This window comes from Olea europaea, chromosome 20 (assembly GCF_002742605.1).
Source record: "Olea europaea var. sylvestris chromosome 20, O_europaea_v1, whole genome shotgun sequence".
Classification (NCBI taxonomy): Eukaryota; Viridiplantae; Streptophyta; class Magnoliopsida; order Lamiales; family Oleaceae; genus Olea; species Olea europaea.
In genome coordinates, this window is record NC_036256.1 from 6,716,195 (window position 1) to 6,788,283 (window position 72,089).

Consider the following 72,089-nt stretch of genomic DNA (forward strand, 5'->3'; position numbering starts at 1 on the left):
TGGATTCAGGGTGTACATTCCACATGTGTCATAATAAATCTTGGTTTAATAATTACAAAGAAATTGAACCTAGGAAAGTATTTATGGGCGATAATAAATTTCAAAGTGTTATCGATATTGGTGACAATGCTATTAGAATGTATGATGGCATTGTTAGGAAATTGAAGAATGTAAGACATGTCTAGAATTTGAAGATAAATCTCATCTCGTTGGGATCTCTTTAAGATGAGGGACATTCTTTCAAGTTTGAAAATAACACCTTGAAAGTTATGAAGGGATCTTTGGTAGTTTTTAAGGGACCAAAAATAAATGGATTGTACTATCCTTTGGGAGAGATAGTTATCCCTGAAGATGCTAAATCTTTGACTATAATGGAAAATAAATCTGAATTGTGGCACAACAGAATGGGACATAAAGGAAATAAGGGTTTAAAGTATCTAAGTAATCAAAAGTTGCTTGGGAACGATACGATTGAGCCCCTTGAATTTTGTAAAACATGTGCGTTGGGCAAGTCACATAGGGTGAGCTTTGAGACTGGATTACCATCTTTAGGCCCCTAGACTATGCCCACTCAGATTTATGGGGACCGAAAAGTCATTCTACCTTTAGAGGGAATAAGTACTTTTTTTCTATAGTTGACGACTACTCTAGAAAAGTTTGGACTTATTCATTGAAATCTAATCTAAGACTTTTCAGAAATTCTAAACTTGGTTGAAGATGGTGAAAAATCAACTTGATAAGAAGTTAAAAACTCTAAGAACTGACAATGGATTAGAATTTTGCAATGCTGAGTTTGATAACTTCTGTAAGCAAAAGGGAATTGTAAGACACAAAACCGTTAAGCACACACCACTACAAAATGGGGTCACAGAAAGAATGAATAGAACTCTAATGAACAAAGTAAGACGTATGCTAATCAGTTTTGGATTAGCGAAAGGTTTTTGGGCAGAGGCTGTATCTACAGCTGCTTATCTTATAAATCGATCTCCATGTAGTTCTGTTGGATTTAAAACTCCACATGAACTTTGGACGGGGAGACTGTGCGGCATATGCACATCAAGTTGAAGGAAAATTGGACCCTAGAGCTACTAAGTGTGTGATGCTTGGGTACCCGGAAGATGTTAAGGGGTACAGGTTGTGGGTATTAGGCATTCAAAGGCATTAAAATCATTAATAGTAGAAATGTGGTATTTAATGAATCTGAAATGCCATGCTTAAAGAAAAAAATTGATAACTCTAAAGATCAGACAAATGAGACTACTTCATGGAATGAGGTGGAACTAGCAAGGATAAACCTACACAACATGAAAATATTGAAGAGGGTGTTCAACAACCTGATGAAAATATTGTTGACATGGATGAATGTGAAGTAGGTCCGAGTGAAGTCGAAACTGAATTTGAAAGCCCAAATGTTCCCACTATTGCAAGTGCTCAAGATTATCAATTGGTGAAAGATAAGGAAATGAGGCAAATCAAACCAAATCCAAGATATGAAATAAATAATTTGACCGACTTTGTCCTTATCTAGGGTGAATCTTTAGAGCATTCAGAACCTTCATCCTATGAAGAGGCTATGAATAGCTCTAACTCTCAAAAATGGAAAGATGCAATGGAAAAAGAAATGAAATCTTTACTTGAAAACAACACGTGGACATTAGTAAAGAAACCCAAAAATCAAAGAGTTGTTCAATGTAAATGGATTTTCAAACTAAAGGATAGGATTGTGTCATCTGACCCTTTGAGATATAAAGCAAGGCTAGTAGCCAACGGGTTTACTCAAAAGGAGGGTGTTGTGTAACGCCCTGAATTCTCGGTACCCTAAGCGTTATAAAAAAATTAATAATCATTTCTTTCTTTGGTCCGACCCCTTTGACGCTAGCCAAAGAATTTTATAAATTCGATTTTTTTTTAAAAATATATATAAAAATATAATGGAAGGTAGTTATCCATATAAACTTAGGCAAATGTAGCAAAATTTGATTTTGGAAAAGATTTGAAGGCAATTCGACAATTACGGATTTAACAATAGTGGAAGAAAAATATATTTAGTCTAGCAAATGTCTATTAAAAATTTTGAAGTTTTTACAGGGACTAAAGCATTCATATATGTACCACATATAAAAATTTGGGGTCTCGATGATAATGTTTGAAGCACGAAAATATTACTCGAATATGCTGGACAGGAATATCGGATTCGTCACGACGCAGTTTCCGAAAATGTGCATAACTTTTTTTTTTAGATATTATTTTTGAGAAATTCCAATGACCACTATTAGAAGACTCATAGTCTTTCAAAAACCCCACTTATTTCACTTGAAAACATGCACCGTATCCCAAGTTATACAATTTTCAAATAGGAGGACAAAATCTGAAATTTAACCCAGCACAAATTAAACTTCATACATATTCAATCCAACACTTCTAAATTCTAGTTAACATGTATTGTCTATGAAACTAGACAAAATAAACATTAAAAACATTTCTAAAAAGTGTCATCTAAGTATCCATAAAATGTTTACATAAATGGAAATATTTACTAGAAATTGAAAGCATTAGAGATCGCCGAACACTTGCCACTATGCCAACCACTGTCATTCCTCGATCTTAACCTGTAAAATTATTTGTAGGGATGATTACTGTAAATAATACTCAGTATGAAGCACTTAAGTAAATTAAAAAATATACATTTTCAGTAATGCAAACTTTATTAGATTGTGTCACCGTCAATTTCAAGCGAATTGGTGATCAGTCAACTCGCTTACTTGTAGGTTTTGATAACCCCATTTCATTTATAATAATCATCTCTTCATAGCTTGTATAAACCACCAAAGGGTGATTACATCATGAGTAACACAATAAAAAGTTTAACGCAAACGAAAACATATAAATCTTACATCACTTACAAAAGCTCCGAAACACCCCTACCTTAAATGCTTGGAGTTCGAATACCCTTTTAGTGTCCAAAATAAAATGCGGCATACTAAGACTCTCCAAATAAAATTTCAGACTTAGGGTGATATGATCCAAGAGTCGAGCCCAACGAAGGCGAGTGCGAGACGAGATCTGTTGATAGTCGTTGGCGGACCAATGATGCGATCAAGGGCAAAGCAAGTGAAACAAGCGATGGGATTTCTCGTTCAAAAAACCATTGATGGAAACATGTTCAGGACTCAAAATGGAGCAACTTTCATGTTCGGGTCGAAGGGCCGAATTAACTTGGATCAATTTGCTATCAAGTAACAAAATCGAGGGCTGAAAACAAGCTGTGCGACCGCATGGAGGCATACCAAAACTCAAGATGGGTTTTTGGTTGAACCATGTGACCGCATGAAAATACACCATGCGGCCGCATGGTTCAAAAATTTGGTTAATTTTCCAATTTTGGCAATTTTCCGTATTTTGTTAGTTTTTGATTCTTTTCCATATTTTGGGGATTATGATCAACTTTTGCACGATTTTTACCTAGTTTTTAGGTTTAGTATAAATAGGAGTTTCCATTCAATTGTTAAAATAACTTTTGAAATTATTGATATTGAATTAAAGTGAGGCGTATTGTCTTCTCTTCATTGTTCTTTATTGAACAACATCGAACTTATCAAGTGTTAACTTGTGGCGCTCAAACAACTGGATTTAATTCTTGGGTTGCATGATCAAGGGGTCTTTCAAGAGTCGTCCTTGTTAGGTTTTTTTGTTCGACTTTCTTTTGGGTTAATCCTAAACTCTTGGATTAATTTGGCTTTCTTGGGTTCGTCAATCTCGTTGTGGGTTTTGTAGTCAACGTTGCTACGAGGTTCGCATCAGTTGGTATCAGAGCTTTAGCTCCAAATTAATTGAAAGTTATATCTTTTCTTTATTTGTTTAAGTCGATAATTTGTTTTCTTAGTTTCTTCTTTTATTTTCATTGTTCTTCTTCGTTCTTGTTTTTCTTTTTTCTTTTCGTCATTTTGTTTAGTTGTTGGAAGTCTTATTTCATCAAGGAGTAAAAAAAAACAGAGAAAAAAACATTTGATATTATTATTGTTTGATTTTGTTTTTCTACGAACAACAATTCGTACATTGTGTTTGATTTTTGGATATTCAATTGGATTCGATTCTTTCAATCTTCTTTTGAGTCTACATATTCGTGTCAAAACATTCATCTATTCCACTTATTCAAGTCCTATGAGTCTCGTGGTCTTCGATTAATATTCGATTTGTTTGAATTCCCAGTAAAACAATTGATTTAGTTTACTTGGTTCTTTGAAGTGCTTGGAGGGAGACTTTGAGTGGTAAAAGGCCGAGTGGTGAGTTTAATAGAGGGAAAAAACCATAATGAGTGTTTTTCGAGTAAAATCTTTGTGAGGCATAAAAACTGTGTGATATGATGTCGGAAAGAGAAGGTTCTAATTCAAGCCGAAACGGTAATGACAACGAAGCATCGGAGGACATAATAAGGAGGTTTAAAAGAGTACTTGGTGATGTTAGGGAGAAGGTGGATAGGCAAGGGGAATGGATGGTGCAAATGGGTACTACAATTGCTAATCTTAGTCGGGGACAAGTGGAGATGTCTAATGCTAGGGGACCGGGTAGGCATGAATCTAGGAGAGGAAGGCGGGATGAGTATCGTAGTGATGAGGATGATTTTGATGAAAATGACATTGATATGGGTCGAGCGAAGCATAGGGGCGATAGGATGGAAAGAGGGGGTAGGAATAACTTAGGAGATGAAGTAAATAGAAATTTAGAGAGTATTAAAATGACTATTCGGCAATTTAAGGGGAGAAACGATCCGGAAGCATATTTAGAGTGGGAAAGGAAGGTTGAGATGATTTTTGAGTGCTATAATTATTTGGAGGAGAAAAAGGTAAAATTGGCGGTGCTTGAATTCGTGGATTACGTGATATCTTGGTGGGATCAAGTACTTACATCACGGCGTAGGGGTCGGGAAAGGCCAATTAGCACTTGGGATGAGTTGAAGATGTTGATGAGGAGAAGGTTTGTTCCGAGACACTATTATAGGGAAATCCATAAAAAATTGCAAGGTTTGTACCAAGGATCGAAAAGCGTAGAGGATTATCACAAGGAGATTGAAATTCTTATGATTCGGGCTAATTGGAGGAAGATCGGGAAGCTGCCATGGCACGGTTCTTGAATGGGTTAAATCGGGATATTGCAAACATTGTAGAGTTGCAACATTAAGTGGAAATCGAGGACATGTTACATGTGGCAATGAAGGTCGAGAGACAATTGAAAAGGAAGGGGATTCTAGGCAACCATTAGGTACTTCAACTCCTAATCCAACATGGAAATCGAAGTGGGATAACAACAAAAACGGGGCTGCACCTAGAGGTAAAAATGATCAGCAAAAGGGCAAGGATGAAAATATTAACAAACCAACATCAAAACAGGAGGCACAACCGTCGCGTAATCGGGACATCAAATGTTTTAGGTGTTTGGGAACGAGGCATATTGCTTCTCAATGCCCAAACAAATGGGTGATGGTGTTGCGGGATAATGGAGAGATTGTGAGCAATAGTGATGGCGAGTTTGATGACATGCCGGCGTTGGAGGGTGTTAGTGAAGAAGAAAAAGTTGAAGGGCCAGTTGGGGATCCACTAGTCACGAGGCGAGCTCTCACTACTCACGTCAAAGCGAATGACTTGGAGTTGCAACGGGAGAACATTTTCCACACTCGATGCCACGTCAACAATACGGTATGTAGTGTTATAATTGATGGTGGTAGATGCACTAATATAGCAAGCGTATCTCTTGTAGAAAAATTGGGTCTAACATTGTTGAAACATCCGAGACCTTATAAATTGCAATGGTTGAATGAGAGTGGCGAGGTGAGGATGAATCGAAGGGTGTTACTTAATTTGTCAATTGGGAGTTATAAGGATGAGTTAGTGTGTGATGTAGTGCCAATGCAAGCGGGACATATTTCATTGGGGCGACCATGGCAATACGATAGGAAGGCTATGCATGATGGGTACAAAAATCGATATAATTTCATTAAGGATGGAAGGACCATTACTCTTGTGCCATTAACATCGGCGCAAGTCTATGAGGACAATTAAAATTGAGAAGTGAGGAAGAGAGGAGAGCAAAAGAGTTAGAAAAAATGAGAGCAAGTAGTGAGTTGGAGAAAAAAGAGAAAATGTTGAGATAGCCATTAGAGAGAAAAAGAGAGAGCAATCACAAGAGAGAAAAGAAAGAGAGTGCCCCGAAAGAAGAGAGAAAACACGAGTGAATTTCTTTGCAAAAGAGAGTGATTTGAAGAGGGCGGTAGTTGAGAGAAAAGAGATGATCTTGTTCATTTATAAGGAATCGCTCCTCAATTTTGAGGAAACTAACCTACCCCTCCCTAGTTTGGCTAAGTCTTTGTTGCAGGAATTCGACGATGTATTCCCAGAGGATGTACCAAGTGGATTGCCGCCTATTCAAGGCATTGAACATCAAATTGACTTCATACCCAGAGCTGTCATTCCAAATCGATCAGCTTATCGAAGTAACCCGAGGAGACTAAGGAGCTTCAAAGGCAAGTGGATGAGTTGATGAGCAAAGGATACATGAGGGAAAGCATGAGTCCTTGTATGGTACCGATTTTGCTTGTGCCAAAGAAGGATGGAACATGGCGAATGTGTGTAGATTGTAGGGCTATCAACAACATAACAGTAAAGTATCGTCACCCTATACCTAGGTTAGATGACATGCTTGATGAATTACATGGTTCTTGCATATTTTCTAAAATTGATTTAAAAAGCGGGTATCATCAAATTCGTATGCAGGAGGGTGATGAATGGAAAACGACTTTTAAAACTAAATATGGTTTATATGAATGGTTGGTTATACTGTTTGGACTCACAAATGCACCTAGCACTTTTATGCGTCTAATGAATCATGTTTTACGTGCTTTTATAGGAAAATTTATTGTAGTTTATTTTGACGACATCTTAATCTATAGCAAAAACCTAGGAGAGCATTTGGAACATTTAAAATGTGTGCTAATTGTTTTAAGGAAAGAACAATTCTATGCTAATATTAAGAAATGCACATTTTGTATGGATAGAGTTATATTTCTTGGATTTGTGGTTAGTGCTAATGGGCTAGAAGTAGACGATGAAAAGATAAAAGCTATTAAAGATTGGCCGACACCTAAAAGCATAACGGAAGTTAGGAGTTTTCATGGTTTGGCATGATTTTAGCACTATCATTGCACCCCTAATGGAAGTAGTTAAAAAGAGTGTAGGTTTTCATTGGGGTGATGAACAGGAACTTGCATTTAATAATAGTAACTTTGATAAAATATTCGAGATTGAGTGTGATGCATCAGGAATATGGATTGGAGTAGTTTTAATGCAGGATCGGAGGCCTATTGCATACTTTAGCGAGAAATTGAGTGGAGCTACTTTAAATTATCCTACATACGACAAAGAACTTTATGCACTTGTTCGAGCTTTGGAGACTTGGCAACATTATCTACAGCCGAAGGAGTTCGTAATACACCCCGATCATGAGTCACTAAAGCACTTGCGGGGACAAGGTAAATTGAACAAGAGGCATGCTCGGTGGATGGAATTCATTAAGACCTTTCCATACGTCATACGGTATAAACAAGGTAAGGAAAATGTTGTGGCGGATGCGTTGTCGCGAAGGTACATATTGCTAACTACTCTTGATTCTAAGCTACTTGGGTTTGAACATATTAAAGAATTGTATGAAAAAGATGTTGAATTTTCGGATATTTACTTGTCATGCATAAAAGGGGCAGTTGATAGGTTCTTTAGGCATGAGGGGTATTTAATTCGGGAAAATAGGTTATGTGTTCCTAATTGTTCTATTCGGGAGTTGTTAGTAAGGGAGGCACATAGTAGTGGATTGATGGGACACTTTGGGGTTCAAAAGACTTTAGATGTATTGAAGGAGCATTTTTATTGGCCGCAGATGAAAAGTGATGTTGAGCGAATTTGTAGTCGATGCATAGGTTGTAAAAAGGCAAAATCTAAGGTTTTACCTCAAGGTTTGTACACACATTTACCTACACCTAGTGAGCCTTGGGTTGATATCTCGATGGACTTTGTTTTGGGTTTACCTAGGACTAAGAGAGGTCGAAATTCTATTTTTGTGGTTGTAGATAGGTTTAGCAAAATGGCACATTTTATACCATGTCACAAAACTGACGATGCCACGAACATTGCAAACTTATTCTTTAAAGAGATTGTACGTTTACATGGGGTTCCCAGAAGCATAGTGTCGGATCGGGATGTCAAATTTTTGAGTCACTTTTGGAGAGTTTTGTGGGGTAAGTTAGGCACTAAGTTACTATTTTCCACAACTTGTCACCCACAAACGGATGGGCAAACCGAAGTAGTGAATAGGACTATGACACAATTGTTACGCACAGTAATCAATAAAAATTTGAAGAGTTGGGAAGAGTGTCTACCATTTCTTGAATTTGCATACAATTGAGCTGTTCACTCTACTACGTCATATTCTCCATTTGAAATTGTATATAGTTTTAATCCACTAACTCCTTTAGATTTAATTTCTTTACCTGTGAATGAACGTGGTAGTTTAGATGGCAAAAAGAAGGCGAAATTGGTTAAGTCACTCCATGAAAAGGTAAAAGTACAAATTGAAAACAAAAGTAAGTTGGTTGCGTCGCAGGCGAACAAAGGTAGGAAGCACGTGACATTCGAGCCAAGAGATTGGGTTTGGGTGCACCTTAGGAAGGAGCAGTTTCCGGAGCAAAGGAAGTCCAAGTTGCAACCGATGGGCGATGGACCATTTCAAGTGATTGAAAAGATAAATGATAATGCTTACAATTTGGACCTTCCAGGTGAGTATAATGTTTCGGCTACTTTTAATGTATCTGATCTCTCTCTGTTTGATGCAGGTTCAGATTCGAGGACGAATCATTTTGAAGAGGGAGGGAATGATATGATCCAAGAGTCGAGCCCGACGAAGGCGAGTGGGAGACGAGATCCGTTGATAGTCGATGGCGGACCAATGACGCGATCAAGGGCAAAGCAAGTGAAACAAGCGATGGGGTTGCTCGTTCAAGAGACCATTGATGGAATTATGTTCGAGACTCAAAATGGAGCAACTTTCATGTTCGGGTCGAGGGCCGAATCAACTTGGATCAATTTGTTATAAAGCGACGAAACTGGAGGCTGAGACCGCACCATGCGACCACATAGAGGCATACCGAAACTCAAGATGGATTTTTGGTTGAACCATGCGACCGCATGGTTCAAAAATTTGGTGAATTTTCCATTTTTGGCAATTTTCTATATTTTGTTAGTTTTTTATTCTTTTTCATATTTTGGGGACTATGATCGACTTTTGCACGATTTTTACCTAGTTTTTGGGTTTAGTATAAATAGGAGTTTCCATTCAATTGTTAAGAAAACTTTTGAAATTATTGATATTGAATTAAAGTGAGGCGTATTGTCTTCTCTTCATCGTTCTTCATTGAACAACTTCGAACTTATCAAGTGTTAACTTGTGGTGTTCAAACAACCAGATTTAATTCTTGGATTGCGTGATCAAGGGGTCTTTCAAGTGTCATTCTTGTTGGATTTTTTGGTTCGACTTTCTTTTAGGTTAATCCTAAACTCTTGGATTAATTTGACTTTCTTGGGTTCGTCAATCTCGTTGTGGGTTTCGTAGTCAACGTTGCTACGGGGTTCACATCATAGGGGTTCCTTTAAGTTATGGAAAAAAAGGGCAAAATGACTTTCTGCATAAGTATAATAATTTGGGAGATAAAATGTGGTTAAAGGAGTTGAAACTTGGACTTTCAAAATAAACTTATGAACTTCAAGACAAAAGGGATGGCTTTTATTTTATATTTCGTATAAAATGGTGGTTGTGATACATTTAAAAAGGGAGGTTACAAAAATAAAGTAAGTGGGGGAGTTAATGAGTTAAAATGGTTTTGAAATTGCCCCTTTTTATTTTATTTTTTAAAATTTTTTTGAAGTGGACGTTTAGGGAGTTTTTTTTTTTTTTTTTTTTTTGGGGTGTAGACAAAAGAAATGGAAAGTTAAAAATGGTGTTAAACGTGGATTTGTTTGTTACACATGCAAAATAACAAGTGCATCTAATTTTAAAATTTAAGGACATAATAGAGGTAGCAATTAATAAAAAGTGTGTCGTCACAATAATGTAACAAAATAAAAATTTGTCATATAAATGAGATCTCGACACCTTACAAAATTTTTAAAAACAAGTATGTGAAACTTTACTATCGTGACCAAAACTTCAATTTGAACACTTAAGGTAGTGTCGTAGCGATGTAATAAAATAACCCAACATATATTCGAGTTCTAAAATTTTATTTTGAAACGAAACAAAACATTTTTTTTGGTCGCTATATGTTGACTACAATGAGATCTTCTCCCCGGTTGTCAAATATAAGACCATAAGGTTGATACTTGACTAGTCATTCAGTTCAATTGGGAACTTGAGCAATTAGATGTCAAGACGGCCTTCTTACATGGTGAATTAGACGAGGAGATCTATATGAATCAACCTCAAGGGTTTGAGGTGAAGGAAAAGGGAGATTATGTGTGCGAGTTGCAAAAGTCATTGTATGGGTTCAAACAAAGTCCTAGGCAGTGGTACATTAGGTTTGACACATATGTGTTGAAGATTAGTTTCAAAAGGAGTGAATATGATCACTATTTAACTATAATAACACTAGGGCTGGTAGTGAAGTTTATTTACTTCCATACGTTGATGACATCCTATTGGCCACCTCTAGTGAAGCTAAAATTTTGAGACTTAAAAGGCTTCTAAAATTTGAATTTGATATGAAGGACTTGGAAAATGCCAAGAAAATTTTGGGAATGGTCATCAACAGAAATAGGCAAGAGAACATTTTAAAAATATCACAAAGTGCTTATTTGAACAAATTGTAACCAATTTGGCATGAAAGAAGATAAGAAAGTTCATATGAATTTATCATCATCTCAATCTCCTAAAACTGAAAGTGAAATGGAAGAAATGAAAAATATCCTAGATGCTAATGCTATAGGATCAATCATGTTTTCTCAATCTCCTAACACTAGATCGGATTTGGCTTATGCTAAAAGTTTTTTAAGTAGATTCATGTCTAATCCAGGGAAACCTCATTAGGGGGAGTTAAAATGGCTTCTAAAATATATTGCCAGGACATTAGATGTGGGATTGGTGTTTGAAAGAAGATCTGAAAGCATACTTTGAAGGGGTATGTAGACTCTGATTTTGCCAGCGATAAAGATCAAAGAAAGTCTACTACCGCCTATTTCTTCACACATGGTGATAATTGCATCACATGGAAGTCACAACTTCAATCTATTGTCACATTATCTAGCATGGAGGCTGAATATGTGGCAATAATCGAATCTGTAAAAGAATGTATTTGGTTAAAGGAAATTTTAGGGGAGGTGAATTTTTACAAGTTTCACCCTTATTTTCACCGATAGTCAAAGTGCTTTACTATTATGTAAATATCCGGTTTATCATGAAAGATCTAAACATATTGAGGTCAAGTACCATTTCATACGTGAAAAAATTGCTTTTGGTGATGTTATATTTGAAAAAATTCATACCAATGTGAACCCATCTGATATGGGAACCAAAATTCTGAGGGTAGGTAAGTTTTAAGTCTTGTTTATCTTTACTACATTTTGACACGGATTGATTTCTTTTGCAGGTACTAAGGGCAATGATGTAGGGCAAAAATATTTCTGTCACGTGCATTGTAGAGAGAGCTAGGGATTTGAAAAATAAGGTGAAGATTGTGAAAATGTTTTCAAAAACCACAAACACGTCTGTTCAAGTGGAAAACAGACAATTGGTGGCTGTTTTTTTAGAGGAGAACAGAGAATTGCGGCTGGGAGACAAACCTAAAGAAAAGTCAGCTGGTGGGGTTGAATTAGTAGGCTGCAAATTGAATTATATATTTAGATAGACACCCACAGAAAGTCAAGGCAAGAAGGAGAATTGCACTACAAAAGGAGGTGGTTGTTGAGAAAAATATTAATGCAAAGGTCGTTGGTGACATATGTATACACACAACTAAAGATTATCAGAAACTGAAGACGAAAGGCAGCCAAGGAAAATATATAAATACACGCGGAAGCCAAATCACACGGGAAGGAATTTGGAATTTTAATCAGTTCGGTCCATTTTGGTGATGTTTTTTATCTTTTCTTCGGTTAATTTTCACATTATGTTAGGCTAAATCATTATGTGCTAAGATTTGTGCTGAACCTTATATTATAAACTTTTAATATTGAATTTTGATTATTTAGACATTAAAACACGTTTTCAATTATTGAATGATTAGCATAGATTTTATTTTCTCCACAATTATATATGCAATAATTGTATGAGTTTTGTTGCTTGTTTTACCCTTGAGAGATGGAAAATAAGTTAAACATTATGTTAATTATCGTAAAGTCTGATAGGGGATAAAAATATACCGCTATATTTTACGTGATCTTTAAGTATTTATAAATCTTTAATACATTTTTATATGTTCGTATCGATCATAGAAATATAGTTGGGTCACATATAAAAATAGGTTTAATTCTACTCGAGAAACATTGTTAAACAAATTAGGAATATTAGTCTTCATAATTGAATCTTGTTATCAATTTTATAAAATTCGGATTAAAGGGGATTGATATAAGGGGATTCAGGATCTTAGTACACATTTTTTTATCATATTTTTATAAAACTTGCATTTACTTATAATCACGCATTTAGTTTAGTTAACTTAGGCTTTATATTTATAAGTAGGTTATTAAATCATAATCTAGTTAGCGAAAAATCACGAATTTCTATTGTTTCGGTTAAGGCGAAGATAATTTAAATTTAAACTAATGCAATCTCTGTAGGACAATACTTGGACTCAAAAGGTCCACTTTATTACTTGAACATGACCCGTGCACTTGCGGTGTAGGATTTTAGCGAACATGTTTGACACTAAACAATTGCTAATACAAAAATTTGAGAATTGTGCACACAAACTATCGTACAATATTTTCTTTAGCTTATAATAAGGAAATCTAAATCTAAGTAAATCTAAGTCTTGTCACGTAATTTAACAAAGAACATATCAATTGTACATGAAGAATAGAGTAAAGTTTTCCTAATATATATATATATATATATATAATTTTTTTTTTTTTTTTTTGGGTTGCAGCCACTGGCAAGATCAATACGTACTAAAGTCAATTTTCTGAATTGTCAAGTTTTTATATACTTAAAATAAATCTTGCTGGACAGGGACGACTTGGAAATTTGTTATATTATATTTTCAGTAAAATGGAATGTGGCGTTTAAAGTATTTCAGGTATCCCTGGCCATTCTCGACGCTTTGATTGTTCATGCAAACATATCTTTGAGTTTCAGTGTGTTAATTTTGACAATTTATTGCTAGACAAAGTTGTGTTTGACCCTAAATAAATTGCTAATACAAAAGTTTTAGATTTGTACTCACTAACTATCTTACAACATTTTACTGAGGAAATCTAAATCTAAAACTTGTTACATAATCTAACAAAGAACTTACCAATGTGTCATGAAGAATAAAGCCAAGTTTTTCTAATTTTTCTTTTTATTTTTTTGCCTAGCAACCACCAAAAGGATCAATTCATATTCAGGTCAGTTTTATGCATTGCTAAATTTTTGTATATTTAAAAAAATCTTGCTAAACTGGGACAACTTGGAAATATTTCATATTATATTTTCAGTAAAAATAGAAAGAAGCATTTAAAACATGAAGAAGCTCTGGCCATTCTTGACACTTTGATTGTTCATGCAAAACATATCTTTGATTTTCAACTTGTTAATTTTGGCAATTTACTGCTTGACAAAGTTATTTGACACTAAAGAAATTGCTAATACAAAAATTTTAGATTTGTACACACAAAATATCGTCCAACAATTTCTTTAGATTATATTGAGGAAATCTAAATCAAAGACTTATCACGTAAGTTAAAAAAGGAACTCACCAATTTGTCATGAAGAATAAGGTAAAGTTTTCGTGGTAATTTTTTTCTGGTAGCCATGGACTACAACAATTTGTAAAAGGGTCAGTTTTCTACATTGTTTATATATATATTTTAAAAAAACTTACTAAACTATGATGACCTGGAAATTTTTAGTATTACATTTTCAGGAAAAAAAAAAAAGGAATGTAGCATTTAAAGCATTTGAGGTTGCCCTGGCCATTCACGATGCTTTGATTGTTCATGAAAACATATCCTTGATTTTCAGCTTGCTATTTTCGGCAATTTATTGCTAGACAAAGTTGTGTTTGACACTAAATAAATTGTTAAACAAATATTTTAGATTTGTAGATACTAACTATCGTACAACATTTTCTTTAGCTTATACTGAGGAAATCTAAATCTAAAACTTGTCACGTAATTTAACAAACAACTTACCAATTTGATATGAAGAATAAAGTAAAGTTTTTCTAATACTTCTTTTCCTGGTAGCCACCAAAAGGATCAATTCGTACTCAGGTCAGTTTTCTCCATTGTTAAGTTTTTATATTATTAAAAACATCGTGCTAAATTGGAACAAGTTGAAAATTTTTCATATTATATTTTCAGTTAAAATAGAATGTAGCATTTATAGCATTTGAGGTAGCCAAGGCCATTCTCGACACTTTAATTGTTCATGCAAACATATCTTTGGTTTCAGCGTGTTAATTTTTGCAATTTATTGTTATACGAAGTTTTGTTTGACACTAAAGAAATTGCTAATAACAAAATTTTAGATTTGTACACACAAACTATCATACAACATTTTCTTTGGCTTATATTGATGAAATCTAAACCAAAGCATTGTCACGTAATTTAAAAAAAGAACTTACCAATTTGACATGAAGAATAAAGTAAAGTTTTCCTAATAATTTTTTTTTTTTTTTTTTTTGGCCAGCCACAACCAAGATCAATTCGTACTTAGGTCTGTTTTCTACATTGTTATGTTTTTATATACTTAAAAAAATCTTTCAAAATTGGGACGACTTGAAAAATTTTCATATTATATTTTCAAAAAAATGGAATGTAGAAGTTAAAGCATTTGAGGTTGTCCTGGCCATTCTTGATGCTTTGATTGTTCATCCAAACATATCCTTGATTTTCAGCATCCTATTTTTTACAACTTATTGCCAGACAAAGTTGTGTTTGGCACTAAATAAATTGCTAATATAAAAATTTGAGATTTATACAAACTAACTATCCTACAACATTTCCTTTAACTTACATTGAGGAAATCTAAATCTAAAACTTTTCACGTAATTTAACAAAGAACTTACCAATTTGAAATGAAGAATAAAGTCATTCTAATATTTTTTTCCATGACGGCTACTGAAAGGATCAATTCGTACTCATATCAGTTTTTTGCTTTGTTAATTGGGACGACTTGGAAATTTTTCATATTATATTTTTTGTAAAAATAGAATGTAGAATTTAAAGCACTTGAGGTAGCCCTGGCTATTCTTGACCCTTTGATTGTTCATGCAAACATATCTTTGATTTCTAGCGGGTTAATTTTGGCAATTTATTGCTAGACAAAGTTTTGTTTGACACGAATGAAATTGCTGATACAAATTTTTTATATTTGTACACAAACTATCGTACAACATTTTCTTTGGTTTATATTGAGGAAAACTAAATCAAAGACTTGTCACGTAATTTAAAAAAAGAATTTATTACTTTGACATGAAGAATAAAGTAAAGTTTTCGTAATATTTTTTTTTTCTGTAGCCAACGCCAAGGTTTGTTTTCTGCATTGTTATGTTTTTATATACTTAAAAAATCTTGCTAAATTGGGACATCTTGGAAATTTTTCGTATTATATTTTCAGAAAAAAAAAAAGGGAATGCAGCATTTAAAGCATTTGAGGTTGCCCTAGCCATTCCAAACGCTTTAAACATATCCTTGATTTTCAGCGTGCTACTTTTGACAATTTATTGCTAGAAAAATTTGTGTTTGGCTCTAACTAAATTGCTATTAAAAAATTTTGAGATTTGTACAAACTAACGATCGTACAACATTTTCTTTAGCTTACATTGAGGAAATCTAAATCTAATACTTGCCACATAACTTAACTAACAACTTACAGAACTTAACTAACAACTTACAGATTTAACAAGAAGAAAAAAGTAATGTTTTCCTAATATTTATTTTCCTGGGAGCCACCGAAAGGATCAATTCGTTTTCGGGTCAGTTTTTTGCATTGTTAAGTTTTTATATACCTAAAAACATCTTGCTAAATTGGAACAACTTGGAAATTTTTCATATTATATTTTTAGTAAAAATAGAATGTAGCATTTAAAGCATTTGAGGTAGCCCTGGCTGTTCTCGACACTTTGATTGTTCGTGCACACATATCTTTGATTCTTCGCGTGTTAATTTGGGCAATTAATTTAAAGACAAAGTTTGTTGACACTAAAGAAATTGCTAATAACACTAAAGAAATTGCTAATAAGAAAATTTCATATTTGCACACCTAAATTATCGTACAACAATTTCTTGGGCTTATAGTGAGGAAACCTAATCAAAGACTTGTCGCGTAATTAAAAAAAGAACCTATGAATTTGACATGAAGAATAAAATGAAGTTTTCGTAATAATTTTTTTCTGCAACCACTGCCAAGATCAATTCGTACTCAGGTCTGTTTTCTGCATTGATACGTTTTTATATACTTAAAAAATTCTTGCTAAATTGGGACAACTTGGACATTATAGTTGAAAAAAAAATGGAATGTAGCATTTAAAGCATTTGAGGCTACCGTGGCCATTCCCGACGCTTTGATTGTTCATGGAAACATATCCTTGACTTTCAGTGTACTGTTTTTGGCAATTTATTGCTAGAAAAAGTTGTGTTTGGCACTAAAGAAATTCCTAATACAAATATTTTATATTTGCACACACAAACTATCATACAACGTTTTCTTTGGCTTATATTGAGCAAACCTAAATCAATGACTTGTCACGTAATTTAACAAAAGAACTTATTAATTTGACATGAAGAATAAAGTAAAGTTTTCGTAATAATTTTTTTCTGCTGCTACCGCCAGGACCAATTCGTACTCGGGTGTGTTTTCTGCATTGTTGTATACTTAAAAAAATCTTTCTAAATTGGGATGACTTAGAAAATTTTCATATTACATTTTCGAAAAAATGGAATGTAGCATTTAAAGCATTTAGGTTGCCCTGGCAATTCTCGATACTTTGATTGTTCATGCAAACATATCTTTGTTTTTTAGGGTGCTATTTTTCGCAATTTATTGCTAGACAAGGTTGTGTTTGGCACTAAATAAATTGCTAATATAAAAATTTGAGATTTGTTCAAACTAACTCTCTTACAACATTTTCTTTAGCGTACATTGAGGTAATCTATATCTAAAACTTGTCACACAAATTAGCAAACAACTTACCAGTTTGTCATGAAGAATAAAGTAAAGTTTTCCTAATATTTCTCTTCCTGGCAGCACTGGAAGGATCAATTCGTACTCAGTTTAGTTTTCTGCATTGTTAAGGTTTTATATACCTAAAAATGTCTTGCTAAATTTGGACAACTTGGAAATTTTTCATATTATATTTTGAGTAAAAATAGAATGTAGCATTTGAGGTAGCCCTGTCCGTTCTCAATACTTTGGTTTTTCATGCTCACATATCTTTGATTTTCCACGTGTTAATTTTGGCAGTTTATTGAAAGACAAAGTTTTGTTTGACACTAAAGAAATTGCTAGCACGAATTTGTTATATTTGTACACACAAACCATCGTACAACATTTTCTTTGGCTTATATTGAGAAAACCTAAATCAAAGACTTGTCACGCAATTTAAAAAAAGTACTTATTAATTTGACATGAAGAATAGAGTAAAGCTTTCGTAATAATTGTTTTTTTACAGCCACCGCTTGGATCAATTCATACTCAAGTCTGTTTTCCACATTGTTATGTTTTTATATACTTAAAAATATCTTGCTAAATTGGGACGACTTAAAAATTTTTCATATTATATTTTCAAAAAAATGGAATGTAGCATTTAAAGCATTAGGGGTTCCCCTGGCCAGTCTCGACGTTTTGATTGTTCTTGCAAACATGTCCTTGATTTTCAGCATCCTATTTTTGGCAATATATTGCAAGATAAAGTTGTGTTTGGCACTAAATAAATTGATAATATAAAAATTTGAGATTTGTACAAGCTAACTATCCTCCAACATTTTCTTTAGCTTACATTGTGGAAACCTAAATCTAAGACTTGTCACGTAATTTAACAAACAACTGACCAATTTGACATGAAGAATAAAGTAAATTTTTCCCTTTTTTTTTTTTTTTTTTTTTTTTTGGCAAGATAAAGTTGTGTTTGGCACTAAATAAATTGATAATATAAAAATTTGAGATTTGTACAAGCTAACTATCCTCCAACATTTTCTTTAGCTTACATTGTGGAAACCTAAATCTAAGACTTGTCACGTAATTTAACAAACAACTGACCAATTTGACATGAAGGAAAAAAATAATTTTTCCCTTTTTTTTTTTTTTTTTTTTGTGTGGCAACAGAGTGCAACTTCAATTCATGAAGAGGTAAGTTTTCTGTATTGTTATGTTTTTATGTACTTAAAAAATGCAAATTAATGACGTTGTGTCATGGAATAAAAGAGTGGGATTGCGCAAAGAATTTTTTTTTTTTTCCCCTTCGCTGATAAAATCACAACCTAAATGCGAGACGCCTAGGTCATGCAACAATATGATATTGGGCCTTTGAGAACCCAAGGTGTTATATGGGCCAGCTTGACAGAACTTTTGCTTTTGCTTTTGTTTATACTTCCAGCGAAAGAGTCTTTGAAGAATGTTACTTTAATTTTTGTTTGAAAATTAACTTTTAAAAGAACTTCTTATTTTGAAAGTGCTTTTAAAAGAAGCCATATTAGACCAATTTTCTCTAAAAACTCTTATAACTAGAAGAAGCATTTTCATAAAATTAGTGAAGTGGATCCAAAAGTCTCAAAATCTCATTTTAACTTTTCAAAAGTCATGTCAAATGGGTCACTTCCCAATAATGTAAACACATATTATTAGTATCTAAATAGAAAATATTCGTGCAAGTTTGGCTTAGATTAAATATTTAAATGCATTATGTAAATTTAAATGGTAGAAAAAATTGCTCTAATTATTTAATAAGAGAAGCTGCACAATAATTTACAAATTAGTTAACAACATGGTTTTAAAAAATTAATAATTTTTTTTCGTCCTTTAGCAATTTACATTTACTTCTATAATTTGCTATACCAGCTGGCCAACTAAGAGCCATTGACTCGCTCATTCATATACCCTTTGCTTAGATTAGAAATTTCAATATGTTATGCATCACAATTTAAGTGGAAGAAAAAATTGCTCAAATTATATGGCTAAAGAAGTTGCACTGTATTTTAAAAATAAGTTAACAACATGGGTTTATAATAATATATATTTTTCGTTTCTTAGCTGTTTACATTTATTTCTATAATTTGCAACGCCAACTTGCCAAATAAGAGCCACTGATTCGGATGATAGTCCAAGTCGTCTCTTTTTATCTGTCTTTCTCTGAAATCTGTGAAAATTACAAAGCAAAAACACAATTCCAGACCATTTTTTATCCTCACTATAGAGCAATAATATGATGGCCACCAAGGCTTTACAAGCTCAGTTTCACAATCCAAATCAACACTTCAAACCCAACAACCGAAAACACCTCAAAGCCCTCATTTACGGTTACTGGAGGTTCACATACTTAGAGAACCACCACTAAAGAGTGTTGAATCACAAAGAAGAAGACCACAAAGGTTGTGAGAAGGTCGAAGCAGAGACATAGAGAAAGAGCCAAGAAATCGCCCACACATACACACACGGCCTTAAAGAGGCCGAAAGGAAACACAAGAATATAAGCAACCCAATTTTGTAAATAATGTAAGTTAAGTCATAGTAATGGGTCAAGAGCCCAATTAGTAGTAAATGGGTTATCAAGTGGATCCCAAAAATGTTAGCCATCCAAGTAAGTGAAGAGCCGGGCCAAGAACAACACAAATTAATTTGGCCGTTTCAAATGGCCCAATGAACTTTTTTGGGTCAAGTCATTTCAATTGAGGCATTGATTTACTGTTTAGTCATTAGGTCAATGCTGACTGGAAAATTAAACCGAATTAACATCATAGCCCGAGAGATCGTTTGACAACAATTTGCCTAACATCCACCTTGATATCAAAGGACCTGCAAAGAAAGCATATCTCCCATTAGTGATACTTCTAAAGGACAACCAATAAAATTGGAAATCATTTACCTGTACCAATATTTAAAAGATCCTTCCAACTTCTAAACTTTACCAATGGCAACACATTTGTGCCCATGTCTGAAGGGTTGGATTTTTTCAAGTCTTACCACTTCTTGTGATACAATATCTCTAATGAAGCGTAATCTAACATCAATATGCTTGGTGTGTTCATGAAAAACGAAATTTTTGCGTAGATATATAGAAGATTAACTATCTGAATATATTACCACATAATAATTCAAGAGACAATTCATAAAGTAAGCCTCTAAGCCACAGAGTCTCTTTAATAGCTTCAGTGGTAGCAATATATTCTAACTTTGTTGTAGATAGTGCAACGATGTGTTGTAATTATGATTTCCAACCAACACATGAGTTGGATAAAGTAAACACATAAGAGAAAGTCGATTTCCTACCATTCCTATCTCCCGCATAGTTCGCATTTACAAAACCTTTCAATTTTACTCCTTCTTTACCAGCACCAAATTTTAGACTTGCATCACTAGTACCCTTCAAATATCATAGCAACCACTTTAAGGCTTCCAAATGCTTGAACCCAGATTAGACATGTACCTACTGAGAGTACTAACAGCGAAAGCTAAATCCGATCTAGTGCAAGCCATCAAATACATAATAAAACCAATCACATTAGAATATGGAATCCTACTCATGTATTCTACTTCATCTTCATTACATGAAGTCTGATATTTAGATAATTCAAAATGATTAGCTAAAAGTAATGTAACATGTTTGTAATCATTCATGTCAAATATTTTCAACACTTTTGAAATATAAGGAAATTGATGCAAAATAAATGTAGAATTTGACATCTCTTTCAATTTCCATTCCTAAAATTCTCTTAGCTTTACCTAGGTCTTTCATGTTAAATTCACCACTCAACTTTGTTTTTATATTATTTATCCACTTAGGTGATGAATCAATCAAGGGCATATCATCCACATAAAGCAATAAAAACACACATAGTTGTTACTGGCATCGTTATGTTGAAAATATAGGCAACAATCAAACATATTTCTTTGAAACCCTATAGAGAGTACAAAAGAGTCAAATCTTTTATGTCACTGTCTAGGTGACGGTTTTAAGCTATATAAAGACCTTTTAAGATAACACACATGATCATGTTTTAGTTTGTCATTAAAACCTCTCGGTTGATTCATAAAGATTTGCTCATCAAGTTCACCATGTAAATATACAGTTTTTATATCAAGTTGTTCAAGTTCCCAATCAAAATGTGCAACCAATGCAAGCATGACCCTAATAGTAGCGTACTTAACAACTGATGAAAAAATCTCGTTATAATCAATATCCTTCTTCTGTGTGTAACCCTTGGCTTCTAACCTAACCTTAAACCTTTAAGGGTTCAGAAGCACTAGAAGATCCACTTACAATCCATGGTAAATTTATTCTTAGGTCAAGGTATTAGCTCGCAAGTTTGATTCTTCTCCAAAGAACTTATCTTCTCTTTCATTGCCTTAAACCAATCTTCAAATTGTTCACTCTTCATCGTCTCCTCAAAGGTTTTTAGCTCTCTGTCAACTAGCTCCTCATAACTAGAGTGAGCAAAAGCTAGCTCAGATTTATATCCAAATCTCCTAGGCTCTCTCTCTCTCTCTTGTCTTCTCTCTCTATCCCTAACAAAATTATAGTTTGCTATGGGATTTTCTTCCTCGGGGTGCTCCTCTATCACTACTTCATCTTTATTCTCCATTTTAGGCTCTTAAACTTGAGTTTCCACCTCATTTGGAGTAGTAGGGGACACATATTCTAAATTTTCCTAACTCCACCTTGAATCGATCTCTCTCTTCACCTTGTTCTTTTTCACTCACAGGTTCAATTCACTCTTAAGACAAGATATTTTACCCTCATTAAACTCCTTTTGTCTTCTATCTCATAGCCTATAACCCTTAACACCCTCAATGTATGTAAAGTCCCAAAAAAAAATTTCATACTAGGATTAATTATTTTATATAGTACATTTTAGATTTGGAAAGTTGAGGGGACTAAAGTGATATATGTATTAATACAATTTTATTTGGGCCAAATATTTAGGTTTCTATAGGGTGAAGATAAGTATATCAATATGGGGTTCGTTGGATAGCTCATAATTAATCATGTTTATTAGACTCAAGGAGAAATTTAATCAGACCAATTAGACCTGAAATATAACAGTTTATAGAAGTTGTTGTTATTTGATATGTAAATAAATAAAAAATATTTATTATATTTACTTTGGGAGTAAGCCCTGTGATTTAAATGGAAAGGGTGGTTTTGAGTTAGTTATCCCGCCCCCCGCCCCCAAGAGTTGATATGATTGGTTGCTAAATGTAGGCTGGATAGGGATTGTTGAAAAATTTATCAATTAGTTATTATTTTATTTTATCTAAAATATTGGTATTAAATTCCTAACAAGCCATGTGTCCCATAAAGTTGTTGGAGAATATCTCAATTTTAGATGAAAGAGACGTGTGCTTGATCTTCTACACAATGTCCAATATTCTTATCCCACTTTTATTTAGAGTTTTTATCATATAATATAATATAATTTATGAAGGCAATAACTTTTCTACACTGTATGTATATGCAAAAACATGGCAGAGACAGAAAGAATTAAGTGAACATGATTCTTCTAGTTTGGTCTTCCAAAAATTAAGGCAATCTAACAAGGTAGGATAATGAGGTGTAGTTGTTTTATCTCGTTTAAATTGTTTATTTTTATGTTGTTGAATTACTATGCTTATGAAAGTTTAAAGACATGATATGATTTTTAAAGATAATTTTGACACATGTATTTAAATATTTTTATTTGAGATGGCACCATGATTATTCGTGTCATACTAAGTATTCCCATTTACTCACCCTTTTTCCCCTGCTCCTCACAGATTTGAATCGGTCATTAGTTGGCGGACGATGTGGTACAGTAGTGGTGCCAAGATTCTTCGGACTTAATAAATCAAATCTGGTGTAACGTGACCTAAGATTTTATTTTCATGTTTTGTTTTAATTTTATTATTATGTGGATTTGTGATTTAGGATTTGGGACAAGATTTATTTGTTTATGTTTTATGATTTATTTTCATTATTTTATATTGGTGGATCAAAGTTTTATTCACAATAAATTACTCAAAATAAAACGTAATAGATTATATTTGATTTTATCACAAGAATTGAGATTTTTGGAAGTTGGCAGGGGATTGGTTCACTAGAAATCTAAGTTGACAATGAAACGTCTCACCAAGTTATTACTCATAGAAAATTTATTACAAAAGTTGACGAAAGTACCTTTTAGTAATCAATTTGTGCTCGTTGGTTTCCATGTACTTACATTATCAAATCAAATTAAGTGTTATATGTTGAGATAATCCTCCCAATGATCATTGAACTTTGCCGAAGTCCCCCCCAAGAGGTCACTAAACTTCAAAACGTCCCTAAATGATCACTGAACTTTACAAAAAGTCCCTAGGAGGTGACTAAACTAATGTTGTATGGGCCCCAATTTGCAAAGTTGAGTGACTTCCCAGGGACTTTTTGCAAAGTTTAGTGATCACTTAGGAACGTTCTAAAGTTCGATGACCTCTTCAAGGCACTTCGACAAAGTTCAATGGCTGTTTAGGGACGTTTTGAAGTTCAATGACCTCCTGGGAAGACTTCGGCAAAGTTCAGTGACCATTGGGGGGTTATCTCCTTCATTCAAGAGATAATATTGTTATAAATCAATTTTTTGATTTAATTATATTTTTCAGTAAATTAATGGAGTATATGGCTATGTTAAATTGAGAGAATAATTATTATACGTATTCAAATTATATCAATGATTCTTTAAATGGTTGTTTATAAACTTTAGGTCGTGTTTAATTATGTTTTAATTAATGAATTTTAGATATAAATTTATTGTATCTTTCTAAGTTTATAGGAAAAAAATATGATGTAGATAAATCCTTGTTCATTCCTTTTTTTTAATAAGGGGTATTAAAATTTTACTTTGAGTAAGCCATCTTCAAATAAATTTATAAATATTTGTTTGTCATGTTAAATTTCTTTAAAAGAAATTTTTGGTAATGATTCGAATTTATAAAAGTTGGGTCATTACAAGCTACCCTAGAAAAACGTGTTGGTTTAAACTTTCCCTCACTCTGATGAGAAAAAACAGAATGGTCAAGAGTTCTAATAATCCCTTTCTCTGCCCCTATTTACTTGTTGAACATATATATGTGTGTGTGTGTGTGTGTGTTTTGTCCTTTTTGTCATGTGACATAGATTTTATATACATAGGCAATTTGTGTATTGTGAGAAAACGTGTGAGAGTGAAATGAGGTTATTTTGATTAAGTCTTGTAATTCAAAAATCAAAATCAACACATCTCCCTACATGTGTGTCATTCCCATTTAATTCAAAGTTCTAGTTAAGAAAAAAGTGGATAAAGATAAAAACAAAGTTGGTTATTAACCACTAGTCACATGGCTCCTCATAACTCTCTCTCTCTCTCTCTCTCTCTCTTTTATATATATATATATATACACACACACACACATCAACAACCTACCAAGAATCTTCCTCTATTCACGTGACTTGAGGGAAAATTTAAATTCATTAAATAATCAATTAATATATAATTTTAAAGTTATATCTTTCGACCTCGATAATTTGGGCTCCACTAATCCAAATTAACTTTTTATCGAGTTTAACATGCATGATTAATTATGACCTATCCAAAAAGTCCAATATTCATATACTTATTATCGCTGTGTCATTATCTACATTTTAAGCCAAATAAAATCAAAATTTACATTATATATATTTTAGTCCCTGAACTTTCAAAACATTAAAATATAGCATATAAAAAATTAAATTCTTTTCTATGGAATTTCAGGAGATTATAATCTCCCATCTTTAAATATTTTCGTCCTCGAAAATTTACCTTAGTTAATGAAGAGCTCTGCATACTTGGTTCTAAGCTCCTCTTTCTTCTCCCATGTTGACTCGTCTCGTCCATGATTTCGTCATTGCACTTTGACCACGAGAACTTCTCTGTTTCTGAGTTGATGTACTTTTCTATCCAAAATCATTGTTGGGATTTGTTCATGTGATAGATTTTTTGTAACTCCAAGGCTTGGTAACTTACCACATGATTGGGGTCATGAACATATTTTCTGAGCATTGAAACATGGAACACATTATGCATTACTGCAAGTTCAGGTGGTAAGGCAAGTCGATAAGCCATAACACCAATCCTTTCAAGGATCTCAAAAGGTCCAATAAATCTTGGTCTCAACTTTTCCTTCTTACCAAATCTCAATACACCCTTCATGGGTGCTATTTTACGAAAAACTTTGTCGCCCACACTAAATTCCAAATCTTTCCTTCTACCATTAGCATAACTTTTTTGTCGGCCTTGTGCTGTCTTTATTCTAGCTCTAATCTTGTCAACTGCCTCAACTATTCGTTGAATGATTTCAAGACCCAAAATTCTATTCTCCCCGACCTCATCCCAATGAATAGGGGATCTACACTTCCTACCATAAAGAGCTTCATATAAGGCCATACCTATAGTGGCCTGAAAACTATTGTTGTAAACAAACTCCACTAAAGGCAGGCGTGTCTCCCAACTTTCTTCAAAATCCAAAACACATGCTCTTAACATATCTTCCAGAGTTTGAATGGTTCATTCTAATTGTCCATCCGTCTGAGGATGATAAGTAGTGCTAAACTTTAGTTTCATCCCCATGGCTATCTGCAAACTTTTCCAAAATTTAGATGTGAAGCTCAGGTCTCTATCTAAAACAATGATGATCGGAACTCCATGCAATCTAACTATCTCTTTGATGTATAACTGTGCAAGCTGTTCTATGTTGAAGTTTACTTTGATTGGTAGAAAATGGACTGGCTTTGCCAGACAATCCACCCTACCCAGATAGCATTGTGACCTTTTGCTTAGCTTGGGAAGCCTACCACAAAGTCCATCATTCTGTGTTCTCACTTCCATTCTGGAATATCCGATGGTTTCAGTAGTTTTGATGGCCTTTGATGTTCTACCTTGATCTGCTGACAGATAATACATTTTTCAACAAATAGACCAGTTCCTCTCTTCATGTTTTTCCACCAAAATTATCTCGGAGATCTCTATACATTTTTGTACCACCTCAATGTGTCGAATATAAGGGTAGAGTGAGCCTCTTCCAATATCTCCTTTCTTATATTTTCATCCTTAGGTACACATAACTTTTCTTTAAAAGTCAACACGTTATCTATAGATATTTCAAACCCTATACATTTGTTTGAACCAATCTCAGTCTTTATCGTTTGTTGAAATGGATTCTTATCTCGCACTTCCTAATTCAATCCTGAAGTGTAGATTGAATCATAAATGCTTTAATCATAGCTAGAGTATGAGTCGGTGGTGTGATAACTTCCAATCTTAGTTTCTCAAAGTCCCTTATGAAGTATTCCTGCACCGTGGGTAGAACTGCGAACTGTGATCCTGTCTTTCTGCTTAGGGCATCTGCAACTACGTTAGCCTTACCCGGATGGCAATGAATTGTGTAGCCATAATCTTTCACTAACGCCAATCATCTCCTCTGTTTCTAAGTTGATGTACTTTTCTATCCCAAATCATTGTTAGGATTTGTTTATATGATAGATCTTTTTGTACCTCCAAGTCTTGGTAACTTACCACGTGATTGGGGTCATGGACATATTTTCTGAGCATTGAAACATGGAACACATTATGCATTGCTGCAAGTTCAGGTGGTAAGGCAAGTCGGTAAGCCACAATGCCAATCCTTTCAAGGATCTCAAAAGGTCCAATAAATCGTGGTCTCAACTTTCCCTAACAAATCTCAATACACCCTTCATGGATGCTATTTTAAGAAAAACTTTGTTGCCCAGACTAAATTCCAAATCTTTCCTTCTACCATTAGCATAACTTTTTTTTCGATCTTGTGCTGTCTTTATTCTAGCTTTAATCTTGTCAACTACCTCAACTATTCATTGAATGATTACGACCCAAAATTCAATTCTCCCCGACCTCATCCCAATGGATAGGGGATCTGTACTTCCTCCCATAAAGAGCTTCATATGGGGCCATACCTATAGTGGCCTGAAAACTATTGTTGTAAGCAAACTCTACTAAAAGGTAGGTGTGTCTCCCAACTTCCTCCAAAATCCAAAACACATGCTCTTAAGATATCTTCCAGAGTTTGAATGGTTCTTTCTGATTGTCTATCCGTCTGAGGATGATAAGCAGTGCTAAACTTCAGTTTCGTCCCCATGGTTGTCTGCAAACTTTTTCAAAATTTAGATGTGAACCTCGAGTCTCTATCTGAAACAATGGTGATCGAAACTCGATGCAATCTGACTATCTCTTTGATGTATAACTGTGCAAGTTGTTCCATGTTGAAATTTACTTTGACTAGTAGAAAATGGACTGAGTTCGTCAGACGATCCACCACTACCCAGATAGCATTGTGACCTTTTGCTGACCTTGGGAAGCCTACCGCAAAGTCCATCATTATGTGTTCTCACTTCCATTATGGAATATCCAATGGTTTTAGTAGTCCTGATGACCTTTGATGTTCTACCTTGATTTGCTGACAGATAATACATTTTTCAACGAATAGACCAATTCCTCTCTTCATGATTTACTACCAAAATTATCTTTGAGATCTCAATACATTTTTGTACCACCTGGATGTGTGGAATATGGGGGTAGAGTGAGCCTCTTCCAATATCTCCTTCCTTACACTTTCATTCTTAGGTACACATAACCTTCATTTGAAAGTCAACGCGTTATCTACAAATATTTCAAACCCTATACATTTGTTTGAACCAATCCCAGTCTTTATCTTCTGTAGAAATGGATCCTTATCTCGCGCTTCTTGCACCGTGGGTAGAACTGCTAACTGTGATCCCGTCTTTTTGCTTAGGGAAAACTACGTTAGCCTTACCCAGATGGTAATGAATTGTGCAGCTATAATCTTTCACTAACTTCCACCATCTCCTCTGTCTCATATTCAATTCCTTCTGTGTGAAAAAGTATTTGAGACTTTTGTGGTTTGTATGAATTTCACACTTTCCACCATAGAGATAATGACGCCACATCTTTAAGGCGTGAACTATTACTGCAAGCTCCAAGTCGTGAGTTGGATATTTTGCTCATACTGCTTTAACTATCTCGAGTTGTAAGCAACTACTTTTTCATGCTGCATTAGTACACAGCCCAAACCCTATTTGGAGGCATCACTGTAAATCACAAATCCATCCGAGCCATCTGGCATCGTCAATACCAGAGCTGAAACTAGTCTCTATTTGAGTTCTTGAAAATATCTTTCTGTCCATTGAAACTTCACACCCTTTCTTGTCATCTGAGTCATCGGCCCTGTTATTTTTTAGAAGCTTTCATCGGCCCTATTATATTATTTTGTTTTGGTCATTGTTCACCATGAACAGTGACCCTCACTGTTCATCGATGTACAAATTTTTTTTTTTTTTTTTTGGACCAACTTTAAATTTTTTATACTCATGCTATCAACACACATGTGGGTCTACAGGAAAATAAACATACACTCTGATACCAAACTGCAACGACCCAAAAATTTAAAATTTTAATCGCTACCCAAAAAATTTTATTTATAGAAAAGTCAATGTTATTTTAAACCATTTATGGCTCATAAATTTAAATTTCTAACTAGCACATCTTTAGAATTCGAATAAAGTAGGATTTCTGGAAACTAAATTTGTAAATTTCAGTGTTAGAAGCTTTTTTTTTTTTTTTTTAAATAATCAACTACTTAAATGTTATGAAAATCTCTATAGACAAAATAGAAATAGTATGCACAAAATATTAACTAACCATATATTTATTTCTTACTCAATTTAAAATAATGATAATAAGGCATATTTTATTTATTCCTTTGCAGTGAATAGAAATATAGCATCAACTTCACCAATTTAATATTATTATCTTGGTTTCATTAATTAGGCATGCATGGAAATGCTATTCAACCCCCGATGTTGAAATCTCCAATTCTACGTGTTGGACACCCAAAACATGCAAATGGAAAGTGGTGTGACAATTGTCTTGACCGTGTGTCATAAATTCTGGGAAAATTACATATAGTGCTGGCTAATAATATCATAGAAAAATACAAAAAATTTTGACATGAATATGACAATAAAATCATAATCAACTACTTTTAAACAGAAAAATCGATAAAAGGAATAACATATAATTCACATTTTATTTAAAATGCAACCCAAATACATTCTAATGCAAATAAACACTCAAGAGAATTTAATAATAAAAAAATGTCTATTGCAAATAAATTTAAAAGAAATAAAATTACGTGCTAAAATTCTAGATTTTTGTCCAGTAGAACGAGGCATAACCACTCAATTGAACCACCACACTTCGATACGACACGATCTAACCTGTGAGAAGTAGGAGAAGGGTGAGTACATGGAAATGCTCATTAGGATATAAAAATTAATGGTACGATCCCGTATAAAAATTTTAAACACGTGTCAGAATACCATACCGTCTCATATTTTTAAATCCGGTAAGAGCTCACATCATATCATATCATTTCATTATACCAGAATGACCATATCATTCATATCATATCTTTTCATATAATAACTTTAACTTTTATGAGTACAAAAATTCATCAGCATGAAAAAAATAATTAAACGGGGCATAAAAAGGCTGCATCTCATATTCTACCTTGTTAACTTGCTTTAATTTTTGAAGACAAAACAAAAGAATTCACGTTCCAGTAATCCCTTTCTCTGCCCCGGTTTACGTGTTGTGCATGTGTATATATATATATATATATATATATTGTCATTTCTATCATGAGAAATAGATTTTATATACGTAATTTGTGTATTGTGAGGAAATGTGTGAAAGTGAAATGAGGTTATGGATGAGTATTGGAACTGAAATTTTGATTAAGTCTTGTCATTCAAAAATCAAAATCAGCACATTTCCCTACACGTGTGTCATTCGCATTTAATTTAAAGTTCTAGTTAAGAAAAAAATGGATAAAGATAAAAACAAAGTCGCTTATTAACCACTAGTCACATGGCTCCTCATAACTAACTCTCTCTCTCTCTCTCTCTCTCTCTCTCATATATATATACACACACACATATGTATACACATATATACACACACATCAACAACCTACCAAGAATCTTCTTCCATTCATGTGACTTGAGGGAAAATTTAAATTCATTAAATAATCAATTAAAATATAATTTTAAATCTATATCTTTCAACCTCAATAATTTGGGCTCCGCTAACCCATATTAACTTTTATTCGAGCCTAACATGCATGATTAATTACAACCTATCCAACGAGCTCAATATTCATATATTTATTATCGTTCCGTCATTATCCACATTTTAAGCCAAATAAAATCGAAATTTACTTTATACATACTTTAGTCTCTAAACTTTTAAAATATTAAAATATAGTATACAAAAAAAAATTTATTTTCTATGGAATTTCGAGACATTACAAGGTGTCCCTACCATACTTAATCGCATTTTTTACTTCCTTACACGTGTTAGGCATAGAATTAAGAAAAATTATAGCTTTGCAGGCTTCAGACACCGTTTCTTCACAGTTAACAATATCTTAGACAAATTTTTTAAACACGTCTAAATTGTCATCGAGATCCTTTGCAGGATTCATTTTAAAGCTGAAAAACACTCAAGTAAGTCAAGCTTGTGAAGGGTAGATTTGAGCAAATACAAGTCTTCCAATTTTTTCCAAAGTTCTTTGGTGGTTTTCAATTTACCCACCTTTCTCAAGACAACGTCAGACAAGTGTAAAATTATTGAGGTATAAGCAAGCTCATTTGCTTCTTCTTTTTGTTATTTTGAAAAATCAGAGGAAATTTGTCTTCAATGAATTTTGAAACTTTTTGTTGAACCAAAAAACATTTCATTTTTTATTGCCAGATTAGAAAAATCACTTTTTCCGTTAAAATTCCCTAAATCAAAGTTGTGAGTTGTCATTTTTACAAATTAATAAAAAAATGTCCAAAATCACAATCAAACCACACAAAGTAGTCCGAAGGTCACGGACAATATACTTCGTTCTAGATTCTTAGAGTTTCGTAAGACTCACAATCTTTGATCAAACACGTAAGATCTAGATATTCTAATAGAGTTAACGACGCAACGGAGTTGACAATGCAACAAAAATGTATGTCCAATCAAAAAACGATTTGATTCACACTAACGACAATTATATCATAAAGAACAATAAGCTAATTTATCAAAATAAGTACTCAATCGTAGCAATTAAGAGCAAGTAATACTAATTTCTAGCACAAGCAATGTTTACGACAACCTCAATCCTATTGTCACCCTACACGGTGACGCGCTAATTTTGAAATTTAACGGGACAAGCCAATTTATTTGAGCGAACATATTTGAGTCTGTAAATTACGAGAGATGCAAATCCACTACTTTAGGGCCACCACCATTTGCCCTAAAGATTCAGAAGATGTACCAACACGACTGTCCAGCAACCTCGAGAATCCCGAGGCAAAATTGTCCAAATTTTCTTATGTAACTGTCCTCAGGTCCGCCGCCGCTACCATGCGCCTCACCATCAGAGGCACTTCCACTTGCTAGTTATGGGTCTGGCCTTCGTTTGTCCAACGAAGGTCTCATTTGGCTAGAATTGACAAACTTCATATTAGGGTTAGTTGAAAAAATTGCATTTCCCTTGCTATTTTGGTCGGATCTTCCACCCCAAAGCTCTGATACCACATGTAGAGTAATAATATGACGGTCACTAAGCTTTACAGACTCAGTTTCACAATCCAAATCAGTACCTCAAACCAAATGACCAAAAACACCTCAAAGCCCTTACTTATGCTTGCTAAACCTTCACACACTTAGAGAACCACCAATAACTAAGGAGGGTTGAATCACAAAAGAGACCACAAAGGCTATGATGGTCGAAGCAAAGAAAGAGCCAAGAAATCGCCCATACATACACACACTGCTTTAAAGAGGTCGAAGGGAAACACAAGAATATAAGGCCCTGTTCTCTTTACTGTTTTCGGGCAATTTTCTGTTTTCGATTTTTCTAAACGGTGAAAAAGTATTCTCTTTCCCGTTTTCGAAAACGAAAAAAAAAATTTTGTGAAGAAAAGACAAAACGACTTTTTTGTCGTTTTGAGCGTTTTCGGTGTAAAACTTGAAAAAATTGAAAACGCGAGAAACATCCTTTTTTTTTCCTTTTTCTTGAGGAGGTGGTGTGATAATTCTCAAAATTTCAAAAAAAAAAAAAAATTAAAAATTATTTTTTTTATTTTTTGATGTTTTGAGGTGATGTTGTGGTGATTCTCAAAATTTCAAAAAAAAAATTTATTTTTTTTGTTTTGAGAAACTAACAAAAAGAACGTATTTTCAACAATTTCAAAACAAACACTCAAAACACAAAACTCAAAACGAATTCAAAACTCAAAACACAAAACTGAAATATAAAGAGAACACCCCCTAAGCAACCCAATTTTGTCAATAAGGTAAGTTCATTAGGTCACAGCAACAGGTCAAGGGCCAATTAGTAGTAAATGGATTATTAAGTGGATCTACAAAATTTTTGCAATCCAAGTAAGTGAAGAGTTGGGCTATAAGCAGCACAAATTAATTTGGCTTCTTTAAATGGCCCAATTAACTTTTTTGAGTTGGTTCGTTTGAATTGAGGCGTTGATATACCTCATTCATTAGGTCAATGCTGACTGAAAAATTAAGCCGAATTAACATCATAGGCCAGGAGGTTGTTTGACAACAATTTTCCCAATACTCTCATTAAACTATTTGCAAAGAGAGAGAGAAATGGAGGGGATTAAAAACTTGCAATAGCTTCCCATGAAAGAGCAACTGAAGAGGAAAAGGACACATCAAGAGAATACTTCGAAAGGTTGGATCAAAACGGGGATGGAAAAGTATGCTTATTGGAGTGTAAGAAGTCTGTGAGTTCATGCTTATCAAGTGAGAAAGTATTCAAACAACCTGATGCAAATGGTGAGGGACTCTAGATTTTAATGAAGTTTCAGCCATTTACTACCTGGAGAAGATAAATTTATCTCTTTTCTGCATTGGTTGCCGTGATTTACTACTTGACAAATTCTTTTCTCGCTTTATATGTCTACCGAAATATCCCAATTCAGTTGACCTTTGTTGTGAATGTTACTGTGAAGGGAAATTCAAACACGAGCACTCAATAAGCAACTTCTTTAATCACTATTCTATGCTTATGTGGGTCATGAGTCGTCAACAAAATGAAGGAAGGACTCAAGAGAAGGTACATTATACAACTCATGCAACTTGAGATTTAAAACAATAATCTAAATGTTTTTTTAAGTTCCAATGAGCTTTTCTGTCAACTAGGATTAGATGTTTCTATTAAGAATAATTCTATTCATTATTTGTAGTTGAGATTTTCCTAAATAAGTAATGCACTAATACTGCTTGTATGATATTATCGTTGTTTAGATCCAAATGAGAAAGTAAGCCAATTAAAAACAACAAGTCACTTATTAATTATTTCTAGATATTTAAGTTAATTAATTCAATTAAATTAATCCTAAATGTCAATCAAATCACTACAAGAAAATTATACTTTCCCTACAAAATTTTGGGGGACAAATTGAAATTTGTAAGATGGGGTGCACTTTTCCCTACGAAAACTATGTTTTGTCGGGTTATGATTTTCTTCAAAATTGTTAATAGTGCAAGGACTTGTACCTGCAAAATTTATATTTTGTTCCCATAAAAAAATTTGTATGGTAAGATATATCTTTAGCCAACAAAGTAATTTGGTATTCATTACTCCCGCTCGTATTTTCAGATCGGTACCCACTAAAAGCATTTGCTGACTCCTTGAAAGAAGCGGCCGAACAAACATGGACAAACTGCCTCATTCAAGCCCGATCCCGAGTCAAGCATCGTCGTCATCACTGCAGCGCCACCAGAGTGATATGGAGGAAGACGACGAGACGGTTAAGCAGATGAAAGAATCTCTTCTTACTATTTAGTTCTACATTTATATACGTACATTATGTATCTATATATACGGTAGCATATCATTATCATTTTCTATCTTAAACCCTAAACTCTGAAAACCTATCAATTTAGACTGCAGGATTGTCTAATCAAGACCAACAAGAATTGGAAATCATGCCAATTGGGTAATTTCTATGTATCCGAACTTTCATTTGTTGTTATTTTTAATCTCCAATTCACTACCCTAATTTATTTTCCCCAAACTGTTTATAAAATTAATTTTATTTATAAGTGAAGAAACTTACTTATTTTTGTGCATTAATTATTAACGGTATTTTATATAACTTTCTACGAGACGTTTCTGCTCTATTTGTTTTATTTTTTTTGGATCGATTCATGCTGAATGTTATGTTTACCTCGATGCTTTATTAACCGTTGATCTTGATTTTGTATCATTTTAAACATTCAAATCTTCAAATCCATCTTTGTTTCATCTATTTATCCTTCATTTGGAGCCGATGAGGCGTTCAAGTGCAGGCTTGGAATTTGAGCACAAGTTCTCGAGTGAATTTTCAGAGGGGGATAAAGACGGTGAATTTGTTGAGAAATTCAAGTCAAGTAGGGTATGCATTTTCTACTTCTTTTGATTGCATGTCTATGTTCAATCTATGATTAGTTTGATAGAACTATTTCACAAGGTGAAGACAGATTTTTTACTCGTAGTGTTGCTGTTCGTAGTTCAGTTATCTAATTCAGTCCTTGTTAAACCTTGAAAAGAATGGGACAGCGACATCTGAACATGTTGGGGTCATTTACTTTTCCTTGATTTGCTAGAGAGCAAGTTCGAAAACATGGATTTCTAAGTTTTGTAATTGGACTCATAAAAACTTCATGCATCATACAAGATGTTTCCAACTGTAAATAATTGGATTAGAAATTCTTACAGAAGTTTCTTCTTAAGGAAATATAGACAATGAACACATGAGAATAGACGATTTAGGATTTACTACTAGTTTGCTATGCTCTTCACATTGACATATCTTGAGGTGCTATCTGGTGGTTTTGTTGTACTACTCAAGAATCCCCAAATAAACATGTAATTATCTAGTTGAGTTCTAATTATCAATCAACTGAAACAATTTAGTTGCTTATCTCCAATGTCAATTCTTCTCAGTTTCAACAGTAAAACAGAGATCAATTTACAGGGATCCAAATGATCCAAAGTTGGTACATCTTATTAAACTTATGTTCGCTTGATATTTTTAGTTTTGCGTATTGTACCTTGCTACCTTTTGCTACCTTTTGACTTGCTGAAGAGATGATAATGTTTTCTATTTAACTGTTGCATAAATGTACAGTTGAATAGGGTAAACCAAAAAATCTTGCTGATAAATGATAAGTATTGCTAAAAGGAAACCAATGGGGAAAACCTGTAGGTTAAAAATTGTCAATCATATGCAGTCTTCTATGCTATCCAGAAAGCTAGAGAAATCCATGTACACATGTTGTGTCTGTTAAAGTGCTATAGCACTTCACTAAATATTTTTTGTACCTAATGCAGAAAGTTCCCCCTTTTAATGTGCCAGACCTACTGGCATGTTTAGTTAGGCAGTCTAGCCCATTTTTGGATCAAATTGGCATTTATAAAGGTATGTGGTTGATTATGGTGAAGTTCTATTCTTGGTGAACTACTGGCATGTTTAGTTGAGAGCTTTATTCACTTGATAAATGGACTATATTTGCATGGTTTGCATAGTTCTTGAGAAAATGTCATCTTGCTTTAGTCCCCTGGTTCATCTCATATTTAATCGAATACAGTTTATTTGGTGCACTTGTATCTGCCTATTTGACTGTATTGTTTATACAAACTTGGGAATTAATTGGTTAAGAATTTTCCTTAGTCATTCTCCATCCAAGTGAAATTATAACTGTTTTGTTATACTTCTAAATACTCTTTCTTTATGTGCATTCTTTATCATCATGAACACGTCCTCGTATTAAAATTTTAATTTTTTTTAAGGCTTTTAAATATCCTCTAATCTTTCCCTTATTTTTCTTTCACATAGGTTTTGCAGAGCTATCAGCTGATTTATGGGCTGTTTTATATCTTGTGAATTGCGTTTGTAGGATGAGATGGGGACTTGTGCGTCCAAACTTTAAAATGCATGTTGCTGAATGATTTTATATATAGTCAGGATCTACACAAGACTCAATATTTTTTACCACGTCAACTACCTTCCAATGTATGCAGTATACAGAGAGAGTTAAAAAGAAGAACGTGATACTCGAGAGGTAGAATATATAGTTTGAGTGAAGATGGAGCAAATGATACAGAACAAGCTGAAGGTAGTTGAGAACAACTCAATTATACGTTGTGAGATTTAGTAGCATATCTATTTCATGGGGGTGAAGACTTACGTTTTTTTGGCTGCATATATATAGATCATTTTTTATATTGTTTTTAAGTTTATATGTAACTATACTTCATGAATAATTTTTATTTGAGTTTTGGTGTAATAGTTTGGATTCAAGGTTACATTGATTGGCACTACATGTCTTCATTAATTTATTATCTTTTTGAATTTTTATGTTACTTTGAACAAGGTTACCAAAATTAATAAAATATCAATAATAAACAATTAAATATCTTCCTACAAATTATTTTATTGTGCAAACAAATAATATGCTTTTCCCACACAAAAATTTATTTGTAGGAAAAAACAAGATTTAGCTGACAACATAATTTGTAGGGAAAGGTGATATCGTTTTGTAGGCCAAAAGTAACTTTACTAGACGAATGATTTTTGTCGGGACAAAACTTACACGACGTAGTATATTTGTCTCCAAAGAATTCGTAGGGAAAAACTTCTCCCCACAAATTTCAAAATTTTGTAGGCTAAGGTCTTTCCTCTCGATGTTTGCCCCACAAATGTGCCTACAAATTTTTTTTGTCTGCAAAGAATTTTCCCCACAAATAAGAAACTTTCGCTACATATAAATTTTGTAGGGAAAACATAAAATTCTTGTGGTGAATAAATATTAAGATCAAATCAATAAATTAAATAACATCATGATTTGATCATAGAGGAAGATCCTCGAGGATAGAATAACCTCCTGGAAAACTTGGAAAGTAAACAATCCAATAAAAAAGTTTATCTTATAATTAGTCCATATGCTGTTGAGCATGACTCTGGCCACCTAACTTGTAAATTACCAAAGAACTATTTTGGTTGTGCACGTCCACACTTCCGAGAACCATGGGCTACTTTTCTCCTATTGGACCACAAAGAACAAACCTTATTCTTCAACACTAGAACTCTAAGCACCTCTTCTCAAAGCTTAAGATTTCTCAAGGTTTATAGATGAAGGTAGAGGGTTGCTTAGTGCTAAAGCAAGAAATTTATAAGAATATGTAATGGATCTTCAAATAATGTTCTCTTGACTTAAAACAAAAACTCGACCAATGGAAAACAATAAATGTGAACAAATAATAAATATATTTGTGATTGAACCAAGAGATCTTTTGAAATGAGTATATGATCTTCAAATAATGATCTCTATAATGAATATTAAATATAATATTCAACCACACTTTGGAACGTTCCATGGCTTGTGTATTTATAATAGATAGTGCTTAGGGTGAAAATGGATTGAAAATCACAGTTAAAATCGAATCAAGATTCTTGCTAGATAATATTGCCTCTTGAGCACTAGGTATGAACCGAGCGGCAGCCCACCTTAGTTGCTGCCAAGCAAGCACCAATGATCCTGCTTCAATTTGCATTGCACCGCTCGAGCGCTGATCCTAGCAACTAACTGTGGCTATAGGTCCACGTTTCTTGATCTTCTAGTTATCTTCAACTCCTATTAGGACTATCACCCCACAACTATTTTTACTATAGCAAAGACTAAATAACTCCTATTTTAACTTTGATTATAACCTGATTAACTCATAATACAATTCAACTAATACATGATTTTGATTAAGGCAATTCCCAATCACATAATTTGGACCTAAACTGTGGTGATCATAACAAGACTAGGTGGTAGTGGCTAATTGGCGCATCGTAAAATGCATCACAATTGTATTAAACAATAAAGCATGGGATGATTGCACTTTTAATGGATTAATAAAAAACTTAGGTGACTAATTATAAATTGGAACTAAAAAGTTAGCTAACGACCTTGGAGCTTTGCTATAGGGTTTTTGTTTTTTGTTTTTTGTTAAACAGTGCTTATATTGGATTATATGAATTGATAAAGAGAGATGGAAGAGTTGCGTAAGATTGTGAGAGCTCATTATCGAGTAGGCTCTAAACAAGTTCAGGCTTTAGCACATGATTTATTCGATTCTATGGACAGTGATGTCGATGGTCTGATTGATCTGCCAGAGTTCCTAGCATTCATGAGACAGGAAGGCCATTACCAGATGAATAATCCTTACTTTTTCAAGGAGTTAGATAGAGATGGGAATGGCACACTGGATTTCTAGGAGGTAATGACTTTATACTACATCATAAAAAGCAGAAGGCCATGATTTTTGTGGGAATTTTGTACTCGGAATATTTTTCTCGTGTGTTGAATGCTCTTTCACCCTATGCCATGATTGTTATCGGTCTACTAAATGTAATCACAATCACAATGGTCGCACTCAGTTTTTGGACAACTACACATTGCTCCAAGCCAAACAAGATTCATCACAGGCAACACAGATTATTCTTACGCGGTATGTCTAACACATTTCAATCACTACCAAAAAATGCAGCTTCAGTGACGGCAAATCCATCACTGAAGCTATGATTTCCGTTGGTAAAAGGTCGAGAAAAATGTCGCTACATTGCCCGCTGCTAATTTAGTGAGAGATTTAAAAAAACATCTGTAATTACAGACAAATTAGCGGGTGAATTTTGGTTGGCAATTACCAACGGGTTTGATTTAGTGACGATTTCAGCAACAACTCATCCGTCGCTAATTACCTACAGAATTGGGTCATTACTAATCAGCGACGAATTTTCGTTGCTAATTTGAATTAAAAAAGTTTTTAAAAATACTGATTATTATAACAATATTTCTTTTCTTGGAACAAAAATTATTACATTTTAAACTCAAAAAAAAAAAAAAAAAAAAAAAAAAAAAAAAAAAAAGAGCACGAGTTCAAATTTTAATGCACAAACTAGCAAACCATGTTACAAGAAGTTGCAAGCATACTCCTACAATTCCTTACTTTTGAAGTTCGAAACAACATAACAAGTGCATTATTTAATTACACGTAAGAGGAACTCAAAAATTGGAAAAGGTAATAGGAAACGATCCCAAAAATATGGACAATCCAACTTAACTACTGAAATGAACACGTGTACAAAATCACGTATGTCCAAAAGGCAGGTGGCTTTCATAAAACATTGGGTATTTCATTCCGTACACTCACAAGGATAAGTACCATATAGATTCATGGATATTAAATAGAACCACAAGCACACTCCATCTGTTATCGATGTCTATCACAACCAAATCAATACTATTCTCGTATAATTCTCAAAAGGGATACCAATTGCCTTGTGCTACAAAGAGAGATAATACAACAGCATTTAAACAATACCTATTGTGGAGAAACAAAATTAATTTAAATGAATACCTCTATGGCAATCTAAGCATATTGTTGGATTGAATCTGCAGGAGCATCATCACGGGCAAAACCAGCCTGCAGGAGTAAAATTAAACAAGTCCCTCGAAATTAATTACATAATAAATTGAATACAGAAGACTAGAGAATTTAAAAATGCTTACGAACCTTCACCATTCCAGTTCCATTGTCACAAACGAGGGGCTGAATATCTCACCATAGGCCATTTTCTATGAACTGGAAACCACAGCATAAAACCAATATAGAAATAAGAGATGATAAAAGAAAGTACATGTACTATTGCGGTATGCACAAACAAGTGCATAGCATAAACTGAAACAATGTCAGATGACACAGATGGAGAAAAAGGAATAACATGTTACATGTAACCTTCCTGTGAGAGAAAACTTTATAATTTATTTTACGCATAAAAAGATGACAATTGATAACAACAATGTAAGTGCGACTAAATTGTAAATTATAATTGCAATGCTAAGTACTAACACTTGATTTACAAGCACTGAGAATTTATTAAACTTTTTGGAGCAATATAAGTAATGTTAATTTATTCACAACAGGAAATACATAATCCGTGCATATTAGACACCACTTCCTTTTTATCAAATATTTTTTTTTGCTTTTCAAAATGAGACGTCATTTTAGAAATAACACTGTATCTCTTTTTATAATTAAAAACCAATAAAATAAGAACGCAAAATAAAAATTAAATCCACAGATCAACGATCAACACCATTAAATTACATATACAAAACTCAAAATAAAAGAGTTATTTTTTTAACAGATAAAACTGCAATCTACATCAAGAAATAGTATATCTGAAACAACATCTAACAGATCGAGCAGAATATTCTATTAAAGACAGCAGATCGAAATCAGATAAAGCTACTAAATTAAAAATCCTAAATCTAACGCTTTTGTTCAATTGGTGAACAAACTTGCTGCTGATAATAAGGTTTATCACGAATATTATTTTAGCAGTTCATTTCCATGTTCAAATCACACAGTCAAGTAGATAAAATCACCAAAAAAATCACAAAAACTTTGAAGATCCATAAATAACCCACAATTTCTTAAAGGATATTGACATCTTACCACTTTGAAGTTGCAACTCTGGACAAGTAGCAAAAAATTGAAGGCTATCAAAGCATCGGCGACCCTCGCCGGCAGCTAGAAGGTTACGGTTAGGGTCGACGATTTGAGGGAAACTAGAGAGGCGGGAAGTGACCAAGCATGCGAGAGAGAGAGAGAGAGAGATGGAAGGTTAGGGTTGGGTTGGGATATTTCTTTCTAATTTTTTAATTTGAGCCCATCAACGGTTGATGTTGGTTGTCGACAATCTACGGTCCTGATCTATTGGGAGGAAATGAAACATTTGATTGGGGATTGATTGGAGGAAAATGAAAATTTTAGAGGAAAATGAAATTTTAGGTTGCAATTCAAACTTTTTGTGTTTTCTGATGTAATTTTTTTTTGGTAACTAATATAATAGTTTCAAAATTTTACCTCCAATGCTTACCAACAGTATTTTTCGTTGGTATATTATTTTATCATTTTTAATATTTTTTCAAACGAAATCATCCATTGAGAAATTCTGTCACTAAATTATTTAATTTATTTTTTATTATTTTTAAATTTTTACCTACGGATTAGCAACGGATATTGTACCAACGAAGTACTTCTATTGGTAATTCTTCACTAAATTAAATATGAAATTTTTAAAAATAATAAAATGATAAGTCGGTACAAAGTCGTTGTTAATCTGTTGCTAGTGGCAACAGAAGATAACCGTCGCTAAAATTCCGTCTCTGTTGCTACCTTTTCTAGTAATGAATAATGTCCTATAAAAGTTAATTTTCATTCGACCAAGGTGTCAGTCAGGTCATACCATTTTCAATATTTTAGGCTCGAGACTTAGATTGTTCATGCAAAAATATCTTTGATTTTCAACGTGTTAATTTTGGCAACTTATTGCTAGATAAGTTGGGTTTGACACTAAATAAATTGCTAATACAAAAATTTGAGATTTATAGATACTATTATACAATATCTTCTTTAGCTTACATTGAAGAAATCTAAATAGATCAAAGACTAGTTACATAATTTAACAAACAACTTACCAATTTGACATGAAGAATAAAGTAAAATTTTCCTGATAATTGTTGACATGAAGAATAAAGTAAAATTTTCCTGATAATTGTTTTTTTTTTTCTGGCAGCCAACTTACAGCTCATACTTTGTACATTATCCAAATCCAAGCCCTAGTGCTTCAACAGCAATTGTTCCAACATCTAAATTGGTCAATTTCTGATTATTTAGTTGTTATATGCTCGAAAAAAAAAAAGAAAAAGGGAAAAAAATTATTAAACTGGGACAACTTGAAATTTTTTCTTATTATGTTTTTCAGGACAAACGGAATGTAGCATTTAAAGTATTTGAGGTAGCCCTGACCATTGAAATATCTGTGGCACTATGTGTACAATCTTATGAAACCAGATTTTGCTTCAATAAATGCCATGACAAAACGTACATTTCGGACGAGGGTTGGAGGATCTAATTTCATGCTACTTTAAGGGGCTTTGAAGTGTTTGTTTCTTTTTCTTTTCTTTTTTTTTTATTTTTTTTATTTTTTTAATGGGTGACCCTGGTGTCCGAGTTTTGAAGTGTTTGTTTCTTTATAGGGTAGAAAGCATCAATTGCACAAAACATTTGTCTGCATAGATTTGAGTTCTAAATGAGTATTGTATTGCAACTATTATTAACGTGAAATTTTTTTTCACATGAACTTTTACAAAAATATTTTGCCCTATCTCGTATCGATTTTATTTTTGGATTTTATTAGATTTTTATAGAAACCAATGTGCATGTCAAATTTTTTATTCTATTATTTTTATACGATTCCCAAAAATACTGCAAAAAAAGGTTGCTGAATAATTAAATTCATGTAAATTGTCATTACTACCCTTTGAGTCAATAAAAAAAGTGGCTGAATCAATTGTTACCTTTAATATAAAAGGACTTAATAGCATATAACGTCCTTACATTTCGTCTATAGTGTGCAACTCATCCATATGTTTTAAATTTTTGCATTTTCACCCATATTTCCATGTTCCATTGCAGAAAATGTCTTTCTCACCAATTTTTAAAGTAAAATGATTAATATACCCTCCTATTTAAATAAAACAAAAATAAAAATAAAGAACAAATTGCAACTATAGACCCAATTTTTCAAAAAAAATATAATTAACCCCACCAAAAATAACTTCACCATCTTCACACCTCACCCCACCTCACTCGTTATTTTGGAGATTCATGGAACTGTTGGCCTCCATCTCACCAATCACCACCCAGCTGTTGCTAAAACACCGGAGCTCACGCCACAAATAGCTTCCATCAACCCCCAAATACTTTCCCATATAAAAATTGAACAAGCAACAAATTTATATGGCCAAAATTAACCAAAAATGCATCTTATCACGCGCGCAACACGCCATTTTTCGTTAATTTTGGTGCTAATAGTGGTTCCATCGTCACGAACCACTCATTTTGATTTCGCCATATCACGCCACACCTGCTACAACAATAGACTTCTATCAATGTCATTCTAATATGTACCAGAATTTTTGGACAGTTATTATCCAATAAGAAATTGAAAGCTGTTGCAACAGATTTTGATTTTGTGCATCTGTTGATGTTTTAAGTCCATGAAGAGAGATGCCCTGGTGAATATAATCGAATGGTGTGTTGGGAATGGTGTGGGTCTTACCGGAATAGGTGGTAGTGCAAGTATTTGCAATCACGAGTTGGGCATTTTTGCTTGCAATTTCGACCAAATCCATTGGCATGAAGGTTGCATTTTGGGTAATTGTGTAGAGGGGAGTGAGGGCTTTTTGGTGGTATGGCTGTCCAGTGGTTTAGGCTATAGTTGGCTGGAGTTTTTTGGCTTCTAAGGTGACGGGCTGGCAGCCCAATTCGAATTTTAGGGCTTGATGATTATTTTTTCAAATTCGTTCCTTCAACTGTACCCTGCACTGGAAGAATATATGTTGTAGAAATGCCAATGGAAGGGTGAAATTCGGATGGTTTTGGCGGTGGTGGAGGTGATGGAGGGAGGGGGAGGAAAACAGTACAAGAGACAAATAGTTTTTTTTTTTTTTTTTTTTTTTTTTAATTTTTTTTTTTTTTAAAAATTTTGGGCAAAAATTTCAATTTTTATTTTTTTTTTTTTTTTTTTTTTTGTTTTTTTAAAAATTTTTTTTTTTTTTTTTTTTTTTTTTTTTTTTTTTTTTTTTTTTTTTTTTTTATTTTATTTTTTTTAAAAGAGAAAATAATTTTTTTTTTTTTTTTGTTATTTTTAATATTTTGCTATTTTCAAAAGTTTAGGACTAAGATTGCAATTTGATATTTATTTTTCTTTTCTTTTTGTGTTTTATTTAAATGTGAGGATATATTGGTCATTTTACAATAAAAAAATTGGTGAAAATGACGTTTTTCAAAATAAAACAGGGAAATATAGGTGAAAATACACAAAAAAAAAATAATAATAAATTGAAACTTAAGGACATTTTGCACATTATAAGTCAAACGTAGGGAAGATTTGTGCTATTAACCCAATATAAAATGGTAAAATAGGCATTGAGAGTAAAATCTGAAAAGTGATATAACTACACTTCACATTGCATTAAAAATTTAAAAGGGGTCCCCACATGTCACATACTTGCATACAATTATCCTTTCTCCGTACAGATTTTAGTAAGGATTATTCGCTCTTCACTCTCTTGGTTACAAATCGAATCCAATTTTTGGGCTGAACCTTGGGAAAAGCTTTCCTCCTAGAATCTTAGTCCTTATGGTCGAAAAGACACCATCACTTCAAGAAAGGAATTGAAGAAAAATAAACTTGAATTTGAGACAGCTATTCAAAAATGGTTCTTAATCAAAAGAAGCATGGGCTTGGTGCTTCACTCAATAGAACCACGGAGAAAGGCCACTCGTCGAGCTCTAGAGCGCGCATCGCTTTGAGAACTTGTTAAACTAGCATCTGAATCCAATTGCAGTTAAGGTAATGACTTTCAACATGGCTGGCGCTATACTGTGACTGGCTGGTGTTGTAAAACATTGATATGCTCTTCAGACATAAGTCTATTATCATATTGCTCCTAGTTGTTCAATCGTTAGATTCCCACGATCTCATTTTCAATTACAATTTGAGAACATCCATTGTTAAATTTGAGTCAGGGCTTAGAAGCATTTTAATGGGTAGAGAAATCTTTTTAATTAGTGTGACATAAGTGTCTCTGTGTCCCTTCTAGTTAGTGCCCTTCACGTTAATTTACATTGCCTTTTCTTTAATTGCAAAAACAACTTGTCATTTTAATGTGTTCGCCAAGCACGAGTCATTAACTAAAAAAATAATCCAAGTCGTCTCATCTTACCAGTAGTTCCTTATAAAAAGAGACCAGCGTGTTCGGCTAAGCATAAGAAGTTTACTAAGTTCCTGTTTGGTTTAACTAAAAAGTTGGATTTATAATGATTAATTTTAACCATGCATTTCATAAGATCTATAACTTTTTCAACACACATTTCATCAATTTTTAATAATAAAAAAATCTGATTTTTATTTAAACCAAAATGGGGGGCTGAGTAAATTTACAAGTGAAAAAGTAAATTTTGAATTAAGTAATATTTTCTACTAGTGAAAAGTAAGGAAAGAAACTTATTCGAAGAAAATAACTTTGTGATTAGAAAGTAATAAAAAATTAAGTTATCTATACATGTTTGAAGACAAAAAATTATTTAGAAGTGAATTTTTATTGGGCTTAACCGACTATGTTCTAAATATTTTCTCAAAAATAGTAGATGTGAAAATCCTAGTAATATATGCATGCTCATACAAGTAGAACTTCTAACTAAAACCTTCCCAAACATTTCCTCCGCTTTAATCAATGAAGGAATTGTTAAACTATTTTGATGTAGGGGGTGAGAATTATTGCAAGAGATTATTATGATCGCAGAGCAAGTGAAGAGGAAAATAAATCAGCACTCATATTCTTCAAAAGCCTGGATAAAAATGGGGATAGAACAGTAGGCCTTTTGGAGTTTAAAGGATACAAGCTCGTTGTTATCATATGGCAAAGTCTTAAAGGTAGACACTTAATAAGTTAAATATGCGAATGGTATATGAATTTTTTTCTCAAAAAGTAAACATGAATGTTTGATGTAGTACATAATCAAGATTATTAGTTTCCTGCCACAATTATGTTTTATCTTTTTGTAGTGTTTATCTTCTTTATTTTTCTTTTCTAGTTGTAATATGTTTTATCTTTTTATTCTTGATTCTAGTTTAGAATAAGATTTCTAGTTTCATTATTGATTAGAATATAATTTCTAATTTCTTTTAGATTATGTTTTTAGTATTTTCCAGATTTTAGTTTTCTAGTATTAGTAGAAGTAGAAAATTATCTTGCCTTTAAATATATAGGCATTGTACACTTTTTGATCACAATCCAATATTATTCAATTTATACAAATCAAGATTATTCTAATATGGTTCTTCATTGCTACATTATTTATAATTACTTCATAATTTTTATTACAAGAAATTTTACAAATCATTCTGCATCAAATTGGTATCAGAACCAAGGTTCGAAAGTCCTAGGGGAGCTAGTTTGATTTCATATTAGAGCGATGTTTGATCATCTCAAAACGAGGTTTGATTGTTTTGGAATGGCAAGTATGAAGTTTGTTATTCTATATTTGGATGGCAATACCAAATTTTTGTTATGGTAGATTTTTTGTTTGGACGTTAGAGGAGAAGCAACATAAGTAGTTAGTTGTGATCTTGTTGCTCGTGGTGATAATTTGAGAAAATTTGATAATTCAAATGGAGTTAGTTGTAAACTTGATGATTTTGTTGTTAGTAGTTATTTAAGCAAGTTTGGTTCCCAAGGTAATTCTGCTGGTAAATAATGCTTGGATTCAATTCACAGTTGTTCATAAAGGCTCTGTAGAAGAAGTGGAGTGTTTTGTTTGAAAAATTATTTTAGTTTGTTGAATAGTTAAGTTTTATTTCTTGTAGTGAGTTCTGTGTCAAATTTAAGTTTATAAGTTGACAAATAAGTGGGCATAAGAAAGTGATCTAGAACAAAAGAATGTAGCATATTACAGATTTGACGTTTGTGCTCTGATTTGGCCCCATAATACTTTTTGGAAAGGAAACAACGAGTCGGATTGGATGCGCTATTGTGATGTATGGTGAGTTTTGGCCATCCGAGTTTGTGTAGAACTCGAAAATGGGTTTTTAAATTTTAGTGCTATTTTTGTAATTTAATTTGTTTTGGATTCTTTATAATTTTAGTTCCTTTAGGCTAGGTTTCGTTTGAAACCTTATAAATAAATGGTTAATTCTTTGTTTTGGGCATCTTGGAATTAATAAAACTTCTTGATTTTATCGTTCATTTCTAGCGGATTCCAGGTTTGTGTTATTAAAAAATATATAGATATAATTTTTCCTTAAATAAATTGTTTATCATCTATGTTTTTTCTACCAGAACTCCAAATATCAAAAGAAAGGAGAGCAAGAAGAAGAAGTGTTTGATGTAAACATCAAATTTAGATTGTAGCCTTATTTTTCATTATGGTATAATTGGTAATTGGTGTGTGTATATATATATATATATATATATATTTATTTATTTATTTATTTATTTATTTATTCAATGTGGGATTATATCCTTTAATAGAATTAAATAGCATAGTGTTTCTCAAGAAATGTGGACGGCTAAGTAATATTCGTATGATTAAGATTCAATTCTTTTTAACTGTGGTTTGCTCAGTTGTCAATCCTATCACAAGATATGGTCAAATAAACGAGTAAGTATTTTCAATCGAAGGTAATAATATGAGTTGGGTGCTTGCTTAAAGAAATGCAGATAGATTAGACCCAAGTTCCAATTAAGAACTGATTTTCTCGAAACCAGTGATTGAAGATAGGCACCTTAATCTAACAAGGTTGTAGAGTCGCTTATTCTATCAATTGAGCTACACCATTAGTCTAGAATGTTGAAAATTTATCTCAGCCATGAGGACAATAGTACACTTAAGAGGGTATTAGACGTGACCATACGTGTAGTTTAATTTCTATAGTATGACGGTCATATATATATATATATATATATATATATATTATTGATTTGGAGTTGGAAAGATGATTAGAACAATTTTCTTAACTACAATAAGATTATAGAAATGGGGAGAGAATGAGGGTTTGAATTATTTACGTTATAAGAGATAATGAATGATTTTTCCTCTTTTTTTCCCCAATAATACAACTAAAAATGGGGAGCAACTTTGGCGTATTCTACCTTAGAGATGGAAGAGTTTAACTTTAATTAGCTAAATCAAGGCCTTGAAATCATAAAAGTCAATTTTCAATTTTTTGGGACATTCATTACGTGAAATCACATTTTTTTCAAATCTATTCTCTTCCTCAGCAAAGAGATCTCAAGCAGAGATTCAATTGGCTCAAGGGAAAATTGACCCTTTACCATTTATATATATAGAAGAAAAATTTTTAACCTAAAATAGGTATGCAGTTTTTTATTTTTTATTTTTAACTCATAACAATGTTCAAACCGATGGCTTGATTTGGTTCAGTTACAATAGCTGGATTAGGTTTATTTGGGTTAAAATTTAGGGAAAATTGTAGCCGAGGTACCAAACCTTTCGTTTATTAGCAGACTTTGCCCAAACCTTTAGTTTGTGCCACCCACGATACCAAACCTTTCAAAAACTCGCAGTGGATGTTCAAATGGATGGAAACTGTTAATTTGACTGTTAGTTGACAAAAGATTTAACATTCACCATTATTTTGACTAATTTTAAAAGGATAAAATGGTAACTTTACATTTTTCAACAAAAATAAAATAATTACAATATATTAATAATTAAATCAAAACACAAAACACTATTCATCTTCTTCTCCATTCACCCCCTACCCACCCACCACACGCCACCAAACCATCCACACAAGCAACACCCACAGATTCTTTATCTCCTTCAACCCACCCCCTTCCCTCACCTCACCCAACCACATTCAGCAATAACACCACCAATCCTAGCCACACAGTCCACCAACTCTAGTCGCAGACCACATTTAGCCACCACACACCACCAAACCATCCACACAACCACCACCCACATTTGTCTACACTGCTATAGTCCTCCACGTGTAAGTTTAATCAAGAGCCCTAAAGAGAAAAAACATCAAATTAGGAGAAGGAGATGAAGACTCGATGTGCACAATGCTCTGCCCATTTTTCTATTTCAAATCTCATACATGAATACTCATCTTTAGCACCACGAATCATTGTTGAGTTCCATTTTTTTGTTATCTTTTGCTCAGATCTCCAGCGATGCTGCTGGCTGTGGAATGGGAATAGGAGTCGAATTTTCACAACGGTGTAATTCAGCTTTGGGATTGTTGAATGGGCACTGCAATTGAGCTTTGACATCATTGGTCGTGCCGAAGGTCCATCAACTGCGTTTGAAAATGAGGATTTTGGGTTTGAGTTCGGAGTGAAGCAGCAACGATTGTAGTGAATGGGGAGATGAAATTTTGGATTCGAATGTGATTTTTCGTTTGGGTTCTATTTGGTAGTGAAGATGGTGGTTGTAGATTTGGTGGTGGCGACAGTCGTCGTAGTGATGGTGGTGGACGAAGGTGGTGGTTTTAGGTTAGGCATGAGTTTGAATTAGGATCACTGTAGCTTGTAGGATTTTTTATTTTTATTTTTATTTTCTAATTTAATATTTTAATTCTTTAATGTGAGAAAATTGTATAGTTACCATTTTACCCTTTCTAATTTGGTCAAAATTGATCAAACTTTGACATTTTTGGTCAACTAACGGTCAAATTAACAGTTTCCATCCTTTTGGTCTTCCAGTGCAGGTTTTTGAAAGGTTTGGTATCGTCGGTGGCACAAACTAAAGGTTTGGGCAAAGTTTGCTAATAAACGAAAGGTTTGGTACCTCGGTTGCAATTTTCCCTAAAATTTACCCAAATCAATGAAGTCGGTTTTAATTTTGATTTCATGTTGGACTTAAAACCAATCCAACCCAAACCATGCCTAGGCCTCTTTGGGACAGGTAAACAAGGAAATCAAACCTATTTTTATGTGACGGAAGTAGTACTAGTTATTGGTAATGATAATATTGCACCCGTTTATGTAGTACTAAATGATATTCGATGATAGATTCAATTAAATAGTCACATAGTTTTACATTAGTTAAACATATCAATAGTTTCACTAGACTCATATGTAACATCCATTAACGAAATACTAGATGATATTAAATGATAGATAAAATTAAATAGTCACATAATTCTACATTTAATTAAACATATCAAATAATTTCACTAAACTTGTGTTGTAGCACATGCTAGATATTAGAAAACATTAGTGAAGTCAATTCAAGTGCCAATGGATAAGAACCTACCATATACACATCTTATCTATATAATTATATATATATGAACCTTTAAGCCCAATGAAATTTCTGCTTGCATAAAGAGAGGCGCAGGAAATAGCAGCAATGGTGGTGAAGGTTTATGGTCCCGAGTGTGCTTGTCCAAAGCATGTGATTGTATGTCTCATTGAGAAAGGGGTCAATTTCGAGGTTGTCCAAACTGACATCTTCAAAGCAGAGAATAAAACACTTGACTATCTCCAGTTGCACGTTCATTAATTTAACTGGTATATTAGTCTTTCTATTTATATTATATATGCTCAATCAATTTATTTTATTACTTTGACCTCAAACTGGCAGCCTTTTGGGCATGTTCCTATTATACAAGATGGAGATTACACTCTTTTTGGTAATTAAACTGAAACCCTTTATCGAAAATTCCCTTGCCTTTCTTGTCTTGACAAATTATCCAGCTGGCAATTTTCGACAAGCCTTTCTTTATTTTCAGAGCTAGAGGGAAGTAACTAGAGTGTACTTGTGCACAATCCAGGGCTCTCATGAGGTACTATGCAGAAAAATACATGTCTAAAGGGACTGAATTGTTGGGAAAGACGTTGGAGGAAAGAGGTCAAGTAGAGCAATGGCTAGAAGTCAAAGTACACGAATTCAGCCCCCCAGTTTACAATTTAGTAATTCATATAATGTTAAGTTCCAAACTGAGGATTGCAGCAGACCAAAAGCTCATCCAAGAAAGTGAAGAGAAGCTTCACAAAGTTTTGGATATCTATGAAGAGAGGCTATCAAAGAGCAAGTACTTTGCTGGTGATTTCTTTAGCCTTGCTGATTTAAGCCACCTTCCATTTGTTCAGTATCTCATGGATCCTCTTGGAAAGGAGCATATGATAAGGAACAGGAAACACCTGAGTGCATGGTGGGATGATATCAACAATAGGCCATTTTGGAATAAGGTTGATTAGTGTGTTTTTGCACACTTATTTAGATCACAAACACGACTTAATTACGAGCAAAATATTTAAATTGTGACTTAATCTCATTGAATTCATGCAATGTAGGTGTTTCTATGGAAATGGTGGAATTCAGGAGAAAAGAGCCTAAAAAGGACTAAAATGAAGCAAAGTGATAGTTTAGGGATCAAAGTTGCAAATAATCCATAGATGAGACGGGAAATGGAATGAAGATTCAAGAGTGTTAAAGATCAATTGGATGAGAAAAGGAGTCAAAGAGGAAAAATATGGCCGAAATATTATCAAGTATCAACTTTCAGGCGAAAAAATTATGCTCGTGATTTTTAGTTTCTACTTGAAATCCATTTTTGGCATAGTAAACATTAGAATTTGAGATAGCCTATTTCTATCAAAAATGTAGATCTTTGAGTTTTCTTCCCAATGTACTTTTAATCACTTCAATCGAAGATCAAGAAAGAAAGTTATGACCAAAATACTAAAAACTGTCCGACGGAAAGAATGACATAACCATGCGGTTGTATAAAGCAATTTGGAGGCCGAATTTGCAGTTTCCTTATTTTGCTAAAACTCTTATGGAAACAACATTTTCAGAGTCCTATATAAACAAAAATTTGACCAGAACGAAGGGGACGCCATTTTTACAAGAAAAAGGGAGATTTTGAACGAGAAAACGAAGAGAGAACGACAGGAAAACATCGCGCCAATTGAAGAATTGATTGAAACTTGATTCGGGTGATAACGTTTCTTCAACTATTTTTGTATTTTTTTTTGTTTTTAGCATGTTAGGCTAGATTTTTCATATACTATGAGATCGATGTACATGTAATTTGATCTTTAATATTCTAGTTTTGCAATTTGACATTAAGACATATTTTTATTGTTTTGAATGATTTATATGCAATCATTGTTTTCGCAATTAAGGGCCCATAATTGTGTTAGTTTGGGTGATTTATTCTTGCATTCAAGAGAATTGGATTAGGTTCAACATAATATAAATCATCGTAAGGTCCAATATGGGATAAAAATATACTGCTATACCCTACGTGAATCTTTAAGTGTTCATAAAACAGCATGTATTTTTACATATGCACTTGTCATAGAAATATAGGCCGGTGGTATGTAAAAATAGGTTTGATACATCTCGAGAGAGAGTATTGAATAGATTTAGAAACATTAATTCGTCACAATTGAAGTGTGTTGCCACATTGTGAAACTAGGGTTTTAAAGTGATAATTGCATGGGAAATCGTGATCCTAGTGTTTTTAATTTCATTGATTCCACAAACGTGCGTTCTCAACATTTGATTTCATTCTAGAGTGTTAAAAAATATTGTTTTGCATATTTAATGTAAGTCAATCATAAAAATTGCATAATTAGGGTTTTCTTTCCAAAATTAGGGTTTTAATTAGGTTCACATCAACTTTAGTAATTTAGTTTCGGTTAAGGCGACGATAGGTAAAATTGAACTAATCAATCTCTATGGGACGATATTCGGACTCATTTAATCCACTTTATTACTTGTTAACGAACCGTACACTTGCGATAGTTTTAAATTGAAAAAAATAATTTCGTGAACAAGTTTTTGGCGCTGTTGCGGGGGATTGAGTTTAGTTTAATTTTATTTCTCGAGGCACTAATTCGAACTTCAATTTTTATTTTGCAAGTATAATTTTGTTTTTATTTTTATTCTAGGTTATTATCCTTTATTTGAGTTTTAGTTATTCAAATTGTTTGAATCTTAGTGCTCGTACTGGTTTTGTTTCTCAGATTTGCATGCCACGATCGACTGGACGATAATTGATTCCAACTGATCCTGAAATCGAGTGTACCTTTCATCGACTACAAAGAGATCACCCATACGAGCCTCCGATTCCCTTTCCACATTGGTTGAAGAATAAAAAATTGGAGCAACAGTACAAAAAATTCCTAGAAGTTTTCAAAAATCTCCATATCAACATCCCACTAACCGATGCACTATTCCAGATGCCTAGCTACGTGAAGTTTCTCAAAGATATTATATCAAACAAATGCAAGCTGAAGGACCATGAGACAGTGATGCTTACGGAGGAATGGAGTGCCAGAATCCAGAAAAAGCTCCCACCAAAATTGAAAGATCAGGGAGTTTCACTGTCCTTTGCACAATTGGTGATTTTTATTTTGATAAGTCATTGTGTGATCTCGGTGCGAGTATTAACTCGATACCACTCTCTGTTTTCAGGAAACTAGGACTGGGAGAGCCTAAAGCAACCACAATTACTCTACAGCTAGCTGATCGATCACTTACACATCCACGATGGATTATTGAAGATGTATTAGTCAAAGTGGATAAACTCATATTACCAGCAGACTTTTTTATTTTGGATATGGAAGAAGACAAGGACATGCCTATCATATTGGGACGACCATTTTTGGCTACAGCAAGAACCCTCATAGATGTGCAGTAAGGACAATTAACTCTGTGGCTGGGGGAGGAACAAGTCTTTTTTAATGTTTTCAAGGCAATGAAATACCCTAACGAGCCTGAAAGCTGTTTCCAAATTGAAGTGCTTGACATAGAAATCCCCTATAATTTTGAGGTGAAGAAACAACCAAACATTCATAAGGCCTGTATAGTACACTCTCCATCCGTTCTTATCGATTCAAAGGAGATTAAGGCATTCAATGTGGGATTTCATACGGATGAGGAGAGAAAGACAAACTACTTGGAGAAAGACGGATGAAATTCAGATGATAACTGTAGTGCGGAACAAGACCATATTGAGCAAACTACGTAGGACCTCCTAAGCCATATTTAAAGTGCCATAATTACCTGTACCAAAAGTCAAGTTATCGACAATAAAATAGCGCTGATTAGGAGGTAACCCAACGTCTCTATCCTTTATTTATTTCATTTTGCATTAGTCTAGGAGTTTTTCAATTTTTCAACATTTTTTATAGTTTAGGTCATCGTTCATCCATGCATGTCAATAAATAACCTAAGCACAATCCACACGAGTCCCAATGCATTGAGCACGAGTCATAAGGTTGAAGTCCTATTTTAGTCAGTCATGAGTCAAATTGACCAAAGTGCATGTTTAGAGCTAAACTTTGTTGGTGATTCACATTTTTATGATACGAACTTTATATTGAAACATAATTTATGCATCTTACATGCCAACAGTGTACACATGCACCTTGAAATAAGTTTGGGGGAATGGTGCATCACATGGATTCCTTCATGCACATCCAAGTTTATCAATTATCACCATGAGATATAATACACATACTTTACACTTTTGTAGGATGTCGCCAAAAAGACCTCAACAGGAAAAGAGAAGGTCGGCTCCATATATGACATTGCAGGTCTCAATTTTTGACCACCTCCATACTAATCAGGGGAGTACTAGTTATCCCATTTCTTGTGCTTTCAGTTTAATTTGTCCCTCAATTATATGTATTTGAACTTCTACTTTATTTCAACAATGAGGGCAAGGTTAAGTATAAGTTTGGGGGGTGGCATAATTTGATATAAATGTGGCATTTAGATTTTGGCATCCATTTATCGTGTATTATTCATATTTCATCAATACATTTGCTTAATTGTTGCATTTTGTGTGCTTATTGAGTGTTATGAAAAAAAAAATAAAAAAAAAAATCTGCATAGGTTCTTCATTTTACATTATTGCTTGTTTTATGTGCTTATGTGGGCTTAATAGCCTTGCCGGCTATGATGAGATTATTGGAAAAGATATTTATAAACTTTGGATATAGAGCTGGATAGATTAACCAATAATTGTGATGCAATACTTGATATTATCTATACACGCTATTCATGCTTGACATGTTAGGTGAATGACTGGATTTTGAGCATAAAGTAGGAAAAGAATGATAACTCTCTATTGAATTAACACGTAAATCACCTTAAGACAGTTTGGAATCGGTTGAGCTATTATAGAGAGCATTGAGAGAAGCTGGGGCTCCGTGCATGAAATTTTATTGTGTGGATTGCCTAGACCAGTGAGGTGAAGATTAGGTGAAAATCTTAAATTGGGGGTTGGTTTTGGAAACTAAATATCTAGAACAATAAGGGCATAAAATTAATTTGTGAGAATAAGATACTTTTTTTCATGTTTTATGATTCGAGCAAGTAAGCCTACAAGGATATTTCAAAATCTAGTGCCTAAGGTCAACTGGCCTGGGAGTCACCGGCCTAAAGTTCGCTAAAGAGATCATATAGAAAGCAAGAGGGAAAGAGGTTAATAAAAAGTCATCTGATCGAGCCTTTATAACTTGAGCAAGTAAGCCTGTAAGGATATTTCAAAATCTGGTGCTCTAAGGTCAACTGGCCTGGGAGTAACCGGCCTAAAGCTCGTTAAAGGGGTCATATAGAAAGCAAGAGGGAAAGAGGTTAATAAAAAGTCATCTGATCGAGCCTTTATAACTTGAGTGAATACGCGTGCAAGGGTTTAAAACCTGGTGCCCTAAAGTCAACTGGTTTGGGAGTCACCGGCCTAAAGCTCACTAAAGGGGTTATATAGAAAGCAAATGAGAAGATGATATATATCAAAAAAAAATGGAAAGTGAGAAAAACAAAAGAGAGACAATAACATGAAGAAAAGCCCTTAGACATTTGGTTGAGGAAACTATACCTTTGAGGCGAGACAAGTAACCTATTTTAATCTTGAGTGTCGAAGCAATCAAACTTGGGAGAGCCTTCACTTGTTAAAATGTAAACTTGTGATAGTGAGATTAATCCAAACTACGAGAGGGTGAGGACTACAGCTATGTAAACTCCTAATTTTAAAACACAACCCCGAAATAATTGAGTGAAAAGAATAACTTTGGGGGGTTGTGTATCTCTCGAGCGAGTAAGGATATATTTGACCACTTGGGGTCAGGACTCAACCCATCATGAATTTGATATATTGGCATGAATTCACACACAAACATCAAGTATGCATTTAACAGGTAAATGTTAATGTCATTTTTGCATTGATAAATTTTAATAAAGTCAAATACTTAGTCCAATCTTGAGCCACGGTAGGGTATTAAGTCATGTTTGTTCAGAATTAAGTCACTATCTTATTTGAGGACAAACAATAGTTCAAGTTTGGGAGGTTACAAAAACTTGTTCACGAAATTATTTTTTTCGATTTAAAACTACCGCAAGTGTACAATTCATTAACAAGTAATAAAGTGGATTAAATGAGTCCGAATATCGTCTCACAAAGATTGATTAGTTCAATTTTACCTTTCGTCACCTTAACCGAAACTAAATTACTAAAGTGGATGTGAACCCAATTAAAACCCTAATTTTGGAATGAAAACCCTAATTATGCAATTTTTATGATTGACTTAAATTAAATATGCAAAACAATATTTTTTAACACTCTAGAATGAAATCAAATGTTGAGAACGTACATTTGTGGAATCAATAGAAATTAAACACACTAGGATCAAGATTTTCCATGCAATTGTCACTTTAAAACTCTAGTTTTACAATGTGACAACACACCTCAATTGTGGCGAATCAATGTTCGTAAATCTATTCAATACTCTCTCTCGAGATGTATCAAACCTATTTTTACATACCACCGGCCTATATTTCTATGACAAGTGCATATGTAAAAATGCATGCGGTTTTATAAACACTTAAAGATTCATGTAGGGCATAACGGTATATTTTCATCCCCTATCGGACCCTAGATGATTTATATTATGTCGAACCTATTCCAATTCTCCCAAATGCAAGAATAAATCACCCAAACTCACACAATTACGGGCCCTTAATTGCGGAAACAATGATTGCATATAAATCATTCAAAACGATAAAAATATGTCTTAATGTCAAATTGAAAAACTAGAATATTAAGGATCAAATTACATGGTACATCGATCTCTTAGCACATGAAAAATCTAGTCTAACATGCTAAAAAGAAGAAAATACAAAAATAGTTGAAGAAACGTCATCACCTGAATCAAGTTTCAATCAATTCTTCAATTGGCGCGATATTTTCCTCTCGTTCTCTCTTCATTTTCTCCTTCAAAATATCCCTTTTTCTTGTAAAAATGGCATCCCCTTCATACTGGTTGAGTTTTTGTTTATATAGGACCTAAAAATCTTGTTTCCATAAGAGTTTCGGCGAAATAAGGAAACAGCAGATTCGATCTCCGAATTGTTCTATGCGACCGCATAGTACATTTTTATGTGGTAGCATAGAGTAAAAAAAATTTGAGAAAAAATTCTCGGGAGGCCTCTATGTGACTGCATAGAGTTTCTACCATGCAATCGCATGGTTATGTCATTCTTTCCGTCAGATAGCTTTTAGTATTTTGGTTATAACTTACTTTTTTGATCTCTGATTGAAGTGATTCAAAGTGCATTGGAAAGAAAACTCAAAGATCTTCACTTTTGATAGAAATAGGCTTTCTCACATTCTGATGTTTACTAGAAATGGATCTCAAGTAGAGACTAAAAATCGCGAGCATAACTTTTTCGCCTAAATTTTGATCCTTGATAATACGTCAACCATATTTCACCTCTTTGACTCCTTTCTACATCCGATTGATCTCTAGAACTCTTGAATCTTCATTCCATTTCCCTCTCATCTATGGATTATTTGCAACTTTGGTTCCTGAACTATCACTTTGCTCCATTTTAGTCCTTTTTCGGCTATTTTCTCTTGAATTCCACAATTTCCATAGAAACACCTACATTGCATGAATTCAACGAGATTAAATCACAATTTAAACATTTTGCTAGTTATTAAGTCATATTTGTGATCTAAATAAGTGAGCAAAACAACACTTATCAAAGGTCCTTCAACACTATCCCTCTCCAAATTTATCCTAAAGTACTCTGGATATCTATCTGACCATCGGTCGACTATGTTTCGTGTCACCTTGTAGCTGGTCTGGCTTTGATGTTGTCTTTGAGTCTCATGTATCTTTTAGATTGTCTTGCTTGTAGTTTATGTTGAAGTCCATATCATAAATAAAATTTAAGGGCCCGATTGGATTTTAGTTTTGAGTTTTGAGTTCATTTTCAATTTTGAGTTTTGAGGATCTGTTTTGAGGTTGTTAAAATATGTTTGGTTTTTCAATTTGAAAAATTATTTCTCAAATTAAAAGACTAAAAAATAGGTTTGATTTGAAAAATTATTTCATGAAATTTGATTATTCAATAAAAATAGAAGAATTTTATGTTAATTTATTATCAAGTAATATATGCATTTTGAAGTTGGTAAATTTTACAATATTCTTTGTCTCCACAAAAGTAAAATAAAATAAATAAAAATTTAGATGGAAATATAGAAAAGAAAATTTTAATGACGTGGACTAAAATTATTTTTATTTGTTTTCATTTAAGTATAATATTTAAAATTTTTATGTAAATAATCATAGCCTCTGTGTGGTCGGAATTGTGGGGGAACAAGAATTGATTTTTGAGTCAAATCAACCAAGTCTACCGATGCAATTGTCGTGCTAGCAATCCCTTTCAACATTTCCAAATGTCCGTTATGCCCCTCCATGAATGAGTGTGTGAATATTTTTACTTTGTCCTACCCTGTTCCAATTTTTTAACCGTTCAACATTACTGACAGTAGAGCCCTTTGAATTTTCCAAGAAATAACATGATAGTTGATAGTGCTTGTTTGTGGGGGCAACTCTCACATACGAACAATGGAGTGCATTCAAGTCAAATTTGGCCATACATGAGGGAAAGCTAATTTTCTTTTTTCTTTTTTTTCCAAATTATAAATAGGACACTCGCAATGAATATAACCAATTCAAACACTGTTACAGTCATGTTAACAAGATGACATAGAAATATTAGCCATTTACATATGCACGTATTCTCATTGTTGTCGTGCTAAATAGTCGCTTAAACGATCCCACTTGTTTCGCGGCATTTCAGGTGCATTCCTTTCGGTAGCAATTTTGTCGTGTTCATCTGGCAGCTTTAACTCCATAGTGTCGGGATCTGTCTTCAGCCTCGTAAAGGTCTTGTCAACAATTCATGCCTGTCGAAGAAAATTGTGAATACCTATTGTTGTATTACAACAATTGTCTATGTTCTGAAATTGTAATTGACACATGATCGAGTATTTTCCACCAACATTTTCAAACACCAAATGCACACTAAATTTCATTTCTACATGACCAATACTTGAAATTAAACTTTTCGCGTGAATTTTGAAAATTACGCATACGACTTGTCTCCCCGTCATAGAACTGTTAAAAATGGTACAATATATTGGACCCCTTATACTGATACATGTACCCAGATCGATTGACGAACCCCAAGTCGATTAGATGATATTTTCTTGCAACTGGTTTCGAGAAATTAATACTAGGGCTCTATATAGCATGAGCCAAGATGCGAGAATCATGAGTATTGCCTATTGTACCGGGCAACACAAATGTGAAACATATTAAAATCACATGTCATCAGCACATTTTGTGTCGGAATTCCTTTACGTCCGATAAAATTCACTCGTTGATCCCATGGTAAAATAACTTTCACGTGCATTTTATCAATCGCATCGATGCAATTTTGAGACAATGGATACTTGTGTTGGATTTTTCTGTGATGCTTCGCACCTTGCTTGTAGTTTGGATCTGGTCTAATTAGATGAACATTAAATTCACCATTAGCTCGAAGAACTTTGAAGTAGTGTTCTGTAGCTTCTAATGAAAGATTGAATAGTGTTTGCACCTATTTATAGCCCTTTCTATGCACTATGCATAGAGACATGTCAACTTGTTCATACACGTCTATGTGTTGCCCATTGTGCAATCGTATTTATCGCAAAGAATGTGTGAAACGTCATGACATTGGCAGATATATTTGAAATTCTGCATAACACTATTGCCTACTATATTTTGTAGCATCTTGTCTTTTTTTACAATAGTTGTTCCTCATGAGATGTTTGGTGACGTGACAATATCTATGCCACTCAATTATGTCCTCTTGTAGCTCTTATAGATATGCCTCTTTCCCAATTAATTCTTCCAAATTAGAGTTAGGCAGCAGGACACAATTGAAATTGAATCTTCCATACCACAATTTCAGGAAAAAAATTCAAAAGGACTTTGATCGAAATTCTTTCAAAAAATAGAAATAGTTGTTCAAGAAGAGAATGTTTGATAATGATACAAAATGTTTATACATTTAGATGCGAACCCGCGTAGCGCGATCACTACCAAACCCACAACAAATTGAGAATCAAACCTAAGAAAGCCAAAGACAAGGTTTTGGATTAAACCCAATAAAGTGGAACCAAGCAACCCGAATTGCCGACAATATGCTGACCTCTTGATTACGCATTTAAATGAATCTCACTCGGTTAATTTGAACGCCACAAGATTAATCTTGATAAGTTCACAAGTTGTTCAATGAAGAACGAGAGAAAGCAATTAATGCCTCATGAATAACATTCAATAATATGAGAGTTATAATGTTTTACAATAAGGAATAAATTATTTATACTATTCTAGAGAATCCTAAGTAAACTAGGAAGAATATCTAAAAATAATGCAAAATTCTTCCACATTAGCCTAATTATGGTAAAATCTACTAATAATGAAATTCTATTAAACTAAGGAAAAAATGCGAAATTTGGAAAAATTCGCCTCGGACTTGGCCTATGCGGCCGCATAGCTTTAGAGCACGCGGTCATATAGTGCAATTGGTATGTGACCGCAGGACTTTAGACCTCTGCGGTCGCATGGTTTAATGTTCCAGCTCCGTTTTCTTCAGCTTTAAATCCGTTGATCCAATACTTTTTGGCCTTCGTCCCCAACACGAAACTTACTCCATTTTGCATTCCGAACATTGTTTCATCAACCGTTGCTTTGACGAGAAATCCCATCGCCTCTTGCATGCGCTTGGCCCTCGATCACGTCATCTATCAATAGATCTTTCCTCGGGCTCGACTCTGGACTTGACTTTGGTACTTGGCCTTCCTGGATCACATTATCCCCTCCCTCTTCGAAAGGATTCAACCTCGAATCTACACCTGCATCGAAAAGAGATAAGTCAGAAACATTGAAAGTTGCAGAAACACTATACTCACTTGGAAGATCTATCTTATAAGCGTTGTCGTTGATCTTTTCAATCACTTGGAACGATCCATCTCCTCGTGGTAATAACTTTGATTTTCTTTGCTTTGGGAATCGCTCTTTCTTAAAATGCACCCCAAACCCAATCTCCCAGTTCGAAAGTGACATATTTTTGGCCTTTGTTTGCTTGTGTTGTGCGTTGATTGTTCGTCCTCTCTATTTGCTCCCTACATTTTCATGGAGTGTCTTCACCAATTCGGTTTTCTTTTTTCCATCCAAGCCACCTCGTTCATTCACAGTCAAAGGTATTAAATTCATAGGTGTTAAAGGATTAAAACCATAAACAATTTCAAATGGTGAAAACAACGTAGTAGAATGCGTGGCCCTATTATATGCAAACTCATTGAAAGGGAAAAATTCTTCCCAATTCTTTAGATTTTTATTAATCATAGTGCGCAATAGTTGTGTCATTGTTCTATTCACTACTTCAGTTTGACCATCGGTTTGTGGGTGACAAGTTGTAGAAAACAATAATTTCGTGCCTAACTTATTCCACAAGCCCGCCAAAAGTGACTAAGAAACTTAACATCCCTATCGGACACAATACTTTTGGGAACACCATGCAAACACGCTACTTCTTTGAAAAACAAGTCCGCAATGTTAGTGACATAATCGATTTTGTGACAAGGTATAAAGTGTGCCATTTTACTAAACCTATCCACCACAAAAAAATTGAAACACGCCCCTTTTCAGTCCTAGGCAAATCTAACACAAAATCCATTGAAATGTCAACCTAAGGTTCGCTAGGTACTGGTAAAGGTGTATAAAGTCCATGGGGTAAAACATTTGATTTAACCTTTTTACAAGTTATGCAATGACTACAAATTCATTCTACGTCAATCTTCATTTTAGACCAATAAAAGTGTTCATTTAACATGTCTAAAGTCTTTGCCACCCCAAAGTGACCCATTAAACCCCCACTATGTGCCTCCCTAACCAACAACTCACGCATTGAGCAATTATGAACACATAATTTATTTTCTCGAAACAAATACCCCTCACGCTTAAAGAATTTGTCAATAGCCCCCTTATTACATGAATTGTAGATGCTAGAAAAATCAAGATCATTTTTATACATGTCCTTAACATACTCAAAATCAAGTAATTTCGCACTTAAAGAAGTGAGAAGCACATACCTCAGGACAATGCATCGGCTACTATGTTTTTCTTACCCTGTTTGTATCGAATCACATATGGAAAAGTCTCTATGAATTCCATCCAATGTGCATGTCATTTGGTCAACTTACCTTGACCCCGCAAATGTTTCAATGATTCATGGTCGGTGTGAAAAACAAACTTCTTCGGCCATAGGTAGTGTTGCCATGTCTCTAAGGCTCGAACTAGAGAATAAAGCTCCTTGTCATAAGTAGGATAGTTAAGAGCTGCCCCACTTAGTTTCTCGCTAAAGTATGCAATCGGCCTCTTTTCCTGCATCAAAACTACTCCAATACATATTCCTGATGCATCACACTCAATCTCAAAATTTTTGTCAAAATTAGGAAGTGCTGAAATAGGTACTTTACATAAACATTCTCTGATGGTGTTAAATGCATGTTCTTGTTCTACACTCCATTGAAACCCAACGCTTTTTTTCACAATTTCAGTAAGTGGTGTGGCAAGTGTGCTAAAATTCCTAACAAATCACCTATAAAAACTAGCTAACCCATGAAAACTGCTAACCTCGGTTATGTTTTTAGGTGTTTGCCGATCTTTAATAGCTTTTACCTTTTCCTCATCAACTTCAACCCCATTAGCACTCACCACAAATCCTAGAAATATGATTCTATCCATGCAAAATGTGCAATTCTTGAAATTAGCATAAAGTCATTCATTTCTTAAAACCACAAGCACACATTTAAGATGTTCTAAATGCTCTCCTAGGTCCTTGCTATAGATTAGAATGTCATCAAAGTAAACCACAACAATTTTTTCAATGAAAGCACGCAAAACATGGTTCATTAATCGCATAAACGTGATTGGTACATTTGTGAGTCCAAAGGGCATAACTAGCCATTCATACAGCCCATATTTCGTTTTAAATGCTGTTTTCCATTCATCACCCTCCCACATACGAATTTGATCTCTTAAGGTCAATTTTAGAAAAGATGCAAGCACCATATAATTCATCTAACATGTCATCTAACCTAGGAATTGGGTGCCGATATTTTACCGTAATGTTGTTTATAGCTCGGTAATCCACGCACATCCTCCAAGTTCCATCTTTCTTTGCACCAACAATACGGGTACGACATATGGACTCATGCTCTCCCTTACATAACCTTTGCTCATCAACTCTTCCACTTGCCTTTGAAGCTCCTTTGTCTCCTCCGGATTACTTTGATAAGCTGGTCGGTTTGGAATAACAGCTCCAGGTATGAAATCAATTTGATGTTCGATCCCTCTAATGGGTGGCAATCCAATAGGCACATCTTCTGGAAACACATCGTCAAATTTCAGCAATAAAGAAGGAGCCAAACTAGGGAGGGATGTGTTAGACTCTTCAAAATTGAGGAGTGATTCCTTATATGCCAAGAGAATCATTGGTTGTCTCTCCACTATCGCCTTTTTCAATTCACTCCCTTTTGCAAAGAAATTCACTTTCGGCTTTTCTCTCCTCTCGAAAGACTCTCTTTCTTTTCTCTCATGTGGCTCCACTCTTTTTTCTTCCTCACTGGCCACCTCACTATTTTCTCTCTTTTTCTCTAACTCTCTTTTCTTCCTCATTTTTCAATTTGATTTGGTCCTCATACACTTGTGTAGGTGTTAATGGCGCAAGAGTGATATACTTTCCCTCTTTCACAAAACTATATTTATTTTTATACCCATTATGCATTATTTTCCTATCATATTGCCAAGGTCGTCCCAACAAAATATGCCCCGCATGTATAGGTAAAACATCAAATAACACCTCATCATGATACTTCCCAATGGAAAAATTAATCAACACCCTTTTTGTCACCTTAACCTCCCCACATTCATTTAACCATTGCAACCTATAGGGTCTAGGATGTTTTAATAGTGTTAATCCTAATTTTTCCACTACATTAGTGCTAGCTACGTTTGTACAACTTCCACCATCAATTATTACACTGCATACCTTCCCGTTGACGTGACACCGTGTGTGGAATATATTTTCCAGCTGTTGCTCCAAGTCATCTGCCTTGATTTGAGTGCTAGGTGCTCGCCTCATGACTAATAACTACCCAACTACATACTCCATGGTGTTTTGCTCGTCAATGTCCTCCAACTCTGATATGTTTTCATAATCACCTTCACTCTCGGTCTCCACTTCCCCGCTGTCTCGCAAAATTATGGTTCTTTTATTCGGACATTGTGAAGCAATGTGTCCAACTCCCAAGCAACGAAAACACTTGATGTCCCGATTCCTTGATGGTTGGGGTTCTACCTTTGGTGTAGTCTTGCTAGCTCCTTCCTCCTTTCCTCTCGGTACCTCCGATCTTGCTCTTGCATTAGCTCCATCTCTTTTATTATTTTCCCATCTCGACTTCTAAGAAGGATTAGAAATCGAAGATCCTCCTTGATACATTGCTATCCCCTTTCACTTTAATTGCTTTTCCACCTTCATGGTTACATGTAGCATGTCTTCAATCTCCACATAATGTTGTAATTCCACTACATTGGCAATGTCCCTATTCAACCCCCTTAAAAACTGAGCCATAGTGACTTCCCTATCCTCTTCCACATTCGCCCTAATCGCAAGCATCTCCATCTCCTTATGGTAATCCTCTACACTCCTAGTCCTTGATATAGATTTTGTAACCGTTGATGAAGCTCCTGGTAATGGTGATTAGGAACAAACCATTTCCGCATTAACATCTTCAACTTCTCCCAAGTATTTATAGGTTGTGGCCCAATCCTCTGCCTTGTCGTCACCACTTGATCCTACCAAGTTATTGCATAGTCGGAGAACTCAAAAACCGTAATTTTCACCTTTCTCTCCCTCGAGTAATTGTGGCAATTAAATATCAACTCAATCTTCTTCTCCCACTCTAAGTAAGCCTCCAGCTCACTCATCCCTTTGAAAGAAGGAATGGTCATTTTAATATTTCCCAAATTACCATCCAACTCGTCTCCACCAAGATTCCTACCTCTCACATCTTGCCTAATGCCTCTATTCCTAACTCTTCCTACCTCTACATCCACAAGTGCATCCTCATGGAATCCACTATCAGCCTGAAAGTCATCCTGATCATCTATCCTAACTTCTCACCTTCCATTGCACTGTGCATTATTGGCTCCCCGTTGACGAGTAGCAGGCATTGGATTAAGCCTGTCTAACTGCACATCCTGTCGATCCAACCGATCCCTTACGTTCCCCATCTTCCTTTCCATTCGCAGTATTGATTCCGCCATCATGTTAAATTGATCATTGTCCCTGCCAAAATGTGTTCCTTCCACGTCAAACATCCTATAACCTAACTTTTTTTTGCCTCACCAGTTCACTCGAAATTCACTCAATTTGGCTTTTACCCTTAATTGATCTTACCACTCTGCCTTTTACCTTTCGTTGCTTTCACTACGTGCTTCAAAAAACAAATTGGACCTCAACCAAGGAATTAGTCATGTGAAACCTAAATCGGATGTGAGTAAGATTACAAAACAAAGAAGGACTTGAATTTGGAAGTTTTCAAATTCAAGAAAGATGTTCTTGAATTGATTTGGACTAAGAAAGATAATTTAAGAAAACAAGGGACTAATTTGCAAATAAATAATTTTTTTTGAACATTAGACGTGAACAATACTTTTTTTTTTTACTTTTTTTCTTGACTTTTTTTTGCTACTGTACGATGAACAGTACGATTTTTTTGGGACCCAGACTATAACTACGACAACAACGAAAGAAACGAAAGTTGTTTTGGGTTCTAAATGAGCCCAAAAACAACTTTTGAAATTTTAGACGAAAAGAATTCGGATCAAAGACTCAAGAATTTTACTAGGCAGAAGAATGCGAAAAATGAAGAAAAACTAGAAACAAAGACTCAACAAGAATTTAAAGGGGTTATAACCTTGAATTGGAGCCTAAGCTCTAATAGACGTGAACAATACTTTTTTTCGACTTTTTTTCTTGACTTTTTTTTGCTACTGTACAATGAGCATTACGATTTTTTTGGGACCCATACTTTAACTACGACAACAACGAAAGAAACCAAAGTTGTTTTGGGTTCTAAAGGAGCCCAAAAACAACTTTTGAAATTTTAGACTAAAAGAATTTGGATCAAAAACTCAAGAATTTTACTGGGCAGAAGAATGCAAAAAACGAAGAAAAACTAGAAACAAAAACTCAACAAGAATTTAAAGGGGATATAACCTTGAATTGGAACCTAAGCTCTGATACCAACTGATGCAAACCCACGTAGCACGATCACTACAAAACCCACAACAAATTGAGAATCAAACCCATGAAAGCCAAAGACAAGGTTTTGGATTAAATCCAATAAACTGGAACCAAGTAACCCGAATCGTCGACAATATGCGGACCTCTTGATAATGCAATTTAAATGAATCTCACCTGGTTGATTTGAACGCCACAAGATTAATTTTGATAAGTTCACAAGCTGTTTAACGAAGAACGAGAGAAAGCAATTAATGTCTCACGAATAATATTCAATAATATGAAAATTGTAATGTTTTACAATAAGGAATAAAGTATTTATACTATTCTAGATAATCCTAAGTAAACTAGGAATCCAAGAATAATGCAAAATTTGTCCACAATAGCCTAATTATGGTAAAAATCTACTAATAATGAAATTCTATTAAAATAAGGAAAAAGGCGAAAATTGGAAAAATTAACCTCGGACTTGGCCTATGCGGCCACATAGCTTTAGAGCATGCGGTTGCATAGTGAAATTGGTCTGCGACTTTGGGACTTCTGCTGGGTGTATGCGATCGCAAGACTTTAGACCTGTGTGGCTACATGTTTTAATGCTCTAGGTCCGTTTTCTTCAGCTTTAAACACGTTGATCCATACTCTTCGACCTTCGTCCCCAACACGAAACTTGCTCCATTTTGCATCCCGAACATTGTTTCATGAACCGTTGCTTTGACGAGAGAACCCATCGTCTCTTTCATGCTCTTGGCCCTCGATCGCGTCATCGGCCCCTTGACTATCAACGGATTTTTCCTCAGGCTCGACTCTAGACTTGACTTTGGTACTTTTGCTTCCTAGATCACATCACATTTGTTTCCTTTTGTAGACGTTGCTGGATGATAAACTTTGTCTAATAAAATGATGAAGACATTCAAGTAAAATATAAAAACAAAAAGGTTCTACAAGTGATTGATGGGAAGGCTACTAGTGGGGTAGCATTAATTTTGTAGGCTTGCAGTAAAACATTGAATGGAATCAGATCTTTTTCAATGAAAGTGACATTGCATAAATACTACAATACACATAAATACAACATATAAATAATTACTAATAATACAACATATACAACATAAATACTACAGTACACATAATTACTCATAAATAAAAATACAACATAGCCACTCCTAAGTTTTTCAAATCAAACGTACTGGGAAAAAAATATTGGTTTCACACTCACTTCTCATTTTGGTTGCTATTTCATGTATTGTTTATAGTTAAACTCGACCCACTCGAATTTTTCATTTGCATCATCTTGCACTTCTAATATCTTCCTATTATGCTTTAGGGACAGAAACATGCATGTCAAGTAGCAAATATCAGTTTTCTTTACTAGCAAATATCAGTTTCCTTTTACTAGTCGGCTCGTCTGCAACGTCTTTCAAGCACGTCTTTGAGTATAGGACAGCAGGTCTGATAAAATTGCCTAGTTGGGTTGCAACTTCCTCACTATCAATGGTTGCGCGATCAACAAAGTACGACAATTTGTGTGCTAAGAGGGTGTTTGGTGGGGATTAAAGTTAGATTTTTGGTAGATTGTGATAGAAGTTTTTGAAATGTGTGATTGAAAATTTGTAGGATCCATGAAAAATGTGGTTAATATTGATTGTTTGACTTTGATTTAGATTAAAATTAGATTTTAATCCGTATCAAACGGGCTCTAAAATTTTCTTCTTCTTCTTTTTTTTTCTTTAAATTCTTACTCACCTACTTCCATTTGTCTCCATTGCACGGGCCAGATATACATCCATGCTCGATGTAGCCTTCTTCATTTTCTCGACTCATCACTTGAGTCACCGCTCTCCTCATCGATTGGAATCTCATCCCGTTGGTATTCCTATCCGTTATCTTCCAACATGTCAAAGCTAATTACGCATATCTTTATTGATGGGATTACGTACTTCTTGTTGTCGAATATGTTCTCAAAAAGTGCCTTATAACTGTAGATCTCGATGCATACTCTGTCTTCGAAATTTTTACAATCTTTATTCTCCTATAGCAACGGACAAAAACAGTCTTGAGAATTCCATAAGCAACTCAAATCCATTTAGGCTCACAAATGAGGTGGTTGAAGATGAATATGAATATCACTAATAAATTTTGAGCCAAATCAGCTCAAATCCATGTGCTAACAGTGTAGCAAGCATTCATCCTATTTTGTCGAAAATAGTATGTTGAAACGAATGTCAAGTGTAATACATTAAAAATTCTTCAAGCTAGATTCTTGCCTAGAATTATGTTAAAACCAAATAGTTGCCTAGAATTATCATCAAAATCTGAAAATACACATTTTGAAAATTCATACATTTTTAACCGTACTTTTTCTATTATGGAGATAATAGACATGACAAGCTTAACCTTTCTATCTAATTAGATAAGCTTGAAAAAACAATGGATGAGCCAATCTCAAGTGGAGTTCAACTGGCTCAGTTATTTGACAACCCTAAGCACATATCATAGACAAATTAAATCAGGCCAACTAAAAATGCCATTGATGAAACCAAATTCCAATCAAAGGTACATGAAGAACAAAACAAAGATGAAACATAAAAGAAAAAAGCATTCAAATCAAATGAAGCATTGAGATTAAGGCACATAAAGTAACAAAACTTCTAGCAAATAAAAGATCATTCGAAAACACTTCCCATAGCGCTGAAATTATTTTTTTAAGTCAACAAAGAAGGTAGAGTGATAGACAGTAAAAAAATAAAAGTAGGAAAGAAAAAATATTTATCCCTAGAGATATAAAACAACACAAAAGCAAAAGATACAATTCTTTTGGCCATTTCATTTTTTACATTTTCTGAGCTAACAAATAGTTGGAATATTAAATCCTTGATATCTTAGAATTGAACAGAATGTACTAATTAATAGTAACCGAATTTAACATAATGGCTACAGAAATTAGTTCAAAGTATAATTAAAAACATAAATTCATATATATAAGAATGATACATTAAAGTCAGCATATTCATCTATTACAAATTCTTAACCAATTAATCAAAACAGAATTGCTAGTTTCACTAATTAGAAAGACTATACATAAGCTCAATTCACTACCTCAAAACAGGAAAACTTTAAAATCAAGACAAGAAAAACTTCATTAAACCTGAAATCGAGCAATAGAAAAAAATAATATTCATGAAAAGAATAAAAATCAAATTTCTTACTCACCAGAGAAGAAGCTATAAGGTTGGGAGTTTCCAAACAATATTAAACTAGAAATTGAGCTGTAGAAAAAAAAAATTCCATATGCTGTGAATTGATCATAAGATAATGACAATAATGAAATAAACAAGAACAGATTAACCACCGAGATTTACGTGAAAACTCAAGACGGGAAGAAATCACTGGCTGAAGAGAAGAAATCCACTATAATCAATAGTAATTGTTTACAACAAGTTCTAAATGCTCTCAACTAAGATCTAAAATTCTTAAGATACTCTATGAATGTTATGTTGACAATAAAGTCGTAATTTATATATGTGTGTGTGTGTAACAGTAGAAACCAAATCGTAGATAGGAGTCCAAAATACGTTAAAACACAAAATTTGGAAAACCCTGTTGCTCAAGTGACAGGCAAGAGAAAAGTCTCTATTGAAATTCTGTTGGTGCCACTCGAGCAGCAAGCTAGTGACAGACTAGCGAAAATGCTACGACTGTTCTTCGTGGTTCATAACTTTGATTTTTTCACGACCACTTATGCTAAAACTCTAATTCCTACTAGAATTTGGGTCAAACTACAACAAAACTCCACCTTATACCAAATTCCAATACCAGGAAATCCCAAAAATATATCTCCAAAGTAAACACCACTCCTCCTCTCCCAGACAAGCCCCATTGAACAAAATCAATGACAAACACCAACTAAATTCAAGTAATGCTCAAACTTAGCAATGAGAAGTGACTTTGTCATCCCATGAGTAGGATTCTCTTTGGTATCAACCTTGTTCACTATAATATCACCATGAGCAATCACATCAGGCACAAAATGATACCTCACATCAATGTGCTTAATCCTCTCATGAAAAATCTGATTCTTAATCAAAAAAATGGCATTGTGGCTATCACAATACACTGTGTAAATCCACAAGTAGACAAAGCCTCTGTAATGGTCGTTTATTCTGCCTCTATTGTAGACATAGCTATTGTATTTTACAAATTAGCTTTCTAGTTGATAGCACAGCCTTCAAGGGTAAACAGATACCCTCTAAGTGATTTCCTTTTCAAAATCCCCTGCATAATCTGAATCTACATATTTAGTGAATCCATTTGTATTTCTACCAAAATGCAAGCAATCATTAATAGAGTCCCTTAAGTATCTAAATAGTTATTGCACTACTTTCCAATATTCATTGCTATGATTGGCCATATACTTACTAAATGCACTGACTATATGTGCCAAATTTGGTCTTGTACAAATAATAGTATACATCACAGAACCAACTGCACTGGAATAAGGAACCCTAGACATATGATCGATGTGGTCATTTGATTGAGGACAATCTAGATAATTTGAAATGAGCAGCCAAGTGAGTACTCACAGTCTTAGCATTCAGCATATCAAACATTTGAAGCACATTCTCAATGTACCCCTTCTGACTCAAGTACAATTTGCCAACCTTTCTATCCCTTAAAATTTCCATACCAAGAATTTTTTTTGTTGCACCCAAATCTTTCATCTCAAACTCCTTAATAAGTTGAGATTTCACCACCCTGACCTCTACTTTATCCTTTGCTATAATGAGCCTATCATCAACATATAATAACAAATATGTGATCGATCCACTATCTTCCTTTCAGAAGTACACACAACTGTCATAATTACTTCTGCTGAAATTATGAGTAGTCATGAATGAATCGAATCTTTTATACCATTACCTCAGTGACTATATTAGTCCATACAATGACTTCTTCAACAAGCGCACATAGATTTCCTTTCCAGAAACTATGAAGCCCTCTAGTCATTGCATGTAAATGTTTTCCTCAGGTTCTCTATGCAAAAATATTGTATTGATATCTATTTGCTCAAGTTCCAAGTCATTCTTTGCCACGATCCCAATTAAAACTAGAATTGAACTATACTTTACAACTAGCGAGATCACATCTGTGACGTCAATACCTGGAATTTGACTGTAGCTCTTTGCTACCAATCT

General features: G+C 34.0%; 1 protein-coding gene and 1 long non-coding RNA gene across 2 annotated transcripts; one reads left to right on the forward strand and one right to left on the reverse strand.

Moving 5' to 3' along the window:
* Window positions 1-39,532: 39,532 nt before the first annotated feature.
* LOC111369502 lies at window positions 39,533-41,239 on the reverse strand. Its single transcript, XR_002698153.1, has 3 exons — window positions 41,083-41,239; window positions 40,138-40,206; window positions 39,533-40,047 (listed from the first exon to the last, which is right to left on the reverse strand). It is a non-coding gene; the product is annotated as an uncharacterized LOC111369502 (long non-coding RNA).
* Window positions 41,240-49,650: 8,411 nt separating this feature from the next.
* Window positions 49,651-54,160, forward strand: LOC111369003. Its single transcript, XM_022990493.1, has 7 exons — window positions 49,651-49,721; window positions 50,559-50,724; window positions 50,815-50,863; window positions 50,983-51,422; window positions 53,424-53,492; window positions 53,606-53,875; window positions 53,939-54,160. The coding sequence occupies exons 1-7, from the start codon at window positions 49,651-49,653 to the stop codon at window positions 54,158-54,160; spliced, it is 1,287 nt and encodes a 428-aa protein (XP_022846261.1).
* Window positions 54,161-72,089: the final 17,929 nt, after the last annotated feature.

Coding starts and splice junctions, on each gene's coding strand:
- LOC111369003 (XM_022990493.1), top strand. CDS start 49,651: ATGGTGGTTGTAGATTTGGTGGTGGCGACAGTCGTCGTAGTGATGGTG. Junction 49,722..50,558: donor GACGAAGGTGGTGGTTTTAG/GTTAGGCATGAG, acceptor GCTTGCATAAAG/AGAGGCGCAGGAAATAGCAG. Junction 50,725..50,814: donor TTGACTATCTCCAGTTGCAC/GTTCATTAATTT, acceptor TCAAACTGGCAG/CCTTTTGGGCATGTTCCTAT.